Here is a 72,089-nt window from a genome sequence, read left to right as displayed (position 1 = left end):
TTTTGATGCAGGAAGTGTCAGACTTTGGTTTTGCGCAAGGCAAGCGGACCCTCCTGAAAACAAACTGAACTTGACATGGATGGCACTCATGGAATCTCCAACTATATTTAGGTGGAATTAATCCACAATCAAAAGTGTTTTTGCCTCTAGGCTTAAGTGACCATTGTACAACAGGAAATATCCAAGATTGTTCCTTGAAGGTCCCGCATCCAAAGAGTGGACCATGTTGTCGACAGACAAGAATTCCTAGTGTTCCCAAATCTTGGAAGAGGAGAAGGACAGGGGCAAGTTAGGGGGATGCCCCAGATTGGCAGCTCAGACTTGGGGCCTCTTACACACCCTCCCTCCCTGCCTCCTCAGTGTCAATGTTTGCCTTAGCGCTGTAAAACTGGAAAGGTGAAGGAAGAGACGAAGGGTGGCCACAAGAAAATAAAACATGTTGGTAACTGCTGTGGAGTTGATTCATGAGCTCCAGAGGAGCTGTACATCAGGTGCTGGGCTGTGGCAGAGGAGAGGGGGAGAAGAGGAGGAGGGGGAGAAGAGGAGGAGGGGGAGAAGAGGAGGAGGGGGAGAAGAGGAGGAGGGGGAGAAGAGGAGGAGGGGGAGAAGGGGAGAGCTCACAGAAGCTAAAGCCTGGGGATAATGAGTTTGCAAACATAATTATTGACAGAAACACAAAGGCAGGTTTAGGAGGAGTCTCTCTGCCCAGATGTGTGTGAATGGAACAAGCATTTGCAAACATACACAGACACACACAGACACACACATGCACAAACAGGGAGCTATAACATGGTGTTAACCCCCTCCTGTGTACTCAGTTCTACATCAATTCGCCATCCTCTTTACATACCGTGTACACACACACACTCACTGGTCAACTGGAATGCCCTTTCTTTATTATTAGTCCTTTTTGGCCAAGAAATATACATATCACCTACACTCCTTGTTAGGTGACCCACCCCCACCCAGAGTGGTAGAGACTGCTTCCTTCATTAGTATGCATGTAGATTGCATAATCCCTGTATTTTATCTTGGCATTCAGCCGTGACCCAGTTTTAGGGCGCCAGACCCCATGCACCCCTGTTGTGACCTAAACAATTATGTCTCCAATTAGTGTGTGTGTGTGTGTGTGTGTGTGTGTGTGTGTGTGTGTGTGTGTGTGTGTGTGTGTGTGTGTGTGTGTGTGTGTGTGTGTGTGTGTGTGTGTGTGTGTGTGTGTGTGTGTGTGTGTGTGTGTGTGTCTGTGTGTGTGTGTGTGTGTGTGTGTGTGTGTGTGTGTGTGTGTGTGTGGACCCTTTACAAGACCCTGATTACTGAGCAGTAGTCTAATTGCCCACCTTCACTATGCACCAGACAGTATGGGGCGCTCCTGCCTCACATTCTTGGCCTCATCTTCTTATGCCCACCAGAGGCCTGTCTCCAATTCAGCCACAATGAATCGACTGCATCTTACAGTCAACAATGGCTGTCGACTTAATTGTTTGCCTGGGTTTTAACTTTAATATGCCCTCCTCTCTTCACAACAGTAAGGTGACATCTGTTTCAGAAGCTGATGTGGTCTCTAGTACCCTATGCAAAGCTTTCTAAATTGAGGACCTACTCTAAGCTCTGTACAGGAGCTCAACAAGGCAAACCAGAGGACTGGGTTCTGCTATTCTTCTCTTTATTAAATGTTATGTTTTACCACCTCGTTCACTCTACACCCTCCAATCTGAATGGGGATTTTGTCCCCCTGAAGTGGTTGAACAGAGTGTTGAAACAGCCTGGTAAGCTGGCCAGGGATCTGGGGGTGCTGTAAGTACACACGGCCAGAGAGGAAGGGCTGTTGGGAGTCGTAAGGGACCACACACACCGCAATGAATGTTGATCTCCCATTCATTTGCCGTTCGTCTGCTGTTCGTTCGACACTGGTGAACGTCTAACTGCTGATATTTTTGCACAATTCTACAGGTAGAATCGGTTTGCGAATTACTGTCGGCGCTCTGTTCAGAAGTACTCTCAGCCAGCAAACGCTACTGGTGTGTTGGTGTATTAACAGAGGCCCTGAAACAACAGTATTTTCCCTGGGGATAAAGTAGCATCAACACAGGCCAGCGAGAAGACAACATCCGCCTCTCAATGTCTTCTATGATAGATATTGCAACAAACAAAGATAGATACCCTCACACTGTCCAAAGCATGGAATGATCTATGAGAGGCAGCCTGGCAACATTTACCATTATGGCGCCTACTTTAGCCTGTCAGGAAAAACATGTATTGAGGGATTGAAGCCAGACTAGTCTGGTTTGCTCAGAGTGCCATCGGGGAGACAAGCAGCATTTAGAGTTTATTTAGAAAAGTGCTGTGTGGTGACATCGGTAGCGCTCCTCTCTCTCGTCCCCCCCTAAGTGGTGTTTGTTGGGCTTTGATTTCTATCATCTGGCCCTCTGCCCTGTTTGTTTAGGTGACAAAAGGAATCACTAATGATCCTGAGTCATGCTAGGGCTGGGTCATATTCTGTAGGCAAAGGCTCTTTCCGCCTGGTGTGTGTGTGTGTTTTGTTTGGTCTCACTCTCTCCCATGGTAGTACAGTACTTACCTTTGCAGTTTTGTTCCCCACTGCCTCACAGGTCAGTGATGACTCTTAGATTCACTGTCCCACCACCCTCTCCCCTCCATGTGCTATCCTACTTACCTAGGACCCTGAACTTTGAGAATCAAAGTCAGAATAAGAATTTTGTAAACGCCCAACTATCGGTGGCATGCTGGGTGTCAACCCCTGAAGCATGCAGGGAAAGCACAGGGATTCCCCCAAGATACACACACTGTCACTTGAACAAAGGATTATGCACTCTCTCACCCAGTGTTCATACACTCTCACACAAACACTGGAGACAAACAGAGGCAGATGATGGGAAGAACCTGCAGAGCAAACAAGGGAGTGTAGCACAGAGGCCTTAAAGCCTCTACAAACACCAGTCACTGTGGGTGAAGTGTCATGGAGAGCTTCGACGAACATTCCTTAAGTAAGTGTGTGAGTGGTGTGTGTGCGTGCGTGTGCGTGTGTGTAGTGTTTGCTCTGTCAGCCTGCTCGACAGCTGTCTCAGCTCTTAACTAGCTCCATACCAGGTTCCTCTTTTAACAGCCACTTGGCCTTATATAACAAATGGAAAAATAAGCATTGGAAAGGTGAGGTCGGTTGCTTTAGGCTTTATGGAAACCCATTTATAATCGGCAGGCTTTTATATTCAGTGATTATGACAAATTGACAGTCCTAATGAATTCTGTCCACCCTACCACTATTTATCAATCTATATTTGTTTTTCACTTCAGTAACATGGGCCTGATTGCATTAAACACTTTGCCAACTTGTTATATTGATATTGGCGTGAGGATTGACTCTTCATACAGAATTACTGTGGTGTAACGGAATCGTGTAAGTAGTTTAGTTTCCCGTCAGGTGAATTTGTCTCTAGTCAATACAAAGCTATTAAACAAGTTTCGACTGAGGAGATCCTCTGTGAAAAAGACTTAACGATTCTTATGTTTTCCTAATCAACTTCAGCATTTGTTGAGTACAAGCAAATGGAAGTTGATGTTGTTTCTCTACATGGTACGATTGCAGGTGTCGGTGGATGTCCTCGGAAACAAAACCACTGTCTGTGTTCCATATGGCACCCTCTCCCTTATATAGTGCATTCTTTTCACCCCATTGGGCTCCGGTCAAAAGTAGGACGGGGACGATACCAGTATCGCAATCATTTTTCCATCGCACAAATGTAAACACGAAGCTCTTTGATACCTAATAAAGCCTGCTGTATGTAAAACATTGTGTGCTATAGCTTAGAAAATAAGTAAATGTGACTCTGATGACAACATAATTATGTTTGTTTTCAACATTAGCGCTGTTTTCCTAAAGAAGTTCCTTGCCACTGCCCTAGTCAAAAGTAGTGCACTATGTAGGGAATATGGTGCCATATGGGATGAAGACACTATCCTGTGTTCTCAACTACAGAACTATCTGATATGAGACGACACAATTTTTTTGGTTTCACCTCAAAGTGCACCACCTGTACACCTGTTAGTTACACCAGTTACCTTCTTAGTCTCTGATGCACTCTATCTGATCTATTGGACAGTAAGCTGACATTGATAGAAAGGCCAATACCATTAGGATTCGTTGTCCAATCAGTTATATGGCATTTTGTTAACATAATCATGTTTGCAATTGACTTAAGAACACTTAATAAAAGGGCACAATCAGATTAAACATGCAATATTTTAGTTACATTGCCTTCAGAAAGTATTCACACCCGTTTTTCCACATTTTGTGGTGTTACAAGGTGCGATTAAAAACAATCTACACAAAATACTCTAATGTCATAGAAAATATTTATGAAAAATATACAGTACCAGTCAAAGGTTTGGACACACCTACTCATTCGAGATTTTTTCTTTATTTATACTATTTTCTACATTATGAACAAATCAAAATATATTTTATATTTGAGATTCTTCAAAGTAGCCACCCTTTGCCTTGATGACAGCTTTGCACACTCTTGGCATTCTGTCAACCAGCTTGATGAGGTAGTCACCTGGAATGCAATTCAATTAACAGGTGTGCCTTGTTAAATTGTTTTTTTTTTTAACTATCTGCCATATATTCAATGTATACCATTAACTTTGGCTTCAATATCACAGTGACACACAAAGGCCATTTGGTCTAAGCCACACAAGACAAGCATATAAACATGAGGGTAACTCTTTAATTTTTGTGATTTAACCTTTATTTAACTAGGCAAGTCAGTTAAGAACAAATTCTTATTTACAATGACGGCCTAGGAACAGTGGGTTAACTTCCTTGTTCAGGGGCAGAACGACAGATTTTTACCTTGTCAGCTCTGGGATTTGATCTAGCAACCTTTCGGTTACTGGCCCAACGCTCTAACCACTAGGCATTGGGCCAGTGCTTCACAGAGTTCAAGTAACAGACATATCTCAACATCAACTATTCAGAGGAGACTGCGTAAATCAGGCCATCATGGTCGAATTGCTGCAAAGAAACCACTACTAAAGGACACCAATAAGAAGAAGAGACTTGCTTATGCCAAGAAACACAAGTAATTTCCACCTTTAGACCAGTGGAAATCTGTCCTTTGGTCTGATGAATCCAAATGTTTGATTTTTGGTTCCAACCGCCGTCTTTGTGAGACGCAGAGTAGATGAACGGATGATCTCTGCATGTGTGGTTCTCACCATGATGCATGGAGGAGGTGGTGTGATGGTGATTTGCTGGTGACACTGATTTATTTAGATTTCAAGGCACACTTAACCAGCATGGCTACCACAGCATTCTGCAGCGATACACAATCCCATCTGGTTTGGGCTTAGTGGGACTATCATTTGTTTTTCAACAGGACAATGACCTAACACACCTCCAGGCTTTGTAAGGGCTATTTGACCAATAATGAGAGTGATGGAGTGCTGCATCAGATGATCTGGCCTCCACAATCACCCGACCTCAACCCAATTGAGATGGTTTGGGATGAGTTGGATCGCAGAGCGCAGGAAAAGCAGCCAACAAGTGCTCAGCATATGTGGGAACTCCTTCAAGACTGTTGGAAAAGCATTCCAGGTGAAGCTGGTTGAGAGAATGCCAAGAGTGTGCAAAGCTGTCATCAAAGCAAGAGGGTGGCTACTTTGAAAAATCTAAAATATATTTTGATTTGTTTAACACTTTTTTTGGTTAGTACATGAATCCATATATGTTATTTCATAGTGTTGATGTCTTCACTATTTTTCTACAATGTAGATAATAGTAAAAATAAAGAAAAACCCTTGAATGAGTAGGTGTGTCCAAACTTTTGACTAGTACTGTATGTTGATTACATAAGTATTCACACCCCTGAGTCAATACATGTTAGAATCACCTTTGGCAGCAATTACAGCTGTGAGTCTTTCTGGGTAAGTCTGTAAGAGCTTTGCACACCTAGATTGTACAATGTTTGCACATTATTCCTTTTTAAATTATTCAAGCTTCAAGTCAAGTTGGTTTCTAGACAGCCATTTTCAAGTTTTTCAAGCCGATTTAAGTCAAAACTGGAACTAGGCCACTCAGCAACATTCAATGTCATCTTGGTATGCAACTCCGGTGTATATTTGTCCTTGTGTTTTAGGTTATTGTCCTGCTGAAAGGTGAATTTGTATCCCAGTGCCTGTTGGAAAGCAGACTGAACCAGGTTTTCCTCCACGATTTTGCCCGTGCTAAGCTCTATTCCGTTTATTTGTATAAAAAAAGAACTCCCAAGTCCTTGCTGATGACAAACATACCCATAACATGATGCAGCTACCAACATACTTCAAAATATGGAGAGTGGTAAGTGTTGGATTTGCTCCAAACATAACACTTTGTTTTACTTCAGTGCCTTATTACAAACAGGATGCATGTTCTGGACAGGCTTCCTTTTTTCACTGTCATTTAGGTTAGTATGTGTAGTAACTAAAATGTTGTTGATCCATCTTCAGTTTTCTCATTTCACAGCCATTAAACTCTGTAACTTTTAAAGTCACCATGGGATTTTCAATGTCTGCTTTTGTTATTTTAACCCATCTACCAATAGGTGCCCTTCTTTGGAAAACCGCCCTGGTCTTTGTGGTTGAATCTGTGTTTTAAATTCACTGCTCAGCAGAGGGACCTTACAGATAATTGTATGTGTGGGGTACAGAAATGAGGTAATTCAAAAATCACGTTAAACACTATTATTGCAACTTATTATGTGACTTGTTAAGCATATTTTTAATACTGAACTTATTCAGGGTTGCCATAAGAAAGAGGTTGAATACTTATTGACTCAAGACATTTCAGCTTTTAATTTTTAATTAAATTGTAAAAAATGTCTCATAACATAATTCCACTTTGACATTATGGGGTAATGTGTATAGGCCAATGGCACAAAATCTCAATTTAATCCATTTTAAATTTAGGCTGTAATCTCCTCCTTTGGCTAGTGGCCTGAGAAGTGGTACCAGGATCTGTCCTGGCAAATCCGGCTTGCTCATGATGGATGGCTAGGTACGACTGAAGGCGTGGTTCTGGCTGTTGCATCAGATTAAGTACTGTGGAAAGAGATCAAATAATACAATACTGTATCAGTACACAGACATATGTACAATTCAGATGATGTGCTACTGTACTTTTGTATCCGCCTTGGAACTGTCATTAACAGGTTAGAGAGGTGATTGCCCATCTAGTTTATACTGTACAATTTGTAAGTCGCTCTGGATAAGAGCGTCTGCTAAATGACTTAAATGTAAATGTACACCTGCTAAAGCAGAGCAGAATCCAAAGGTTTTCTCTGTTTAAGTCTACACAAATGAAGGACACTTCCTTATTGTGTTGTTGTTGTTTAGTCGCAGTGCGTGATTATCACTTTATCACTCGCATACACTGTCACCAATCTCTATCTACTTCCGATCTGTTGAGATCTGGCCACGGCTCTATATCCGCATCCCAGGACACCACAGGGTGACCAGCCTAGGGTTGAGAGAGGTGAGAGGTCTGAACTGCTATTACAAACAACAATTTTACATTGATATCTGATTTTGAATACAGTACATGTATCATGATATGCAAAAAGTGGTTCAGCTGGAACACACACTGCTGCGGTCACCATTCAGAGAGCGAGAAAAGCCATTGGCATTTTCTTATTATATTGTTCTGGAAGTGCATTTTTTTAACGAAAGCAGTTTGCTGTGAATGTGCGTGTGTGCGTCCTGTCTGCCGTGACTGGTTATCCCCTGAATCATCACCTCGCCCAGGCAGACAGCTATCAATGTGATCATACAGAAGCCTGGAGGCTGGAACCTCTGGTCACCCGCACTGCATGCCCTGTCTGACCCCTCCTCCACCACACACACACCCAGCCCAACACCCCTCCTCCCACTCAGTGGAACAGAAACGCTGTCTTGTTAATTTCCTGATTCCATAATTATATAAGCAGGTTGTTTGTGCCATCAGTAGATTTGCAGCCATTGTCTGGACTGTGTGTGTTTGTGTGAGATGAGTGGCTCTGATACACAGTCCCCGGCTCCGTGATGATGGCACTATCTCAACCATCAGAGATTAGAGCCTTGCTCAATACACGCTCTCTCTCTCTCTCTCTCTCTCCACACACACACACACACACACACACACACACACACACACACACACACACACACACACACACACACACACACACACACACACACACACACACACACACACACACACACACACACACACACACATACACACACACACACACACACACACACACACACACACACACACACACACACACACACACACACACACACACACACAAGGATACTCACCTCCAAATCACATCCACTCAAAAGACTAAGACACAGACTCCACACATAACACAACTCACACTCTTAGAACCAAAGCCTTTGAATAGATCTGTCTCTTTTCACAGTTACACACTACCTTTCCTCCTCAGAACTTTTATGGCCCTGAATTCAGATCAGGGTCTGTTAGTGTGGTAGGCATGGTAACGTTGTTGCTTAGGTTGTTGTCTCCTGTGTAAGCTGGGCGGAAGCGATGTTATTGCAGCGGGCGGATGTTTTCCAAAGCCAGAGAGAGGACAGAGATGCTATCCTGCCCATTAGCTGTAATTGTACTCGTTTGGGGAGGAGTGGGGTCGACAGGAAGAAGGCAGTGGAAAGGGAGGTGTCGTCCTCTCACATCAGAGATGGGGGGCTGTGACGGGAGTGGAGGAGGTGTGGCGGGAGAGATGTGGTGAGAAGTGTATCGTCTGTAAGGAGGAAGTAGATGGGGGGGGGGGGGTTCATTTGGTTGGGGAAGGAGTGAGATCGAGATGATGAGCTGTGTTACCCTGGCACACCCTTCCCTTCCTGGGCCTCCCTGCCTGACGATGGTAATCATCTGATTTGTCCAGGGCTAAACGACAGACTCTAAACAAACACTTGACATGATAAAGGGCAGGCGACTAAGGTGACTGGGACACTAAAGTGAGGGTCATTGAGGCTGTTGGAAGGGCCTGTCACATAGTGGCTGAGGACTGAAAACCAACACACACTCACACTTACAATACATGTGCACACCCACACACAAAAGGAAAGACACAAACACACAAGTCTACACAAACAGACACACATCTACAAGACACACATGCACTGACCACACACAGACCGGTACTACAAAGACTCAGATACACAAAGGCACACACACATGTACAGCCAGTCAGTGACTGCTATCTCCCACATTGAGCTTTTAAAGCACCTTAAGCAGACACGTGTCGACATGTCAGCCTGAAGCGAAAACCACTGGGAACGTTGCCTTGTCTTGCCAGCAATATGTCTGCCAGCATTCACATGCCCTACTTGACCTCATTGACATAGTGGTCATTCCTTCAGAACGTCACACAGATAAGAGACTTGTTCATCTCTGTACCACTCAGAGCTTGGGCCTGTGTGACTTTGTATGTATTCTCTTCAGACTCTGGTCTTCCCTTTGGCTTCTAGTCTACCACTTAGCTCTTTGGCCTGGATGAGTTTGTATGCATTCTCTTTGGCCTGTGTTTTGCACCAATCAGAGCTAGGGTCTATGTGAGTTTGTATGTGTTCCCTTTGGCCCCTCCTCTGCACCACTCCTCTCTATGGTATGACTGACTGACTATCTCTGCTTCATCTGTGGCTCATCATTCAGCCATGCCACTTTAAGGTGGTGACTCACGCGTCCACCCCCGGATTAACACACTCATCTTGATCTTCACCTTGAGCGTATCTATGGATCACGCCACATGTTTTTCTCCCCAGAGGATACGCTTGTAACTAGGCTGCTAATCAGATTCTACAGCTATATAACTTTTTTTCAGTCAATAAACGCTTCCTCAATGCACCGAATAAATCAGCATTCCCTCACATAAAATGTTATTAGATTCTGATGAGAATTCTCATCACAACAACAAAGACTGTTTTTTGACTCATACATGGACTGCGAGACACCCACCCCAGTGTATCCTGGCCTGACCTGAGGCTTCCTAGCTGGGCAGTGTTAAGCAGACAGCTGCTTTGATTGAGGGGCCACCACAATGTCACGTCAATTCAGGTCCTTCTGGCCTAAACCCAGAGGGGATGAGCTGCAAACCACCTGCTCAAAGTCTTTGGAGCCCACGCCGAGGCCTTTAGATCCTTACGTTTGCTTTCCGACCTGGACTTACCTGGGTTTACCTGGGTTTAGGGCACTTAGTGTGTGGCCGTTGGGCAGGGTACAGGACTGTTTGTCAGGGCGCAGTGGCTAAGAGGATAGGATACCTGGACAAGCCACCTGGTCCTGTCACACCTGTCCTGAAAACACCTGCAACCCAATTGTGACACCACAGGGAGTTTCAAGTTTTAATGTCACGTGCAGTGAAATGTGAGTGTTATTGTTTCTTGTTATTTGGCACCAGGTTAGTTATTCCTACCTGGAAATGTACAGTTGTTGATTCTGCTGAACTTGAATAAGAGCAGCAGTAATTCCATAAGTAGCAAACCTAGGTTGCCCATGTGACTTGAGCTACCTGGTAACACTCACAAGTGGACGTGGCAGCTGAGTCGCTTATCCCATCTTCTTACATTTTATTTTTATTTGTCTTAATTGGCGTTACGGGCTTTGTCCAATTTAAGCATGCAAAATGACAAACAAGGTTGCCGTGTGCTTCTCTCAGGGTTTTTCTTTAGGCACGTAATCACCTTGAGGAGGCTTGCTTCTCCTTTAGCTAACCTGCCAATCACCGGCAGGCCTGGCGATCCCTGATAAGCCGTATTTGTCAAACTAAACACTTGATCTGGAGCGGCGCTTTGGGATGAAGCTGATGCTCTAAAGAGCCAGCCCACAGGATTCAACCAGAGACTTTAAAGAGGACAAAAGTTTTAGCTGGAGATTTGCAGATGCTTTTCTGGAGCTAATCCCCAGATCTCCCCCTGCCTCCGGAGATGCTCTGTGAGGCCTGGACCACTTGGCCTGGTCTGGGCTTAGTGCAGCTAAAGTGGCTCCAGGGGGCAACTGTCTGGCTTCCTCCAAAATGGCACCTTGTTCCCTATATAGTGCACTACTTTTGACCACAGGGCCCTGGTCAAAAGTTGTGCACTATAAGGAATTAGGGTGCCATTTGGAATGCAGACAGTCTTGTAGACGAACTGTAGCCCACGGGTGCTGAGCTGAGTGAGGGGAATTAGTTGACTCTTTCTTGGAAATGTTTTTGTTTTGGTTTGCACTTAACACATTCAATGATTTTCCTGTGATTTATAGTCACTGAGTATACAAAACATTATGAACACCTGCTCTTTCCATGACAGAGTGACCAGGTGAAACCAAGTGAAAACTATGATCCCTTATTGATGTCACTTGTTAAATCGACTTCAACCAGTGTAGATGAAGGGGAGGAGATCAGTTAAAGAAGGATTTTTAAGCCTTGAGACATGGATTGTGTATGTGTGCCATTCAGAGGATGAATGGGCAAGACAAAAGATTGAAGTGCCTTTGAACAGGGCATGGTAGTAGATGCCAGGCAACCCGGTTTGTGTCAAGAACTGCAGCGCTGATGGGTTTTTCACGCTCAACAGCTTCCCGTGTGTATCAAGAATGGTCCACCACTCAAAGGACATCCAGCCAACTTGACACAACTATGGGAAGCATTGGAGTCAACATGGGCCAGCATCCCTGTGGGACGCTTGAATAGTAAGAAGGTGTTCCTAATGTTTGGTATACTCTGTGTATATTTCTGTACTGTGAATTTGGAATAATACTGTTGATGACGATAATGCCCTTTTAGGGTAATAGCTGTTTGAAAAGACCGCCTGAAATTTCAGCCTGTTTTGGTAGGATGGAGTTTTGGCCTGCATGGTGACATCACCAGGTGGTAATTTAGTTAATAGACCAATAAGGAAGAGAGTTCCAGGCCTTCTGAGTGGCGCAGCGGTCTAAGGCATCGCAGTGCCAGAGGTGTCACTATGGACCTGGGTTTGATTCCAGGCTGTATCACAACCGGCCGTGATTGGGAGTCCCATAGGACGGCGTACAATTGGCCCAGCGTCGTGAGGGTTTGGCCGGGGGTGGGCATTACTTGGCTCATCGCGCTCTAGCAACTCCTTGTGGCGGGCCGGGCGCCTGCAGGCTGACTTTCGGGTTAAGCGGGCGGGTGTTAAGAAGCGTGGTTTGGCGGGTCATGTTTCGGAGGACCCATTGGGGAGTTGCTGCAATGAGACAAGATCAAAAAAGCGGGTAAACATTTTTTAACAAAAAAAGAGAGTTCCAAACCTCTCTGCCAATAATCAGTTACTTTTCAGTTTCCCCCTCCCCACTCAGACCACTCCCAGAGAGTCCTAGGAAAATTATTGCTTGAGAAATTGCTCTTTGCTAAGAAGCAATTTTTGTTTCTTTTTGACCATTTCAATTGAAAACATTCACAGTATGGTACATAATTGTTACATAAATGATTTGATATTGAGGTAAAAAAAATAAGTCTGCATTGGACCTTTAAACAAGTGCACAACCTGAAAGTTACTGTATCTGATGCTACATTAAATTGAACCAGCAGTCCACTTACTTTATGACCAGTTCAAGCTAGTGCATACAGCCTAGTCGTGCATCCCCTTTCCCCAAACTCATCTTGGGAGTGTTTAAGCCAAGATGACCATGTTTTAAACCTTGATGGTGTATGACAATAAAACACTAAAGGCAATCAAATGTTTTATTATCTGTGCATACAATTGCTGAGCACTCCATGGCTCTCCTCCTCAGCCCTTAGTAAGCACACACTAATCATGCAATATGTCTGCACAGCAAACCACAATTGGTTCTGTCAGAGTTCTCAGAACATTCGTTAAGTTGCGGCAAATGTTCTCATAACACAAAAACAGTTGAGTCGTAGTGATGATTATAGAATGTTTGTATATAAAACATTCTGATGTTGCAAGAATGTTCCTAGAGCACATTTCATCTGTTCTTTAAAGTGTCTCAGTATGTTTCATTAGGAAAGGAAAGGGAAAGGGGGTACCTAGGTTGTGGGAACAGTCTGGTGGGAACAATAAGGGGACCAACTATATGTTCCCAAAACACAATCTGTCCAGTTGTAAAGATTATAATACAATGTTTCTTTTAGGGTGCAAAAAACATTCACCTGATGTTACAACTACGTTCCTGGAACACATTACGTCTGTTCTTTAAAGGTTCCCAGAATGTTTCATTAGGTTTTGGGAACATAATGTGGACATGACGAGATATCTTCCCAAAGCACTCAACTGTCCAGTTGTGCTGATTATTACAATGTTTCTGTTAGGTTGCAAAAAAAACACAGGCTCAGATATACTCTACTAAAAGAGAGGATCTCTTTATTTTGTACCGATTCATAGATCCAGTCAGAAATGCATAATTTAGGCTAACTGTAATAAAAAAAAAAATACAGCATTGTGTAAAAATGTACTGTTTAACTTAAAAAACGCACCTGACATAATTCTTAGTTTGAGACACTTGATATGGTCCTCCCTCTGCTTATTTTTCATGATCTGAAAATGAAAAGTGATCCTAGATCAGAACTCAAAGTCTTGGATACCTTGTAAATATGGGCCCAGATGTACGCAGCATATAAAGAGGATGGGTGATGGTGAATAACCCAGTTACCAGTATTTCCCTGGGTTAATTATGTATAAGACGGCTAAAAACAAAGAATGGATTTCCTGATTGACCATACTGCCATGGTTATATACTCAAAAAAGAAGCCATAAGAGAGCTTCCCTGATAGCGCAGAGGATAAAGGACCTGGCTTGGAAACCAAACATTGCAGGTTCAAACCCAACATGTGCAGATTGTCAACATATAAAGTGTGAAAAAAATGTGGTTGTGTTTGTATGATTAAATGCTGTTCAAATGTCCTATGAATTAAATTAAAATGCCACGTGGCTCTGTGTCACTTACAATATAGTCCTCAAATGAGAATTGCTATTAAATCTGGAGAGAAACATAATGGGGATGTATTTGAATCTGCTTTAATTTGCATGCTGATAATGGTGTAAAACCTAAATATAACATTTTCTAAATATTCTTAATGTTCTGAGACATATCATGTTAAACCTAAAACAAATATGCTATGAACATCATACAAACTTACTTATTTCATTCTTACAATATTAAGAGAATATCCTTTGCAACCTAATTTAAACATTGTATGAATGTCATCACAACTCTATCTCTTGTAATGTACCCACACTGTTCCCACAACTTAATTACATGTTCTGGGAACCTTTAAAGAACTCCGAAAGGCTGTTCTGTCAACATTCTTGTAACATCAAATTAATGTTTTGTGCAACAGGATACCAACGTTATCTGAATGTCAGCACCACTGGAAATGTTTTGTGTTTTGGGAACATATCTTTTGTCAAGTCCCCACAATATTACCACAACCTAATGAAACATTCTGGGAACCTTTGCAGAACAGATGAAATGTCTTATAGGAACGTTCTTGCAACATCAGGCGAATATATTATACAAACATTTTGTAATCAACAACCACGAATGGACAGTTTTTGCCACAACCTAGCAAATGTTCTGGGAACTTTAACAGTACCAATTTTGGTTTGCTGAGAAATATTACTGGTACGTTGTGTGATTACATTACCTGTAAACCTATTGAGAACTTTTGGGGAATGTTCTGTTGTTGTCACAGATGTGGTGCATAACATTTAAGTGAATGTTGGTCTCATGTTTCATGAGCTGAAATAATAGATCCCTGAATTTTTCTATACACACAAATAGCTTATTTCTCTCTCAAAAAAGTGACATCCCGGTTAGTGAGTATTCCTCCTTTGCCAAGATAATCCATCCATCTGACAGGTGTGGCATATCAAGAAGCATGATCATTACAAAGGTACACCTTGTGCAGGGGACAATAAAAGGCCACTCTAAAATGTGCAGTTTTGTCACAACACAATGCCACAGATGTCTCGAGTTTTGAGGGAGCATGCAATTGGCATGTTGACTGCAGGAATGATGCATATGCATATCTGTATTCCCAGTCATGTGAGATCCATAGATAAGGGCCTAATGAATTTATTTCAATTGACTGATTTCCTTCTATGAACTGTAACTCAGTTAAATGTTTAAAATTGTTGCATGTGGCGTTTATATTTTTGTTCAGTATAGAACTTAATGGGAATCTTAGCTAATGTTCTGGGAATGTTCCTAGTTTGCTGGGTTGTCAGCTGCTCTCTGGAATTGTCTATTACTGCCTACACATGGCATTTTTTCCTCAAAGATGTCCTGAACTCCAGTCTTCATCAGAGTTTTAGAGACTTTATAAAGAGCAAAGCATGTTTCCCACCTTAGAGATTGTCAGAGAATGGAAACTACTGTGATCGTTCAGTTACGCCCCCTGACCAGTAGAGGGGATAGGCACTCCAAGTGTGGCTGTCCAGGCTGCTCGGCTCATTGTCTCACTGCGCAGGGTTGTCATTGTGTTCTTCCTCCCCATATCTAACAGCCCATCTGTATGTGCATTGATGTCACGTCTCATCACAACACAGCAGCAGGAGAGGAGAGGAGTTGGCCATTTTGAACCGAACCAGCCTTCTTCTCCCTCCAGTGTGTCTCTGTCAGCTGGTGCCAGTTCATTTGTCTCTGAATTAGATCAACAGAAACCTGGCAGTATTTGAGATGGATCTGTCTCCCTATTCACGGGTCAGCATCAACAGAGACCCACAGGGAAAACAGAGAAGCATAATCCCTTTAAAGGGGTGGTGTTGGTGACTGTATTGTTCCACAGCCTGTGTCCTAAAGGGCACCCTATTCCCTATATAGTGCACTACTTTTGACCAGAGTCCTATCGGCCCTTTGTGCCATTTAGAACTCAGCCACAGATTACCAGGGAGTCTGTCGGGAGGAATTTCCTCATTGGCTCCCAGTGGCTTACACACACAGCGGAGCACATAATGGCAATCTTGTCACCAAGCTGCAGTGAACCTGAAGAGGGGAAAGGTGGAGGTGAAGGAGGCGGTAAGATGGTTGGAGCCATGGTGCTTGCCTTGGCCGGCCAGACATCAAATAGGCTCTGGCTTGAGGTGGCAATGGGCTTAGCTGGTGGGGGCTGGTCGGCGGTATGGGGGGTGATGCGCGTGGCTAGTTTTACATTTACATTTTACATTTAAGTCATTTAGCAGACGCTCTTATCCAGAGCGACTTACAAATTGGAGTAGTTGTAGGATGTGACTAGTGGAGAGTCAGGGCGGGGTGAGGGGAATGGCCCTGCCCTTACCAGACCTCCGTCATGGGTCGGCAGGTAGCCTAGTGGTTAGTGTTGGACTTGTAATCGAAAGGTAACCGAAAGGTTGCAAGATCGAATCCCTGAGCTGAGAAGATAAAGATCTGCCGTTCTGCCCCTGAACAAGGCAGTTAACCCACTGTTCCCAGGCCGTCATTGTAAATAAGAATTTGTTCTTAACTGACTTGCCTGTTAAGTAAAGGTAAAATTTAAAATGTAAAAATCAGTGACGAGAGTAACCCTCGTGTTTATATGCTTGTCTGGCGAGGCTTAGGCCTTTGTGTGTCACTGTGATATTGAAGCCAAAGTTAATAATATACATTGAATATATGGCAGATAGTTTGCTTATCCCAGGGGAGTACGACTGCCACCTCTTATTGAAGCCACTGCAGTTCAAGGCCGACCGCAGTACTGCATGCATTGTTAGCAAAAAAACAGGATCCCCTTTATAGTGAACAGAAAGATGTCAATCTTCCTGGTATTCCTTTGTATTCTAAACATGTGTTTCTATTTACACAATCATGTTACCAATAATTGCTTGTAATACACAAGATAAATGTTATAGAACCGATCATTTAAAAATCGCACACAGAAGAAGTCTTAACTTCTTGGATAATTTGGTTGCTAATGGCAGCCTGCAGTACCCCGATCGGCCTTCAACTTGAGTTACTCAGAGAGGGCAGCACTGAGCTAGCCTGCAATGTCACTTCCTGGAGTTGCTCAAACTGTCTCCATGAGCAGGGCTGGATTAAGAAACTGGAGAAACTCCCCAAATACAGATGTGCGAAGGTTGTAGAGTCATACTCAATAAGACTGTAATCACTGCCAAAGGTGCTTCAACAAAGTACTGAGTAAAGGTTCTAAATACTTATGTAAATATGATATTTCAGTTTTTATTTTTCTAAAAAAAAAAAATATGTAAAACCGTTTTTGCTCTATCATTATGGGGTATTCTGTGTAGATTAATGAGGGGGAAAAAAAATATTTTTAATCCATTTTAGAATAAAGCTGTAATGTAACAAAATCTGGAAAAAGTCAAGGGGTCAGAATACTTTCAGAATGCACTATACACAGTCATTATCCGCATAAAATATCCTATTTTTCCTCTCTATTCTAATGATCACCGTTTTGTTTTGATACTTTTAACCTCTTCTGCACCAATTAGGAACAATCTACACTACCGTTCAAAAGTTCGGGGTCACTTAGAAATTACCTTGTTTTTGAAAGAAAAGCTAATTTTTGGTCCATTTAAAATAACATCAAATTGATCAGAAATACGGTGTAGACATTGTTAATGTTGTAAATGACTATTGTAGCTGGAAATGGCAGATTTTTTTATGGAATATCTACGTAGGCGTACAGAGGCCCATTATCAGCAACCATCACTCCTGTGTTCCAATGACACGTTGTGTTAGCTAATCCAAGTTTATCATTTTAAAAGGCTAATTGATCATTAGAAGACCCTTTTGCAATTATGTTAGCACAGCTGAAAACTGTACTGATTAAAGAAGCAATACAACTTGCCTTCTTTAGACTAGTTGAGTATCTGGAGTATCAGCATAAGTGGGTTCGATTACAAGCTCAAAATGGCCAGAAACAAATAACTTTCTTCTGAAACTCGTCAGTCTATTCTTTTTCTGGAAATGAAGGCTATTCCATGCGAGAAATTGCCAAGAAACTGAAGATCTCGTAGAACGCTGTGTACTACTTCCTTCACAGAACAGCGCAAACTGGCTCTCACCAGAACAGAAAGAGGAGTGGGAGGCCCTGGTGCACAACTGAGCAAGAGGACAAGTACATTAGAGTGTTGAGTTTGAGAAACAGACACCTCACAAGTCCTCAACTGGCAGCTTCATGAAATAGTACCTGCAATACACCAGTCTCAACGTCAACAGTGAAGAGGCAGAGTTGCAAAGAAAAATACATATCTCAGACTGGCCAATAAAAAGTAAAGATTAAGATGGCCAAAAGAACACACACACTGGACAGAGGAAGATTGGGAAAAAGTGTTATGGACAGACGAATCTAAGTTTGAGGTGTTCGGATCACAAAGAAGAACATTCGTGAGATGCAGAAAAAATGAAAGATGCTGGAGGAGTGCTTGACACCATCTGTGAAGCATGGTGGAGGCAATGTGATGGTCTGGGGGTGCTTTGGTGGTGGTAAAGTGGGAGATTTGTACAGGGTAAAAGGGATCTTGAAGAAGGAAGGCTATCACTCCATTTTGCAACACCATGCCATACCCTGCGGACGGCGCTTAATTGGAGCCAATTTCCTCCTTCAACAGGACAATGACCCAAAGCACAGCTCCAAACTGTGCAATAACTATTTAGGGAAGAAGCAGTCAGCTGGTACTCTGTCTATAACAGAGTGGCCAGGACAGTCACCGGATCTCAACCCTATTGAGCTGTTGTGGGAGCAGCTTGACCGTATGGTACGTAAGAAGTGCCCATCAAGCCATTCCAACTTGTGGGAGGTGATTCAGGAAGCGTGGGGGAAATCTAGAATGCCAAAGGTAAATGCTGCAAATGGAGGATTCTTTGACGAAAGCAAAGTTTGAAAGACACAGTTTTTATTTCAATAAAAATCATTATTTTTAATCAACGTCTTGACTATATTTCCTATTCATTTTGCAACTCATTTCATGTATGTTTTCATGGAAAACAAGGACATTTCTAAGTGACCTCAAACTTTTGAACGGAAGTGTATGTGTCCCTCAAGTTGGGGTACTTGTGTAGGTTTTTTTCTGGGAATGTATTATTGTTTTGTGTAGTAATGGGGGGAAATCGATACAGTTACATATCGCGATATTATTTTTGGATGATATTATGTTGATATTTGATTTCAAGTAAACAATTTTTTTGCAACTGTAGGTAGCGTTAGCTAGCGCTAATCGGCTGTACCTGACCCAAAAGCTTGTTCTCCATCTTCTTTTTTAAATAGTGCGCCAACGGGTTTTCAGCACTTTTATTTCCCAGACTGTCCGAAACGCGTTCTCATGCTCATGCTCTCAGACATATAGTGAGCAATATGTTTGTAACATCAAATCGCATTTAATTCACAGTATCGAACTGCAATACATATAGAATTGTGAGAATCGCAATACATATCATATCTGCATCTAAGTATAGGGATAATATTGTATCGTGAGGTCCCTGGCAATTCGCACCTCTAGTTTTGTGTGTGTGTGTGCGTGCGTTTGTGAGAGAGAGAACTATAGACTTGGACACTGTCATTGGGCATGTTTGTTGTGTTCCTTGTGCCCACTGCTCAGGCTCAGGGACACTGCTGTTTTCGTGGCTGGAGCAGAGATAGAGGAGGAGGGAGGAGAGGGTCGGGAGACAATAAGAGAGGTGCTGATTGGCTAAGGAGACTCAGCCTTGGCAAAGGAGGAGAAGAACGCTGGACACGCAAACCTCTGAAAATGAATGTCTCACCCACACAGTGTATACTCGTGCAACATCACACACATATTCCAACACACACAATACATTCACTTCGATAAACACTGGCTTTAATCAGAGCTATGCGGAGAAAGATGAGGTCATTTTTAGACCATGCATCTGCATCATCAAAGCAGTTCAGAGCCTCCTTCCATCACAACAGCCCATAATGAGATCCTGTTCTGTTCTGTTTGCTCCCTCCAGCAACGTGCATATTTCACTGAGCTGAGGTAACTATGGATTTGGATGGCAACCCGCTTCTACCACGTTATAAGTGCTGTGCTCTGATTGGTTTTAGGGCCAATTAGATTGAGCCGTAATGCTAAAGCAGAGGGTTTCAATCTTAGTTCTTAAAAGTTCTAGAGCTTGTTTGTTCTGTGTTCCACTGCCATCACCATCATTCTACTCACGTTGCACAGCGACGACTCAGCGATCTCAACAAAGCTCGTGGAACTCTTACTTAATCTGCTGGATAAAACACTTAATCCACACCCCCCATTTCATCCCTAACGCCCTAATCCAGGGAGCACTCACAATATAATTGTTCATTTTTACTGATGCTTTTATCCAAAGCCACTTATTAAAGTGGGAGCCCAGTTTCATACAGTGGGGTTTAGTGGAGCTCACCAGATGTAGGCCCTACCTTTGATCAAGGGACACCGCCACAGTTAAGTGTCCCACCACCGGAGAGTTGAACCCGCCGCAGCCCCCCCCCCCTATCAGCACACACACATCACATACATACATACACTCCCAACACACCTACACACACCCTTCAGAAGGAAGAATTCAGAGTTCCTAGGGTTCCCTCTGTGTGGTGTATTAGGTTGACCTCAAGATGGGTTAGAGGAGGATGTGGGATGATGCCCCAACGCCACCACTCTACTGGCCTCCTACATCTTCTACCTCCCTACCCTACCTGGTGCTCAGGGCAGGGATATCTCTGTCTCACCCCACCAGCTCCAACGGCTGTGGCTTGAGGGAAACACGCCAAACCATGCTGCACACACACTCCTCCCACCGTCCTCTTCTCTCCTCCCTCCTCCCCCACAGCGGATCTCTCTGCATGTGGATCAAATCAGAATCATCCACTAATTGACTATTTACAGGGCACCAGAAAGGCCGTAATGGACTTGTTATTAAATCCCCCCTCCACTATTTAAAGCGTGTTTTCAGAGTGCCTGGGCTGGGCTGAAGGAGAGAAGGAGTCAGATATTTTTTACAAGGCAGCCCAGTTAAGCCCATCAGAGTGGGTCAGAGTGGGTACCACCCAGCCCAGGTGTGTGTTCAAAATAGCACCCTATTCCCTATGAAGTGCCCTATTTTTTACCAGGGCCCATATGGCTCTAGTCAAAAGTAGGGCACTATATAGGGAATCGGGTGCCATTTGGAACGCACCACCAGGCAGCTCTCAGACGGGATTATGGGACGACAGCGGTATGGGAAAGAAAGGGCAGCGTGGAGTGTAGAGAGGCAGGGGAAAGAGGCACCGGCACAGCTAGATCTCAGCACCAATGAGTTCCAGATGGAACCCTAGGCCCCCCTGTCAGGTTCTCACAGATAGGTTGCATCCCAAATGACTTTTGAAAGGTAGTGCACTATAATGGGAATAGGATTCCATTTGGGACGGAGACATGAACTCAGCAAAAAAAGAAACATCCTCTCACTGTCAACTGTGAATATTTTCAGCAAACTTAACATGTGTAAATATTTGTATGAACATAACAAGATTCAACAACTGAGACATAAACTGAACAAGTTCCACAGGCATGTGACTAACAGAAATTTAATAATGTGTCCCTGAACAAAGGGGGGGTCAAAATCAAAAGTAACAGTCAGTATCTGGTGTGGACACCAGCTGCATTAAGTACTGCAGAGCATCTCCTCCTCATGACTGCACCATATTTGCCAGTTCTTGCTGTGAGATGATACCCCACTCTTCCACCAAGGCACCTGCAAGTTCCAGAACATTTCTGGGGGGAATGGCCCTAGCCCTCACCCTCACCCTCCAACAGGTCCCAGACGTGCTCAATGGGATTGAGATCTAGGCTCTTCGCTGACCATGGCAGAACACTGACATTCCTGTCTTGCAGGAAATCACGCACAGAACGAGCAGTATGACTGGAGGCATTGTCATGCTGGAGGGTCATGTCAAGATGAGCCTGCAGGAAGGGTACCACATGAGGGAGGAGGATGTCTTCCCTGTAACGCACAGCGTTGAGATTGCCTGCAATGACAACAAGCTCAGTCCGATGATGCTGTGACACACCGCCCCAGACCATGACGGACCCTCCACCTCCAAATCGATCCCGCTCCAGAGTACAGGCCTCGGTGTAACGCTCATTCCTTCGACGATAAACGTGAATCCGACCATCACCCCTGGTGAGATAAAACCGCGACTTGTCAGTGAAGAGCACTTTTTGCCAGTCCTGTCTGGTCCAGCGACTGTGGGCTTGTGCCCATAGGCGACGTTGTTGCCGGTGATGTCTGGTGAGGACCTGCTTTACAACAGGCCTACAAGGCCTCAGTCCAGCCTCTCTCAGCCTATTGCGGACAGTTTGAGCACTGATGGAGGGATTGTGCGTTTCTGGTGTAACTCGGGCAGTTGTTGTTGCCATCCTGTACCTGTCACGCAGGTGTCATGTTCGGATGTACCGATCCTGTGCAGGTGTTGTTACACGTGGTCTGGGTCTGCCACTGCGAGGACGATCAGCTGTCCATCCTGTCTCCCTGTAGCGTCGTCTTCGGCCTCTCACAGTACGGACATTGTAATTTATTGCGCTGGCCACATCTGCAGTCCTCATGCCTCCTTGCAGCATGCCTAAGGCACGTTCACGCAGATGAGCAGGGACCCTGGGCATCTTTCTTTTGGTGTTTTTCAGAGTCAGTAGAAAGGCCTCTTTAGTGTCCTAAGTTTTCATAACTGTGACCTTAATTGCCTACCGTCTGTAAGCTGCTAGTGTCTTAAAGACCGTTCCACAGGTCCATGTTCATTAATTGTTTATGGTTCACTGAACAAGCATGGGAAACAGTGTTTAAACCCTTTACAATGAAGATCTGTGAAGTTATTTCGATTTTTACGAATTATCTTTGAAAGAAAGGGTCCTGAAAAAGGGACGTTTCTTTTTTTGCTGAGTTTAGATACACTGCCATACCTCCGCAGCTCTAGAGTGGGGACACACTGTGCTCTGCAAAGGGCTTAAACGTGGCTTCTTTATAACAGAGATAGACTGTGTTTTATGTGGAAAGTTAGTATAAATGTAGGTCTACTGCTACGTCTGTCTTTTTATGCTCTATTCGAGCTACAGCCGAAAAAAGGTCATCATAAATTTAAGAATGAGAATTAACCTTTTTTCCCAGTAGGTTCTTAAGAGTGGCTTTTGGGTGTCTCCTGTTTTACAGATTTTTTTTGTTCAAACCACATGATGCTTTTATTTCTTTGTCCTCACCTCTCACACCATAGCATGGTTTCTGTTAGTCATCGTTGGCCTCAGCCATCGTAGGACAATCAAATCAATAGAAATAATTTTGTAGTCAAATAACTCTTGACTTAGTCTGAATTACTTAGTTTTCTGATTATAAAATCGTCCAATTCTGCTCAATACTCCAGACCTATTGTCCCGCCCAGTAGAACCACCTGCATTCAGTTGGACATCCTCCATAGACACATGGAGGTCAGTCTAACTCCTCAGCTTCACAACCACCATATCCTCCACACATACACGGCCATCCTAACCATATTTCCTCCTGTCTGCACATGTGAGAAGAACACACTTGTGTATATTACAATACACATGGTTTATTACTAATTATAAACTGGGTGGTTCGAGCCCTGAATGCTGATTGGCTAACAGCCTTGGTATATCAGTCCGGGCAGGGACCCTGGGCATCTTTCTTTTGGTGTTTTTCAGAGTCAGTAGAAAGGCCTCTTTAGTGTCCTAAGTTTTCATAACTGTGACCTTAATTGCCTACCGTAACCAGTTTATAATAGCAATAATGCACCTCGGGGATTTGTTATATATGTGCCTTAGACCGCTGCGCCACTCGGAAGCCCAATTAGACCAGATATTTTATATTGTATATTACTGTAAATATTTCTTATGGTAATATGATGATTTGTACCCACAATGGTTAGGTTCTCTTGTGTAGACACACTGCAAGGCCCCACATCCAATAATTTCTACATCCATTTCAGAGAGGAAATTATCTTTATTTATTTTATCTGTGGTGTATGTATTGTGGGATGTTTGTCACACCAGTAAAAGTGTATACATAACCTAAGTTGCCCATACAGCATATGGGAAAATACATGCATAGCCACTGTCATTTTAAGTACAAATATAATTAATGTTCAAGATACTAACATGATCTCTGTTTACAAAAAAATAAGCGCCTCTCTTATCAGACAAAGAAAGGTCTAATCGCCATTATAAGTTCTCACCCACCGTTTGACATGGTAGACATTTCATCCTGTTTGAAGACCCTAGATCTCTGAACATTGATTTGTTGGAGTGGGAAGTTCTCCTAGAGACAGAGAAAGAGAATGAGGGCGAGAGAAAGAATGAAGACAAGAGAGAGAGAACAAGGAAGAGAGAGAGAGGAGGCACTGACAAGACCCAGGGCAGAACCATAACTCAGGACCCTAATGATTGCTGTGTGTGAGAAAGCAGAGGGCTACAGTACCGGTATGTATGTATGCCCTGGGATGTGTTCCTTTACCTCACCCATTCATCTACATACTGTACACATACTGTACTGTACAGCCACGCTGCCCTGACACACACACACACACACACTGACATATGACATACACACAAATGATTTCACTTGACGGATAACTAACTAACCCAGTCAATGTTCATGGTTTGATGCCATTTAGGTGGGTGTAGTTGTTGTTTATGTTTAATAATGTCGTTGGTAGCTTGATTGGTTTTTAATAATAATAATTTGGTGGGTGCTTATCTGTCCTATTACACAAATGTACAATTGTGAATTGGAAAAGTGTTTTTTGCATATCCCACCTCTCCCCAAGAGTGGGGTCATGGCCAGGATGTTCCATTATCTGCGGCGACCATGGAGCAATTAGGGTTAAGTGCCTTGCTCAAGGGCACATCGAAAGATGTTTCACCTTGTCGGGCTAGAGGATTCGAACTAGCGACCTTTTGGTGACTGGCCCAACAATAGAAATATAATTAATATTTCTGTGGGCCCAACGCTCTAACCTGCTAGGCTACCTGCCGCCCGTAATGATTGATGTGAGTTTATGTGTCTTAGATCACCAATGACAAGTAAGTGCAAGTGGAGGATAGACGGACGTTAAATTCAGACTGAATCCAAGATAGCCAAGGTAATAACCATTACCATTATTATTACCAGTACAATACATCCGCAAAGGTACTCTGTTGACCGTTTACTTTTTTTTACATAACGCTAAGCAACAACATTCAAATATTTATTTCATCATGTTTGGGAGAAAAAAATATTTTTAAAAGTTATATCGGAAAAAAATGTAATAATGAAGAGATAACGTGGGTCTGCTAGGTAATAGACCCACCATATTGTTCTATTATTACCCATTCCTACTATCAAGGTCAGACAGGCCGGGCTGAATGTTACCCAGTCGTCCCTGCTTCAGTTCAGCTCAGCTTGACTTCACAATGTGGCTCCTCGCCCGTCCCACTCGGGCTGTTTTACATTTGCAGTCTTGTAAGGATTTTTCCAACGCAGTCATTTGGGGCTGGGATTTGTGCAGAGCTCTGTGTTCTGCACTAGCGTTGGCTTAACAATGATTCCTTAAGCTCCCATCTGGTTGGCCAGGGACCTTCTCTGAAGTCTCACTTCAACAGGCGGGAACGCTGCTTCGGAACGGACTGCAGGTTTGGAGCCAAAGTGCTAAGCGATTACTGCCCTATTGTGGTTCAAAGACTTGGGTTACCGCTAACTAAGGGCCGTTTGGCTTCATGCTTAGTGGTGTCACGCTAGCTTACAATATGGCTAGCAGAGGAGTATGGTTGAAGATGAGATCTAGAACTACACACACTTAAGCTCTGCTCAAATGGACTGCATGGGTGGGCTTGTTGTGTAGTTCACCTGCAGCCCATGTTTACAAGTTCAACAGATTTCTAACTGGCAAAGTATCTCAATACAAGCAGAGATGGCAAAATGAAATGAAGGCTTTACTCAAAGTTTCAACAAAACACTTGGCCTGTTACTTCAATCTCTTTACACATCCATGTCCCACTCCCTCATTTGCTGATAATAATATGATCAGGTTTTGCATTTAAATGTTTTTCTTAGAAACCTTAATCAATTCATTACTGGTACGTGTCCATCTTAACCATAAACACACTACTTCAAAGGCATAATGGATATTTTTCACTTTGCTGAACACATCTCCTTTTGGCATTGTTTGACATTGAACGTTTTGGAAGATTTTTTTAAGCCATTATATGGCATGCTTTTGCATAATTCTATAGAGGGGTTCTTCCTCTGGAATACTCATTATCATCATCACAGTCACAATGTTCCTCCAGTCAGGATAACATGGATCTGAAGGCGCAGATCTTTTAGGCAGATGTAGGCTTCTATTGGAGTTCGGTCACTCTGATCTGCTTCTCCTCATGCTAAACTACTATGGCTTCATCATGGTCATCATGGCTGTATTTCAACATAATCTAATTTCAGATGCCTCACAGGCAGTTCAAAGTTGGCTGGCTGGCTGATTCTGAACTGACCGGATGGGTGGACATCGCTGCTGCCTCAGGAGCCACACAGCACTCCCTAGCCCTAGCTATCATTCCAGTGGGCCCCTACACTGCTCTGCCCCATCTGGTACTGGTAGGATGGGTCCCGGATGGATGGGGGGGTGCTCTGTGTTGGGAAGGCCGAGAATTCCCTGTGAGGCCGGAGAGGAGACCCAGGCCCAGGCTTCCTGTGGTACAGAGAAGGATGGCACACCGGCCTACTACCACTGGAACCAGGAACCGGGGGAGAGGAAGACGAGATGGAGGACGACGAGGGGATGGTGGCCAGGCCTCGCTGTGCTGTGGCTGGACTGTAAATTCCTATGTCGGACTGGGGGCGTGGGGGTCCGGTGGGGGTGTGGTGGGGCACCACGGAGGTGGCGGTGGCAGTACTGGTGAAGTGAGCAGTGAAGGGCTGGTAGGGGACAGCCTCCACTGTCTGCACGCTGTACCGCGGGTAAGGCTGCACCGACGCCCACATGTTGCAGTTCAGAGAGGGGGGAGCCAGGTCGTCAGCACCCCCAGCCCCGTACCCATTCTCTCCCTCCATCCCTCCATACATACAGGCCTCCCTGGAGCTTATGGCCTCACCGCAATAGGGGTGGGACAGCAGTGGAGGCTCGTATGTGGGAGGAGAGCAGAAGTAGTGTTCCTCTGAGACTGCTGGAAGCGTTGTGTCCAGATATGGCCGTTTAAAACCCAGTTCCAACTGCCTGGTGTTATCTGTAAAGAAATGAAGATTAAATCATCATCACTGAGTGAAAAAACTCAATGTATCACCCTGCTGACCTATGATGCTTCTTTATACTGTTTGGAACTGTGTACCAAGCCATTTATATTGTGTGATATTGATGTGTAGCACCAAAAGATGTGTTGCAAGACAACAAAGTTTTCTGAAAAACTAATGAGGACTGCCCATTTTCAGTGATTGACAGGTGTGGAGATGTTCAGGTAGGTCTGTAGCTAACCCACCTTTGTGTTTGAAGCAGTGGTAGAGCAGACTGGGCTCTCGGCTTGGAGGGAAGGAATTGGAGATGTGTTCCTGGTGGTCTGAGTTCCCCAGGGGCACCCCACCCTCGTACTGGTAGTGGGACAGGACCTGGGGGTGCCCCGACAGGTGTACCCCAGCTCCCAGCTTCCCCGTCCGGTGACTATGTGAGGAGAGGAGCCTCTGGCGAACCATGTTCTTAGAAATCACTGGGTAGTCTTTTCTACAGAGAGGAAGAAGGGAAAACAAGAACAGAAGGATTAGTGTTAGTGTTGGGGAAGCTACTCTGAAAATATAGTTTATCAAGCTACCAATTACGTCATACTGGAAGAAGTTAACCTACATGAAAGCTACCCTTAAGAAAAATATAGCTTACTTAACTAAATTTACTTAGAAAAAGTGGTTAATTACATCCAAACTACTTCTAAATCTGAAATGTCATAGACTACAAATTGCAAGAACAGTTCACTCTGGAGCCAGAAGTTAACAGAATGTGTAATTTAGCCTATTAAACACAAAAAGTGAGAATTAGGCAGGTCTGATGTTAAAAAAAAAAGTATAAAAAAAAGTCAATTCTTGCCTACTTCACCGATATTTTATTTTTGTTAAAAAAGTTGTCTGTAGTTCCAGTAGTTAGCTACACCACTACATGGTAAAACACTACCAAGATTTGAATTTAGTTCAACTATGACCAAGTTACTGCAAAATTGAATTAAATCACTAGTTGAACTAAATGTAGTTCACTACTTCCCAATACTTCCGTTACAGATTCTGCTTAGCAGAGAGAGAGTGATGTATTAAAGGAAGCAAGCACAGATAAAGGAAGAAATGGAACAAGTTCCAAAAGGAACAAATGATTCCAATGAATGATGTACTGTCCCAAAAGAAGAATTGTTTCCATGATAAAGTAAGTATTCCATATACTTTTGTATTGAGTGGCACGTTCCCATAAACATACAGAACATACCCCTGGAGTCTGGAGACACGCAGGTCCCCTTCATCGCTGCCACGGAAACCCTTGGCAAACGGGTTGTTCTCGATCTTCAGCTGAGTTATCTGAGAAGACAGCAACATATCTTGTCACTGCACTTGAGACTCATCATGAAAGTCAAATGTTCAGTCAAAAATAGTCTTTCTATGATTTGGAACATTTCTCCTGCAGATAGTGTTTTGAAGACATGCTCTCGTATTACTGACATTAGAAACGTGTCAGACTGTGTGCAGCAGACGTTGAACATCAGATAGCAGGTGGACAACTACATGGGTGGCACACATACGGTACCTTATGGTTCTGGTAGGAGGTGACAGAGATGAAGGCTGTCTCGTGAAACACGTGAGTGCAGTAGGCTGTGTTCTTAGACCCAAATGCGTTGTTCTCGTCGGCCTTGACGATGTGGAGCCGAGGCTGGTACTTGTGCATCGAGTTCAGGATGATCTATCAGGGGAAAGATGGAAAGTACAGGGTCAGACAAACGACAGCTGAGTCGATCACAGCACACAGTCCTCTGAGTGGCACCAGTGAATGACCAGACACCACCACAGGGTAGTTTTTCCTCCTTTAAATGAATGGTTGTCCCTGGCCTAGATGTTAAATTCCAAGTGATGTAATTGTATTGACTTGAATAGACTCATAGTGTGAATGGGGTGCTTAAGATGCTCAGGTTTACCATGGCTAGACTTTTTAGAAGGTAGGCCTATTTTAATGCTATTGGAGTCAGCATTAGTGGGCATACAATGCCCAACTTTGTCCATACAATGTGGAAATGTGTCAATATACTGTAGTTCAATGTGTTGATACTGAAAAGTGGGCACCCCTTTGTCACACTTGAGTTGCAACTGTATAGTGCATCAATCAGCACGTGTGGAGCGTGCTCAATGTTTGGGTTGGGGGGGGGGGGCTACTCTGCTCAGAGTAGCCCGGTAGCCTAGCCACATGCTCACTGGAGTGTCAGCAGGGTTGGTGCAAGGGTTATCTCCAGCGCAGCTCTGTCAGGGCCGATGAGCATCAAGCTCTCCCCCACTCCCACCTCCCCTCCTCTCCTACATTCTAGACTCACGGCCCAGTAGTACCAGGGCATTGTCTTAACAGGCGAGCCCCTCCAGGAGGCTACCACAGAGAGGGGTTAAGACTATCAAGCACAGGCGGGCCGGTTCACCATAATTGGGGAGGATGGGCTCATAGTAATGGATGGAACAGTATAAATTGAATGGTATCGAACTCATCGAACACATCGCTACATACAGTGGGGAGAACAAGTATTTGATACACTGCCGATTTTGCAGGTTTTCCTACTTACAAAGCATGTAGAGGTCTGTAATTTTTATCATAGGTACACTTCAACTATGAGAGATGGAATCTAAAACAAAAATCCAGAAAATCACATTGTATGATTTTTAAGTAATTAATTTGCATTTTATTGCATGACATAAGTATTTGATACATCAGAAAAGCAGAACTTAATATTTGGTACAGAAACCTTTATTTGCAATTACAGAGATCATACGTTTCCTGTAGTTCTTGACTAGGTTTGCACACACTGCAGCAGGGATTTTGGCCCACTCCTCCCTACAGATCTTCTCCAGATCCTTCAGGTTTCGGGGCTGTCGCTGGGCAATACGGACTTTCAGCTCCCTCCAAAGATTTTCTATTGGGTTCAGGTCTGGAGACTGGCTAGGCCACTCCAGGACCTTGAGATGCTTCTTACGGAGCCACTCCTTAGTTGCCATGGCTGTGTGCTTCGTGTCGTTGTCATGCTGGAAGACCCAGCCACGACCCATCTTCAATGCTCTTACTGAGGGAAGGAGGTTGTTGGCCAAGATCTCGCGATACATGGCCCCATCCATCCTCCCCTCAATACGGTGCAGTCGTCCTGTCCCCTTTGCAGAAAAGCATCCCCAAAGAATGATGTTTCCACCTCCATGCTTCACGGTTGGGATGGTGTTCTTGGGGTTGTACTCATACTTCTTCTTCCTCCAAACACGGCGAGTGGAGTTAGACCAAAAAGCTCTATTTTTGTCTCATCAGACCACATGACCTTCTCCCATTCCTCCTCTGGATCATCCAGATGGTCATTGGCAAACTTCAGACGGGCCTGGACATGCACTGGCTTAAGCAGGGGGACCTTGCGTGCGCTGCAGGATTTTAATCCATGACGGCGTAGTGTGTTACTAATGGTTTTCTTTGAGACTGTGGTCCCAGCTCTCTTCAGGTCATTGACCAGGTCCTGCCGTGTAGTTCTGGGCTGATCCCTCACCTTCCTCATGATCATTGATGCCCCACGAGGTGAAATCTTGCATGGAGCCCCAGACCGAGGGTGATTGACCGTCATCTTGAACTTCTTCCATTTTCTAATAATTGCGCCAACAGTTGTTTCCTTCTCACCAAGCTGCTTGCCTATTGTCCTGTAGCCCATCCCAGCCTTGTGCAGGTCTACAATTTTATCCCTGATGTCCTTACACAGCTCTCTGGTCTTGGCCATTGTGGAGAGGTTGGAATCTGTTTGATTGAGTGTGTGGACAGGTGTCTTTTATACAGGTAACGAGTTCAAACAGGTGCAGTTAATACAGGTAATGAGTGGAGAACAGGAGGGCTTCTTAAAGAAAAACTAACAGGTCTGTGAGAGCCGGAATTCTTACTGGTTGGTAGGTGATCAAATACTTATGTCATGCAATAAAATGCAAATTAATTATTTAAAAATCATACAATGTGATTTTCTGGATTTTTGTTTTAGATTCCGTCTCTCACAGTTGAAGTGTACCTATGATAAAAATGACAGACCTCTACATGCTTTGTAAGTAGGAAAATCTGCAAAATCGGCAGTGTATCAAATACTTGTTCTCCCCACTGTATTTGCCGCCAAACCCACTGGCTCCAGGACATCTATAAGTCTTTGCTAGGTAAAGCGCTGCCTTATATCAGCTCACTGGTCACCATAGCAACACCCACCCGTAGCACGCGCTCCAGCAGGTATATTTCTCTGGTCATCCCCAAAGCCAACATCTACTTTGGTCGGCTTTCCTTCCAGTTCTCTGCTGCTAATGACTGGAACGAATTGCAAAAATCACTGAAGCTGGAGACTCATATCTCCCTCTCTAACTTTAAGCATCAGCTGTCAGAGCAGTTTACCGATCACAGCCAATCTGTAAATAGCACATCCAACTACCTCATCCCCATATTGTTATTTATCTTTTTGCTCTTTTGCACCCCAGTATCTCCTTGCACATCATCATCTGCACGTCTATCACTCCAATGTTAATGCTAAATTGTAATTATTTCGCCTCTATGGCCTATTTATTGCCTTACCTCCCTAATCTTCTACATTTGCACACACTGTACATAGATTTTTCTATTGTGTTATTGACTGTACGTTTGTTTATATGTAACTCTGTGTTGTTGTTTTTGTAGCACTGCTTTGCTTTATCTTGGCCAGGTCGCAGTTGTAAATGAGAACTTGTTCTCAACTTGTTCTCAACAAACGCATGGTTTGCATGTGTTTGATACCATTCCATTCACTCCATTCCAGCCATTACTATGAGCCGTCCTCCCCTCAGCAGCCTCCTGTGCTATCAGGGCACAGGCAGCCGGGGTCATAGTTGCACCCTGAACAGCCCAATGCTCACATGCCTTTGCCCCCTTTTGCTGAGGCAAGGTTCAGACAGAGATAAGCAATTGGTTCATTGGCTGCCTAGAGACCTGAGGCAGATAATGGATAGAGATAAGCTACTGGTTGGTTGACTGGAGACTCTCTGGTGATGACCTTTGTCTAGTCTGCTAGTCTGGTCAGTGTCTGTCTGGAGGCAGTGCAGGAAGGAGTCTGACTCTCTCTGTGCTGTTTGGTTGCATTGAGCAGGACAAGCCTTCCTTGGATCAATCCAGAACCAAATCATGCATTCTCTCTTTCATCTTGTGGGTGAAAATGCCAGCCCCAGACAGTCTGCTAACTGGTTTATAAACCAAGACACACTGCCTCACTCAGTGACAGCTGGGAAGTGACAGCATTTCAGGAGTGATTCCTTGGACCATCTCTTGGTCAACAGTAGCATGGGTCAGTGGAAGCCCAGATCCCAGATCAGTGATAGTGTTTTTACTGCTGATGCTGAGCAGGTCAGCAGCAAAGGGAAGGGTAGAGTTTGTGGGGGATGGTCAGAAAGGGGAAGGTCTGTCATAGATATGAGACCCCTGGGTTGAATCAAGCTGACGGCCATCCTGCTCTGGACTGGACTAGCAGCCATGCTGACCCACATACTTGCACACACAGTCATGCAGACCGCATACTCTCACATACATAAACACACTTGAAAAGACACACTCTCAAATGCACAAACAACAGAGTCTGTCATTGACTGTCATTAGCTCACTTCACAGGCTGTTTTATTTCGGCTGTGAGTTAAGAGCAGTGGTGTCAAACTCATTTTTCACCGGGGGCCGCATTCGGTCTTCAATGAAGTCCGGAGGGCTGCATTGAAAATATTTTCAATGCTCCCTGACTGTCTAGCTTACATTTCAGTGATTATTAGCGAGCTGGATTTAACCCCCCATGGGCCGTATGCTTGACACCCCTGGTTTAGTGGGTCAGGTGGGTGGTGGATCCAGTGCTATGCAGGGCAGGGAGGAGAGGCTCTCTGGCTCCCCTGCTGGTGTGGGCTGTTCTATGGCCATCAGCAGGGCTTAGTAAGACGTGGCCCCTCTCTCTCTCTCTGTCCTCATTACTCGCCCTTATCACTATCCAGGCGGCGGACTCAACCTGACAGCGGGCCCCGCCGCTGATCCCAGAGGTTATGAACCTAATGAGTTCTCCTTCTGACGGGATGGCTTTGGACAAGCCTGCTCAGAGTTCCTCTGGGTAGCACTGCCGCCACCGTCACACTTCTCACTTCCCTCTGTGGCAAGACACTCACTTTCTCTCGTATGCTTTCTCTCTCTTTCCCTCTCTTCTCTCTCTGTCACTTCACTCCCTCTTTCACCCTCTGTTCCTTTTCCACTCTGGCCATCTTTTCTCGACTCCTTCCCCCTCTCTCCTCTTTCCCTCTCCTCTCTCCCTCGCTTTTCATAAAGACAGCTTCATGGCTCAGTCTCTTGTTAAAAAACGCTCTATCCTGCTGTTGTTTTAACGCCAGTCTATTGAAGTCTCATCCACTGTGTAGTTTTTACTAAATGAGCCGTATCCAGTCACCTCTCTTGTTTTACATGGCCAGGAGAAGTGAGAAGCTATATTGTGTGAAATGACCCAGTGCCTTCCTGGGATGGGGATTGACCTACATTGTGAGGCCTCAGTAGCTAACCATCCCCCTCTCTCTCACTCTCTCTCTATTCCTTTACAGTTAATTGAGTTTAAAGATTATAGACGTTGTTGACATTATTCAGAGCAGTCAAGCTGTTGATCAGTTGCATCAGCAGGGCCAAGTGATGTGACAAGCAGAGCATTTCGCTCTGTGACAAAGAACTAAGTGGTTTAAGGGCCAAGTGTGAGGTCACATGGCCAAAGTACCTGTTGTTGTTGGGCAATTGTCCAGCATATACCCATAGTTTAGTTGTGTACTGTTACAGTTGAAGTTGGAAGTTTACATATACTTAGGTTGGAGTCATTAAAACAATTTTTTCAACCACTCCACAAATTTCTTGTTAACAAACTATAGTTTTGGCAAGTCGGTTAGGACATCTACTTTGTGCATGACACAAGTAATTTTTTCAACAATTGTTTACAGACAGATTATTTGACTTATAATTCACTGTATCACAATTCCAGTGGGTCAGAAGTTTACATACACTAAGTTGAATGTGCCTTTAAACAGCTTGGAAAATTCCAGAAAATGTCATGGCTTTAGAGGCTTCTGATAGGCTAATTTACATAATTTGAGTCAATTGGAGGTGTACCTGTGGATGTATTTCAAGGCCTACCTTCAAACTCAGTGCCTCTACTTGACATCATGGGAAAATCTAAAGAAATCAGCCAAGACCTCAGAAAAAAAATGGTAGACCTCCACAAGTCTGGTTCATCCTTGGGAGCAATTTCCAAACGCCTGAAGGTACAACATTCATCTGTACAAACAATAGTACGCAAGTATAAACACCATGGGACCACGCAGCCGACATACCACTCAGCAAGGAGACGCGTTCTGTCTCCTAGAGATGAACGCACTTTGGTGCGAAAAGTGCAAATCAATCCCAGAACAACAGCAAATGACCTTCTGAAGATGCTGGAGGAAACAGGTACAAACGTATCTATATCCACAGTAAACTGTTTGGCCATAATGATCATCGTTATGTTTGGAGGAAAAAGGGGGAGGCTTGCAAGCCGAAGAACCCCATCCCAACCGTGAAGCACGTGGGTGGCAGCATCATGTTGTGGGAGTGCTTTGCGGCAGGAGGAACTGGTAAAAATCACAAAATAGATGGCATCATGAGGGAGGAAAAACATGTGGATATATTGAAGCAACATCTCAAGACATCAGTAAGGAAGTTAAAGCTTGGTCGCAAATGGGTCTTCCAAATGGACAATGACCCCAAGCATACTTCCAAAGTTGTGGCAAAATGGCTTACGGACAACAAAGTCAAGGTATTGGAGTGGCCATCACAAAACCCTAACCTCAATCATATAGAAAATTTGTGGGCAGAACTGAAAAAGTGTGTGCTAGCAAGGAGGCCTACAAACTTGACGCAGTTACACCAGCTCTGTCAGGAGGAATGGGCCAAAATTCACCCAACTTATTGTGGGAAGCTTGTGGAGGCTACCCAAAACATTTGACCCAAGTTAGACAATTTAAAAGCAATGCTACCAAATACTAATTGAGTGTATGTAAACTTCTGACCCACTGGGAATGTGATCAAAGAAATAAAAGCTGAAATAAATCATTCTCTCTACTATTATTCTGACTTTTCACAATCTTAAAATAAAGTGGTGATCCTAACTGACCTAAGACAGGGATTTTTTACTAGGATTAAATGTCAGGAATTGTGAAAAACTGAGTTTAAAGGTATTTAGCTAAGGTGTATGTAACTTCCGACTTCAACTGTACATGTACTTTTAGTATATTTGATCAGTGGAGGCTCCTCAGAGGAGGAAGGGGAGGACCATCCTGATTAGTGAATTTCTAAATAGTGAAACATTAAAGTTAGTCATTTTAGATAAAACTATACTAAATATATTCACGCCACCAAATAACTGATTAAAACACACTGTTTTGCAATGAAGGTCTACAGTAGCCTCTGCAGCACTCTGTAGGGTAGCGTCATGGTGTAGCTGGAGGCAGGGATTTTGTGCCCCATGAAAAGATATCACATTGGGCCACACCACCACAGGCCATACCAACCCTGCGCTATTGCTGTAACCACACACCTCCAGAACCCAATCGACCCATTCAAAGCTTTAAATAACTCTACCTTTGCAGACTTGCAACTCTCTTGTAGTACAATATTTACAGTACAATATTTACTGACAGTGAGCTGTGAAAATATAACACTGTGCAGACATGCATGCAACATTCTGCATATAGTGGAATTCACAATTTGATGCAAGACTGATACCCTCTATAAGAAATGTGCTAAAGGCTATATTTTACAGTCTAAATGGAATGTTAATGGTAAAATTCTTGAATGGAGAATTCTCTTAACATTAAAGAATAACTTAAAATAAAAATAACTTAAATATACATTAACCTCCTCAAATAAAATAAAAAATCATTATCATCTATGGAATAATATAACAAACAAAATAATCAAATCAGCAGCAGATTTTTGAACTAAGTACACATATCAACTGGAAAATAAGCAAGTCCAGTTTTCTAGCTAACTGACTTTCAATGGACAGCATGGCAAGACTGCAAAGCCTGTCCTGGGACATAGTGGACCTCAAATAGTTTAAAAATAATCAGTTTTAGCTACCTGAAAGCTCTCTCGCCACCAGCAACAGTCACAGGCAGTGTGCAAAATATACGTAAAGCAATGCACACTTCTCCAAAAATGCTTTGCAGCTGCATCTTACAAATTGCATTCAGGAGATCAAGAGGAGACAAGTTAGGGGGGAAAGGGGCAGCATATACAGTGTTCAGGTGTCTTACTTCATTTTGAAACTCAGGTGTAAGATCTCTGGAATGCCTCATGATCAGTGGATGGCACACAGAAGGGACTTTATCCTCACTAATCTGCCCAACTTTCAGAACAGCAGAAAATGATTCTACAATTTTTGCAGTGGTGTGGAACCTAGTGTCCAAGTCACGTATGATGTCCATAGCAGTAAAAAACACTGTTCTGAAACACCGTTGCTGCACTGTCCTGAGCTGTTTCCTCTTGAGAGTTCTCATCATGGATTCTCTTCCTTTTCCTCTGGCAGCTATGTTTCTTGCTAAATTGAGGGGCAACATCCATTTGCGGAGCAATCAGTGTTGCCTCAGACAGGAGAGACTCCCATTCATCTCTAAGAGCCTGCATCTCTTCCTTTAAGGCTCTGATATTGGCTGCCGCTGTGTCAAGAGAGACTTTTCCTGACTGGAGAATCACCTTCTTGTCCTCAATGTATTGTAGTACCTGCAATTATGCTAACTGACATGTCATTCAACACAATGCTGCTCACCTCCTTCTTCAGTTGGGAGTAGGGCTGGTTCAGGAGTATGGGGAGACAGGGCTGCTGAGCCTGACGCCTCATCTGTTGGGCTTGGCACCAGGCAGGGGCAGGGACAACTGATTTAGAATGAATAGCTTGCTAAAAGTTTGCCTGCATTGATTAAATGTCGGCTAAAAGAGAGAGCGAAATGTAAACACTCAGAATTTTCTGTGACGATATTAACTAACTAATGTTAGGGGATCAAAAGTTGCCTATTTCACTACGGACTACGCTAACAGGTTAATTTCCACCACTCACGGACTACACCCACCTTCCTTTGTGAAAAATTGGGTGACATACTGTCCCCCTTTCTTTTCTCTCTCCTGTCTTTCTTTTAGTTTTTGGAAGCCAGATTTTTCTTTAGGGGGAGGGTTGTGCAATACAGAGGCTCTCTGGATGTTTACTTTTTTCCAAAAACGAGAAAAGAAAAAGAACCGTTGGTTTTATTAGTACATTGTAAATAAAATATTATATTAATGATGATAGGTTAATAATTAATATTGAAAAAACACGGCACCCCTGGCCAGAGGCCAGCTAGCTTCTGTCCTCCTCTGGGTACATTGACTTCAATACAAAACTTAAGAGGCTCGTGGTTCTCACCTCCTTACACAGTAATTATGACAACTTCCGGAGGACGTCCTCTAACCTATCAGAGCTCTTGCAGCATGAACTGACATGTTGTCCACCCAATCAAAGGATCAGAGAATGAATCTATTACTGATTCACAAGCTACAGCTAGCTAGCACTGCAGTGCAGTGTATAAAATGTGGTGAGTAGTTTCCTCAAAGAGAAAAACGATAGTTGAACAGTTTTGAACAAATTAATTTCTTCCAAAATTAAGGAGAAGCGAGAGAGAGAGAGAGCTATATTTGGTTGTATTTTTTATTTTTTATTTCACTTAGCACCCCTCTCTGTTTGAGTAGGTTAAACTATGTCAGCTAGCTGGCTATGGCTATCCAACACTGGAACTCTTCCAAGTCAAGGTAAGCTTTTGGTTTTATTAATTTATTGCCGCCGGGGCCCGCCGGTGTAACTGTTAAACTACTTTCTTACTGTACACTAGGTTTACTAACGCATTAGTTCTTGTAGTTCTAGTTGACTATGACGTGGCAATGATGTCGGCTGTGTGTAGTGGTTTAGCAGTCATATGAAGGTTTTATCGTCTGGTGTCAGACAGCTGATGTGCTGTGCACTGAAGTCCACAAGCGAAGGGAAATGGTGTGTCACGTGTGCTCACGTGTGCTATGAAAGTGAACTGTTAGCGTGTGATCGGGGGTGTATTCATTGCACCGATTCTGTTTAAAAAGGTTTCTTAAATGGAAGCAAACGGAACAAAACAGTGATAAACATACCTGAATTTGTCCAACAGAAACTCTCATTTGCAACTGTTGGACTAATGATTACACCCTAGATCAGCTAGATGCAGGCACGGCAGTATTGAATGTGTCACTGTTTATCACCTTGATTACTCAAATTTCTCTCAACCTGTGCACCTACATCATGAAGGGTACAGGGAAAATTTGAGTATCATGTAGTAGCCTAAACCTATCACTGTTACATTGAACTGGGTGAATGGAATATGAATGACAGTCATCCAATATGCTATAATAGAAATAAGGCTGTGCTCATAAAAAAAATATATATAATCCTCATCTTAAATGGCACCGACCGCCACTGATTTGAGTGAATGTTAGCCTGTGTGCTGGGATGCTGTAGGTAGGTAGACGGAGGGTCACTCACATGCCCAAAGGGGTCCAGGTGGTTGTTGGTGAGTTTTAGCTTCTGGAAGGACACCAGCTGCCTCATCCAGTGGGCTCCTGTAGCTGGGGAGTCTGGATGGACATAGAGCCTCCCTGGCATGGCCGGCTCCGCCTTGCCTGCCACCATCCTGAGTAGAAAAATGAGGAGAAGAGAGAAGAACGAGAGTGGGAAGGAGAGAGGGAGATGAAGAGACAAATTAAGGTGCAACATCATCATCCTCATAAAGACCCCTTAGCTAGCAGCAACCAATGGCCATTACTCTGCCAAGATGACTCAGCCATTGTGGTAATCCTGCAGCCATATACAACCCAGCAGCCCTGTGATCTACCAAACCATATTGTCACAGCATGGCCAAATCTTCCAGCAGCCCCACGACTCCATTCAGGCTCACTGAAAGGCCACTGAGACTTAAGGATCCCTTTTTATACCAAACACATGTAGCTACAGTCAGTAATCATAAAAAATTGCAGCCGTTTCAGCCCTCACTCTATGGGCTATAGGAACCATTCTCTCAGACTGGAGGTGCTGGTGGTTGTTTCAACTGTAACATCACTGTTAATTACGCTCCTCCAAGGTGTCGCTGAGAGAATCCAGAACACCACACTGGCAAACGCTGGGATTCCAGGCCCTCCCAGGCCATCCCACAAAGATCTGCAACAAATGGCTGTTAAAAAAACCAAAATGGCTGCTGGAGAAAGCAAAGCACGGTGGTGCATTTTATGGAGGCTTTGTTTAAGTCTCAAATGGTACCCTATTCCCTACATAGTGCACTACTTCTGACTATGGGCCCTGCGATTAGGGTGCCATTTGGGATGTATATTTTTCTTGGCGTGACTAGGATTCTGGTTTCAGTACACCCTACCCTGGATATGGTTGTTTTGTCATTTGCACGGCCGGCAGTGCTAATGGTTGATGCCGCTCCGGTGGGCAGTGGCAGATGCAGGCTGTGGTGGCATCACTAGTCATGGCTAGAGGAATACAGTTAATGTCAAATTGACTTCAAAAGTAGATTTGGTTTAGCATTTTAGCTAACCCTAACCTTAACCTAATTCTCCTAACCTGCTACGTTAATTCTCCTAACCTGCTGCGTAAGTTGCAGCCAGGCGCTCCTTTTCACAAGAGCAATGATTAAATTGACAGAAACCTGTTGGTTTTCCTCATTATTCAATCACAACAGACTCAATGTTACGAAAAGTCAATTCTTTCTGGTCAAATTGTATTTTTTACCCCTTTTTCGTGGTATCCAATTTGTAGTTACAGTCTTGTCTCATCACTGCAACTCCTGTACGGACTCAGGAGAGGCGAAGGTCGAGAGCCATGCATCCTCCAAAACACAACCCCGCCAAGCTGCACTGCTTCTTAACACAATGCTCGCTTAACCTGGAAGCCAGCTGCACCAATGTGTCGGAGGAAACACCGTATACCTGGCGACTGTGTCAGCATGCACTGCGCCTGGCCTGCCACAGGAGTCGCTAGTGCACGATGGGACAAGGACATCCCTGCCGGCCAAACCCTCCCCTAACCAGGACGACACTGGGCCCATTGTGCGCCTCCCCATCGGTCTTCTGGTCGTGTCCGGTGTCGACAGAGCCTGGACTTGAACCCAGAATCTCTGGTGGCACAGCTAGCACTGCGATGCAGTGCCTTAGACCACCACACCACTCGGGAGGCCCTTGTTCAGGTCAATTCTGATATAAGCTGTATCCCATCTAGTCAAAACCGGCATCACCCAAGGTATAGGGTCACTGGAAGGACAGCGGGTACAGCCCAGCAGGCAGCTTGCTAATGACAATCCGCAGCTACAGTTTAGTTAGCGCAGCGACTGAGACATGAGGCACTGCTCTTGCTGTGCTCAAGGAGCATGCATGGCATGGCATAATATTATAACATGACCTCAATAACAACAAAGCTGTCTGTGGACAGACTTGTCACAAAAAATATTACAGTACTAGAGATTTCAATGATCATCATACTGTTTTTGTGTCCTCTCTCTCTCGTTCTGAGAAGTGGTGATTTTTCTCTGCAGCCAGGCGCTCCTTTTCACAAGAGCAATGATTAAATTGACAGAAACCTGTCGGTTTTCCTCATTATTCAAACACAACAGACTCAATTTAGGCCTTCCATGACTGAAGGCAGCAAGTGCCTGGACCCATGCTCCATCTCTCCATTCCATCAATGAATGTATACAAATGAACGAATGAACAGATGAGTAGGAGATGGACATCACACATGTTGGTCTTGAACACAAAGAAAATGTTGTTAACCAATACACACACAAAAATAAGGGTTCCTCAAGGGTTCTTTGTGAAGGGTGATGGTTCTATGTGGAACCATACTGACCCAAAGAACCCTTTGAGCCGTTAAATGGTTATTTGTAATTTGCAGAGTCAAAAAAGGGTTCTTTCCTCTTTTAGTGATAATTAAAATGTAGGGGTGGCGGATCATTAGAAAATTTGGGGGCATGGTTTGAGCACCGGTCTTTTTGTAAATCCGAGTGTCAATACAGTTTCTCATCTTTTTTGCTATGCCATATTGAAAATGACTATGGCCAATGACAGTGTTTTGTGAAAGACTCATGTATGGCCTTGTGTCAATTGAGAACTGTTGCTTCAGTCAGTGGTTCTCAATTCTCTCCTTAAGGACCCCCTGCCATCCCAGAGCTAGCACACCTGATTAAGCTTGTCAATGAACACAACAATAAAACCTATGGAATTTTCACACTATAATATGGCTAACCAGAAAAAAATAACCCTGTATAGTTCTTCAAAAGGTTATTTGGATAACTTTTGAGATTGATAATGGTTCTATAAAAAAAAACATTCTCCATATAGGTTCTATAAAGAACCATTAAGGGTTGTAATCATAACACCAAAAAGGATTCTGCTATATAGAACCTTTTATAGTGCTTTATAGGAAAGGGTTCTTTATAGCAACATAAAGCTTCCATTTAGAACTGTATTAGCATGGTTCTTTATAGAACCTTCAAAAAAGGGTTCTATATAGCACAAAAAAAAGGGATCCCCTATGGTTACAACCCTTTCTGGTGCTGTATGGTTACACATGAAACAACGTTACATTATCCAACATGACATTTGTTAGGGGGGGGTATAAATAAAGAATATAATGCAGAAAACATGGTAATTGTACCCTTCCATTCATTTGGTTTGCATAATGTCACAGCATGTAAAGTGTTTGTTCAAGAGCCTGCCGAGGAAAGGGCCCTCCGCCTGGGATGTGTGTGTGTGTGCACATGTGTGCTTGTCTGTGTGTGTACTGCGTGTCTGTGTGTATACTGTATGTGGGAGGCAGCATCACCTCAAGCATATAAAACTGTCTGAGTGTTAAATGTCTCTCTCATTTGCACCCACCGTTATTGTCTACTCTACAGCGTTGGTGATTATTTTCCTATGGTGAGAGGAAGGCCTCTGCTGAGTGGTGGGGGTGGGGGTGAAGCTGTGGGGTTGAGAAGATAATAGCTACTTTCACCTTCCTTAAGCTCACCACTCCCTCCCCACCCTCCCTAACCTCCCCATTTCTTGACCCCCCTTTCCATTTCAAAACGTCCCTGACTCCTGAGGTCTAAAGCCAAGCAGCATCTGAGACGGAGACGAGTAGGTGGATTTCTCATAACAACCATTAAGGATGTTACTCATCTAAGCCCTGAGCTTAGAGAAGAACTTGAGCAATACTGCAAACTGGAAGAACCACTCTGACAAGGTTTTTGGCAGGATTTTACAATTGTCTATGTATATTTTCTATACTGGTGTATTGTATGTATTGCTGTATTGTCTGTTTTTAATATGTACAGTTGAAGTCGGAAGTTTACATACACTTAGGTTGGAGTCATTAAAACATTTTTTTTAACCACTCCACAAATTTCTTGTTAACAAACTATAGTTTTGGCAAGTCGGTTAGGACATCTACTTTCTGCATGACACAAGTAATGTTTCCAACAATTGTTTATAGGCAGATTATTTCACTTATAATTCACTGTATCACAATTCCAGTGGGTCAGAAGTAGACTGTGCCTTTCAGAAAATTATGTAATGGCTTTAGAAGCTTCTGATAGGCAAAGTGACATCATTTGAGTCAATTAGAGGTGTACCTGTGGATGTATTTCAAGGCCTACCTTCAAACTCAGTGCCTCTTTGCTTGACATCATGGGAAAATCTAAAGAAATCAGCCAAGACCTCAGAAAAAAATTTGCAGACCTCCACAAGTCTGGTTCATCCTTGGGAGCAATTTCCAAACGCCTGAAGGTACCACGTTCATCTGTATAAACAATAGTACGCAAGTATGAACACCATGGGACCACGCAGCCGTCATACAGCTCAGGAAGGAGACGTGTTCTGTCTCCTAGAGATGAACGTACTTTAGTGCGAAATGCAGAATCAATCCCAGAACAGCAGCAAAGGACCTTCTGAAGGTACTGGAGGAAACACGCACAAAAGTATCTATATCCACAGTAAAACAAGTCCTATATCGACCGAACCTGAAAGGCCGCTCAGCAAGGAAGAAGCCACTGCTCCAAAACCTCCATAAAAAAAGCTAGACTACGGTTTGCCACTGCACATGGGGACAAAGATTGTACTTTTGGAGAAATGTCCTCTGGTCTGATGAAACAAAAATAGAACTGTTTGGCCATAATGACCATTGTTATGTCTGGAGGAAAAAGGGGGAGGCTTGCAAGCCGAAGAACACAATCCCAACCGTGAAGCACGGGGGTGGCAGCATCGTGTTGTGGGGGTGCTTTGCTGCAGGAGGGACACTTCACAAAATAGATGGGATCATGAGGGAGGAAAATTATGTGGATATATTGAAGCAACATCTCAAGACATCAGTCAGGAAGGTGAAGCTTGGTCGCCAATGGGTCTTCCAAATGGACAATGACCCCAAGCATACTTCCAAAGTTGTGGCAAAATGGCTTACGGACAACAAAGTCAAGGTATTGGAGTGGCCATCACAAAGCCCTGACCTCAATCCTATAGAAAATTTGTGGGCAGAACTGAAAAAGTGTGTGCTAGCAAGGAGGCCTACAAACTTGACGCAGTTACACCAGCTCTGTCAGGAGGAATGGGCCAAAATTCACCCAACTTATTGTGGGAAGCTTGTGGAAGGCTACCCGAAATGTTTGACCCAAGTTAAACAGTTTAAAGGCAATGCTACAAAATACTAATTGAGTGAATGTAAACTTCTGACCCACTGGTAATGTGATGAAAGAAATAAAACCTGAAATAAATCATTATCTCTACTATTATTCTGACATTTCACATTCTTAAATAAAGTGGTGATCCTAAATGACCTAAGACAGGGAATTTATACTAGGATCAAATGTCAGGAATTGTGAAAAACTGAGTTTAAATGTATTTGGCTAAGGTGTATGTAAACTTCCGACTTCAACTGTACATTTTTGTATTGACTGTATAGCTGCTGTCTTGGTGACCAAGTTTCCCTCATAAAGTAGATTCCTTAAGGGTCTTCCAGGTTAAATAAAGGATCACATTTAAAAAAATGTGTCTCTGACTAAACTCACCACTTGTTGTCACAGAACTTGTAGCGATGGTCGTCGGCGGGGACAATGTCTGTGAGGAGGATGTACTTCGTTTTCGGGTTCATGCCCGTGACTTTAACCTTGTAGCTGGGGAACATCCTCCTGTGAAGGACACAAGAGAAGGGTCTTACATTAAATTAGACATTCCCTAATGATGATTTCACCCACCATAATACCCACTAGACCTAATGCTCGCTCCCCAACTCACTCAAACACGAATTGGGTCAGCAGGTGTTTAGTTATTGGTGACAAAGTCACCTCATCCTGATCCAATTTGGAAAGACCTGCCATTAGCTTCTAAGCACCTTTAGTATCGTAAGACCTGTAAATACGGAGGTTAATTTAATGCCTTATGTCTTCGTGCTGTCCTCACACCTTGGAGCTTTGAGGGATGTTGAATGGGAATCAAGGTGATAAGGCGCTTTGGGCAATGATGTCACCCAAGCTTTTTGAGCACCTAAGTACCTTCCCTCACCTAGCTACCTTACACTGGAAAAGATTTCCCTCTTCAGATGAGCTAATGAAAATCTGTTTTAGCCCCAAGGTGTCTCTCCATGGGGCTGAGTGCAAAGGGTAAACATGCATAAGAGGCTCTTCTCCGGCTTTGCAGAAGGGTTTTAGCAGCCCTGAGTGTAGCATCAGCACGGAAAGTGTTCTCCCCGCGGCAGATGAGCGGACGATTAGCACTCAGAAAGCGGCTCAAGCCAGGCTTAGAGACTGATTGGGACGAGTAAGCAGCTAGAGAGGTCACAGGAGATCACAGAGTTGAGGGAGGTATGTAACCACAAACTGGTTGAATCAACGTTATTTGTCAACATATTGTGATGTGGAAGCTATGTGGAAAATACATTGGATTTGAAAAAAGTAATCAATGTAAAAGTATGTTTTGAGGGTGGAAATTCAACCACAGTATTGTCATCATTGTAACCAATGTTCAACATAGACAAACCTTGTATCAAATATGTTGAATTTGTAAGTTTGAAACATTATATCCACTATCAGAAAGAAAACTATAGGCTGGGTAGTACCTCCTACTGGAGAGTTAATCTATCTACTGCTATTCATTTGGTCTCCCATACAGAGTTTTAACCAAGCCCAGCCCTGTTTAGCTTTGATATGTGTCACTGGCTACTACCAATGTGCTATCATGAGAAAGAGAACGCACAGTATTCAAAATAACTAAATCTATTCACTGTTGCTACCGAAGTCATTCCAAGGGATAGCTTGAACAGAGCAAATTAAATGTAACCATACTTTATAAGTCATACTGTATATCATCAATTACACTATTTAGGCCTTATAGCATTAGCAAAGTCATCAACAGCTTTTGTTCAAATTCAACCCAGGGTTCAACTAAAAGTATAAACTGGGTGGTTCGAGCTCTGAATGCTGATTGGCTGAAAGGTGTGGTATATCAGACCGTATACCATGGGTGTAACGGCTTTCTTCCTGGGATGAAGGAGAGGACCAAAACGCAGCGCGGCTAGTGTTCAACATGATTTAATAAAGAATATAACGTGAACACTACAAGCAACAAAACAATAAATGTGAAAACCGAAAACAGTCCTATCTGGTGCAGAACACAAAGACAGGAAACAATCACCCACAAACCAACAGTGCAAACAGGCTACCTTAATATGGTTCCCAATCAGAGACAATGATAAACACCTGCTTCTGATTGAGAACCATATTAGGCCAAACAACAAACCCAACATAGAAACACAAAACATAGAATGCCCACCCAGCTCACGTCCTGATCAACTAAACAAAGACTAAACAAAGGAAATAAGGTCAGGAACGTGACAATGGGTATGACAAAACATTTATTTTTACTGTTCTACTTACGTTGGTAACCAGTTTATTATAGCAATGAGGCACCTCTGGAGTTTTTGGTATATGGCCAATATACCACGGCTAAGGGCTGTGTCCAGGCACTCTGCATTGCGTTGTGCGCAAGAACAGCCCTGGGCCATGATATATTGGCCATATACCACACCCCCTTGGGCCTTATTGCTTAAATATCCAATACATATAGGCTTAGAGTTTCAAGCTTTAGTTGATTTCAAATGTAATCTTCAATTGAATCATTAATATGTTGGATTCACGTCTCCATCTCAACCAAAAATAAAAGTTAAAGAATTGGACTAAATCAAATCGTATTTTTTTTAAGTGCATGTAAAGTTTGATTAGACTAGATTTAGTCCTATTCTATAACTATTATTTTTGGTTGAGATGGAGACGTGAATCCAACATATTAATGATTAGAAGTGACCCCAACATATCAATTATTCATTTGTAGACAAACTGGATATTGAATTGTCTTTGGTTGTCAACGCAACCAAATATCAACATTTAAAGGAGATGTACATGTATCTTCTGCTTGGATAGGTCCATCTGTGCCACTGACTTAGACTGGCTTTAATTCCAGTTTCTCTACAAATTAATCATTGATATGTTGGATTCACGTGCCCACCTCAACCAAAAATCTAACTTAAAGAATACGACAAAAGGCAGGAAGGCCCTAAAAATTGTCAGACTCCAGCCACCCTAGTCATAGACTGTTCTCTCTGCTACCGCATGGCAAGCGGTACGCACCAAGTCTAGGTCCAAAATGCTTCTACGCCCAAGCCATTAGACTCCTGAACAGCTAATCAAATACCCGGACTATTTGCACCCCCCCAACCCCATTTTTAGAATGCTGCTACTCTCTGTTTATTATCTATGCATAGTCACTTTATCTCTACCTACATGTACATATTACCTCAATTACCTCGACTAACCTGTGCCCCCGCTTATTGACTCTGTACCGGTACCCCCTGTATATAGCCTAGCTACTGTTATTTTATTGTTGATCTTTAATTATTTGATATTTTTGTGTTTTTTAACTTATTTTTTAACTTATTTTTTTAACTGCATTGTTGGATTAGGGCTAGTATGTAAGCAATTCACTGTCAGGTCACTCAAACACCTGTTGTATTCGGCGCATGTGACAAATACAATTAGATTTGATTTGAAATCAAGTCAAACATTAAATGCACTTTACATGAAGTTTGATTTGATTTAGTCCTATTATTTCAATTTGATTCTTGGTTGAGATGGAGACGTGAATCCAACAAATCAATTATTAATTTTAGACAAACTGGAATTAAAGCCAGACTAAGTCAGTGGCACAAAATATACATCTCCTTCAAATGCTGATATTTGGTTGCATTGACAACCAAACACAATTCAATATGGGGCCGATTCCAACCCAAGTTAAGCGTGTGTAAATGGAACATAATTCCCTTTTTATGCCCTTTTCTCTCTACGCGTATACTGATTTTGAACTTAAGCATGAGAATAGCATGCTATTCACCCGCTATTATTTTGGGTGGGGATCGAATAAATGAAGGTGTGGAAGAGGTGTGTCTGATACGCCGTATTCTGACCTTGACTTAATTCCCTCATAATTCCACCACATTTACGTGCAAAGAAACCATAAATAATGTCTAGCCAACATACCAGTTCCAAGTGGAAAAAGCATACTTTTTCCTGATACAAATAACACCATTCTCCATGCACTGTAATTTACAACTTGATGAGAGCTATTGATAAGAACTAGGTAAATGAGTAATCCGTTTGAATCAGAGAATTGTAAATATAAATGATATATTTTACCTTATAATTGCTGGAGACAAATGTGAAACCAGTCATATGGCAGCAAACTGAAGCATATCAACATATCAACTTTCCCACAGTAAAGATTATGAAATGCAGAATTTAAATTGTAAGACATTTTAACTTGCAGGGATGGGAACTTTCAAATGTCTTAATTATAGGCTACCCGACTTTCTCTGTTTTCTATTTCTATCAGGTTAAATATTACCCACTACTGGGTAATTTACTGTTAATTCCCTTCAGTTGGTATAGCCTACATTATCATTCCATTTAATTACATTGTTTTGTTTACAGCTGTGTGGTTGTTGCTGAGGATCATTGGTAACAGTTGATAATATATATATATTTAAAGACATGTAGGCTAATTAAATAGTTATGGAGTAAAGCGCAGACCAAGCCGTAACAGTTTGAACCTGATGCATGGTGCAATACTCGGCTGTGTCATCACACAATTCAATGGTTAGTGCAGGCAATAGACGAGGGTATAGCCTGCTATTGTACACTATTCTCCCTATTATATTTCTATGTACACTAATCTTCCAACATTACCATGGGTTGAAGAACTGAATGTGAAAATTTTCCGAATGAATCAAACCACTGTCTTTTTTTTGTGTGCATAAATGCTCTCCTATCCTGTTTTTTATGATTCCTAAATCCTTCCTAACCCTAAATAATCTACAAGATCAGAGTATTTTTTTATCTACCAATTGGTGCCGAAACGTAGAAGAATATGCATATATTTAGATGACTTTCTTTCATGATCTCTAATATTCTGAACCCGTTCTCTGGATATATTCTAGTGAGTCTGTGAATAAAATTAAAACTATAAGGTACACTGTATTTAAAGAGATGACTTAAGGTAAATGTACCGAAAACCTTTTTGAATGAAAACTCCACGAGAAAATCTGTTGGTCAACAAGTGGGAGGGTTTTCAGCGGTTTAATTCCATTTATTCAGCGCACACAAGTGAACCACGCCTGCAAATCCTGTTACACACCTACACAAGTTAAGTCTTAATACTAACTACTGAGAAGTGCGTAGGAAAGGTGTTCCAAAATCAGAATCGGGCCCTTTCACTTTTGTAATACAGTAAATAGCCTATTAACTTGTCAATAAATGAACAAATTATATGTTGGATTCACGTCTCCAACTAAATCAAAAATAAAGGTTAAAGAATAAGATTAAGCCAGTGGCTCAGATGAAACTATCCACTATCCAAGCATTAGATATCCATACAATTTTGATATTTGGTGGCGTTGTCCACCAAACACAATACAATATTACTTTTGTAATTCAGTAATAGCTTTAACTTTAGTCTGTATCTTACAAACTAATGTAACAGTATTTATTCAACCTTAAAATAAGTAACATATCCATGGCCACATTTTGAGGTTAGTCTACAGTAACTATAAATGTCTTCTTATGTTCTTATGGGCTTCTGAGTGGTGCAGTGGTCTAAAACAGTGCATCTCAGTGCAGGTGGTGTCACTATCTGTATCTGGTTCAAATCCAGGCTGCATCACATCTGGCTGTGATTGGGAGTCCCATAGGGTGGCACCCAGCGTTGGCCAAGGTAGGCCGTCATTGTAAATAAGAATTTGTTCATGTATCATAGAAAGATAGCATGCAGGTATGTAGAGCTCAACACAGTTTCTATAATAATCTGTGCAGAATCAGCATTGATGTACTTTTTATGGAATCTCAACTGCAATCCAGGTAATTTGGTTGAATATAATTAATTAGATTAAATATAGTGATAATACATTAAGTTGTTGTATAAATACAAAATATCTGACATTGTATTCCTATTTGAACTTTCTGTGCTTTTAAATGGTTGAAAGCGCAGTGATAATACATTTAGATAACAGCGACGGAAAATATGACATTATTTTTCCATTGGAATTTGGTTGGGCTTTTAGATGGTTGAAAGCATAGTGAATTCAACAAACGTATGGCTGTCTTTTTGAGTGGGTGAATAAAGGTTGAAATTTAATTGATCCAACATTTCAACCAAATATTACCCACATTTCCATGTTGAAATGACGTGGTGTGCCCAGTGGCATGTTCCTACATTTCACCTGATGGTTTTTGAGAGTGCATCGGCAGCACCGCCATAAAAATAGTTCTCTGCTCTCATCCGTTTCAGAGAGAGAGCAAGAGAGAGAGACTTGGGAATGATAGACAGAATATGCTAATATAGCAGACAAGGCCATAAAACACATGAATAGCCCTACCTTCCGTGACCTCTTCCCTGTGAAACGGCTCTCTTTTTCATCCCATCTGCAAAGCAAAAAGTTGCAAAGGGATCTGCAGCACCCCTTATAAACCCCTAAGTGCTTTTTAATGGCGGTTCAGATCGGACAGCACTTTGAACATCTGACTTGTCATCGTACCGCATCACCCCCTGAGAGTATGGTCGGTCAAAGGGTCTGTACTCCAGTACAGTTGATCTGCTGCTTCCCCTTCTCCTGACAACCGGTTAAAATAGTGGGAGTGTGAGACACACTTGTGAAAGGCTGACAGTGACATGCTCTCTGAATAGATGAGTGTAAGAGCGGGCAGATAGCTGGCCCCCTAAGCAGGCCAAGCATAAGGCTCTGGGTGCATCAAAGGTAGTGCACTATGTAGGAAATAGGGTGCCATTTGGGACTCAGCCTCTATCTGTTGCTAACGCACAAGGCTTCAAAGGACCCATCCCAGATCTTTCTGGCCTGACAGGAGCCCTAGCTAAAGTTTTGTTCATGGATCACATTACTGTAAATACTCAACCCGCCCCGTACGGTAGAGGGGATTGAAGGCAGGTAATCTCTCTCTGTCTCTCTCAGGCTCCAAATCCAATCAGTGAGGAGATCAGTCCTGGTGTCATGCTCACAGAAAGACATTTTAATCTGAGGGGAACATCCAAAACAGATCTGCAGCTCATCCCAGCCCCACTCACACCATCCAACCAGGCCCATATTGAGGCCTGTGTCAATAGATCAGGAGGTCTCTAGAAGGATATAAGGCTATTTCTATGTAACCCACCCTACCATTATTGCTATTGGCTTTTCAGCACATCCATGATTCCATTTTCCCACAAAGACATGACTTGATAGAAATAGTGGTGTACAGTAACCCCTCAGTTACTGTGGAAACATTGCACGATCAGGCCCTAGAAATACCATCTCCCTATCTGAGTCCATTTCCAAAAGACTCAGCTCCACGAAGGGGTAACATAGCACAGCTCTGCGAGGGGGCCCACACTGGATCACATAGCATGTCTAATGGCTAATCGGGGACCTCAATGGCTCAGCCACCTCAGCCCTGCCTGATGACAGATGATGTGGTTTCCATGGTAAAGCTGCCAAACAGCCATGGTAAAATATCCAAGTTGTACTGTCCATCCCCTTGAAGTGCAGCACTTTACTCAAAAGCACGCCTTTGTGTCATCCAAAACAGAATATGACAATGCATGAACAATGGAATAGGGATTCATTTGTTAGAGCGAGTGCCTGTCAAAACTCAGGAGCAGTCAGGACCAGCTGATTGCCACATTTTCCCAAGGCATGCGTTTTCTGTGCACGTGCGTGTCTGAGAGAGTGTTTGTGTGTGTAGAGGACTGGAGAGAATGAGAAATGGAGATGGAGAATGTGTATGATATCAGTGTCAGTGTGTGGGTGTGTGTTTGTGTGGCGTGAGCCAGCTGTTTTCCTAGCAGCTCAGCACTAGGTGCCTCCCTGCCTCCTAGGCCCTCCAGTCCACGGATCTATCCAGGCTCTGTTCCAAATGGTACCCTATTTAATTTATAATGTACTACTTTTGACCAAGGCCCATAGGGCTCTGGTCAAAAGTAGTGCACTACATGGGGAATAGGGTACCTTTTGGGACTCCCATCTAGTCTCTGGGAACCTCCAGCACTGAGGGAGATCAAAAGGAGCGGCAGGGGGATGATGGAGCGTTCCAGGCCCCGCTAGACGCTGCTGAAAGCGGGCGCCGGGGTCCTCTAATCACCCCTCCACCACCGCTCCCACTGACGGACTGTGTACAGAGAGAAAGAGAGGCGAGAAGGAGCACCGTGTGTACAGATAGGGAGAGAGGGGAGAGTTGGAGCACTGCCTGGGTATGTTAAAGAGCAAGGATTAAGACTGAGACTGTGGCACTCACAATAACAAACTACATCTACGTTCCTCAGTCAGGAGTTCACTGACTGCACTGTATGAGGCTGAAGGGCCAAGCTACACTGTAAGAGGCTGAAGGACCAAGCTGCACTGTATGAGGCTGAAGGGCCAAGCTACACTGTAAGAGACTGAAGGGCCAAGCTACACTGTAAGAGACTGAAGAGCCAAGCTACACTGTAAGAGGCTGAAGGGCCAAGCTACACTGTAAGAGGTTGAAGGGCCAAGCTACACTGTAAGAGGCTGAAGGGCCAAGCTGCACTGTAAGAGGCTGAAGGGCCAATCTACACTGTAAGAAGCTGAAGGGCCAAGCTGCACTGTAAGAGGCTGAAGGGCCAAACTGCACTGTAAGAGGCTGAAGGGCCAAGCTACACTGTAAGAGGCTGAAGGGCCAAGCTACACTGTAAGAGGTTGAAGGGACAAGCTGCACTGTAAGAGGCTGAAGGGCCAAACTGCACTGTAAGAGGCTGAAGGGCTGAACTGGCAGTATGTTTCCCAAGCCATGGTCTAGTCTAAAGACACAGCCATAACTTCTTCCTAGCCCTGCCACTCTACCCCTTCCAAGGAGTGCTGACCGGACACTGCCCGCCCTCTATAGGGTGTTGACCTCTCACTGTCCTGAGAACCTTCATTCATTAATTTATTAATTTGTTCATTCATTCATCCTTCATGTACTGAGACTGATTAAAACCTGCTAGCTCATCAGATCCTTTAGCATCTAGCAGCACCTAGCACTACTGCTTGATGCTCCTTCCAGATTCCTCTATGAAAAAGTCTCTGTTGGGATAAATTGGCATTGAATTGTTTTGACAGTCTCAGCTGCAACTTGAACAACAATATGTCTGTTAGAGAGCAAAATGTCGAGCAAAATGTCTAGTTAGAGCTGGTGTAGCAGTGAAGCAGCCTTGCTATATTTACTCGTCATTTTTGCATAGAGATTCAGATTACGATTTTGGCACCTATAGTTTTCTATAACATTCTCAACAAAACCAACTCTCGCCCACTGTGTTGAGGCCTACAACTGGTTAAATTTACAATAAATGTTTATGTTCAATAACATTTTATACTTCACCTCAGTTCAGACAGAGTTCATTCTTAGAATTATTGAATTACGTACTGTAGCTGCTCCTGCTCCATTACGGAGCAACATAAACCTGGTGTGCGTCCCATATGGCACCCTATTCATGCTCACCATGGGCTTGAGTCAGAAGTAGTGCACTATAAAGGGAACAGAGTGCCATTTGGGACGCCGTCCTGCTCTTCTCTGGCTTCTCAGGCTGACTGACTGGATAAGCCTAGTCAGTCAGTCAGGTTTTCCAGCTGAGTGCAGCTGGCGGAGCTGCGTAGCTAAGCGTCACTCTGAGGCCGGGCCCTTCAAAGGTTTTAAGGAATTCTCAGCACACTTTATCAGCTGGACAAGGGAAAGCCCATCTTTCACAGTGATGCGGCATTAAAGAAAAATTGTGGTGACCTTTTACATTTTGGACTGGGAAAAAGCCCCTGTGAGGAATGAGGGGTGGGCGGAGGTTGGTTAGAAAGCATCTAGTCATCTTCTGGTTAAAGTCCAGGTTAAGGGCCAGACTGTCTAATCCACGGGGCGGCATTCAATCTAACACACAGAGCAGGGCTGTGGGGTTGTGTTTTCAATTAGATATTCACTGGGGCAGACATGACGACTCTACCACTACCTGAGACCCAAGGTGCCATAACTGTAGCATGGTGTAATTGGTTGCCTTAGCTCCAACAGATGGTCATAGCTGCTCAAAATGGAGGTGCATAATGACTACATTTTAACACTATTGAAAGCAGCTACGCAATTAGCAAAAGTAACCCATATTTTTGGAGAGTCTCAGATGAGTCTGGTACAGTTTAGCATAGTGTAGTGTAGTATATAATGTGTAGTGCTAGTCTACTAATATGGTATAGCCCATGTATTGCTGTGATATATGAACTGTAGGTACTCACCTGCCTGCTTTCGTTATGATCATCTCTGTTCCCGCCTCATGGAACTTCTTCCACAGCTCCCTCTCATGAAGAAGAACCTTGATGTTCTCAATATTCTAAATAGAGAAAGGTAGAGACAGCCATGAGGGTTGGCGACCTGTTGTGGGCTTATAGACAACTCAGATTATACCATTTGCATTTTTAAGTTAAACCAGTTCATTCTCAATAAATCATTCCCAATTGATAGGGTATCCACCGACTAGAAATAAAAACACCCACGATTTAATACGGCCAATAATTTTGTCAAGTCAACATTTATTGAAATTGAGAGCAAGGACACATACCCATTTGGTCATTTCCATGAATAAGAAACTTCTGAACATACAATACCTTTGCAGTTGTGGTTCTGGCTCTGTGTTGAGAGCCTACAATACCCATGATTACCTGGTCTGGCTCATTGCCCTGGGGGGTGCTGGGAGTTGTAGGCAGGCCCAAGTGTGAGGAGTTAGGGCTGAGGTCTGGGGACCCTCCAGGCTGGACCCCAGTCACACTGTCATCCGTCACAGCTGAGGCCTTCTCCTGGAGCATCTCTATGAGATGAACAACGGCTTCAGTTCAATACACAGACTTACAATACACAGACTTACAATACACAGACTTACAATACATGGACCATAGAATTACAGATAGAACTTATATAGTAATGTAATAGAATATCTGTGACACAGACTTACTATAATACTCAAATAAAACAAAGCATCTCTACAGATACTAACAGACTTACAATACCAATACTACACTGTCTCTTAAAATAGTTAAATATACAGATAATAACAGACTTACAATACCAATACTACACTGTCTCTTAAAATAGTTAAATATACAGATAATAACAGACTTACAATACCAATACTACACTGTCTCTTAAAATACTTAAATATATCACATTCCCATAAAATGGACTGGACAAATATGTTCCAACGAAATACACTGTGCACTAACAAAATGTAACATCCCTTTAAGCTACAAAGTTGAACCCCCCCAAAAAAGTAGTAGATTATTTCATCATGACTAAATATTTAGCTATTATTTACTTTTTCAACTACTAATTGACATTAAGTACATTTATATAATGTACTTGTATAGCAATTGCTATTAATTTTGTATCTCTACAATAATAATCCCTATTAATACTGTAAGGAAATTGAACACATTTTACTGGAAAGCTTCTAATTAATTCAATATTTTCTCATGAACATTTGTAGAATGACCAATGGGAGGAAAAAACTATACTTATGAACTAAAGGGGACACAGTAAAAAAATATTTATCAGATCATTAATTGTCGTCATCCCACACCCTGAATGACGTTCTTCAATGGAATTCATGTCTGTGTAAAAGACAAGTCTACTTTAATTTGTCTCTGTTATTTACAGAATACTTTTTTTTTTTTATGATGAATTACTATTTATATTGAAAGATACATTTTTAAACATTTCTGGAAGATCAATTATTTAGTATCAAACCTTACAGGGACATTTCAAGGATACAGAAGTCAATGCCTCATTCTTGCAATGCATTAATAGACATTTGAATGTGCGTACTCAACTAAAAATGTTTGCAATGAGAGAATATATATTTTTTTTAATTAATTAATTCAGGCATGCTCTCTCATTGTGTGATATTTCTTGGAATAAATTTTTCCGTTCTTGGAAACCAGGTCACTGTTTTGTCCCCAAGCTACTAACTATTGTTAATAGAAATATCTGTTGAATTGTGTAGGCAAAGTCATTTCAAGGTGGATTACTGCAGCAAGGGCCATGTGCCATTGGGGGAATTTGGTCACAATGACCCAAATATGATGATGGGCCCTCATTCATACAAAATAGAGCTGATCTAGTTTGGCACTGAGGTTCCATGTGAGTTTACAGGAGGACCTGCGTCTGAATCGTCTACTGCATACTGTACCCTCAGCTCTGCTCTCCATTCATGTGAAAAGATGGAAGAGTAGTGAGCAAACTTGGTTGTTCCACACATAGAATTCAAATTACAGGACCCATATTCCCACATACAACTACACTGTTGTGCTTGTTAGGTCATCATATATACACAAATATTAGGTAATCATAAATATTCAAGCAACATTCTGGCCATAGAATTATAATGACTAGAACAGACAATCCCATTCCACTCTGCGCTCTGTGATGGGTGGACCAGCGGCCATATTGAATACTTCTATTTCTGTTATTTTGGTACAATCGCCATTTTGATTCTCTGACGTTAAGTTTGATAAATAAAATGACAAAATTCCTAATATATATTTTCATATTAACTTGTAAATCATAAGAAATTCTAGACATAAGCTAATTACTCAATCTGCATGCTAGGAGACCACAATACCAAGCACACAGGGTCAAGATTAATTGTTCGTCAGAAGAGTTGGATTAAATATTTACTCTTATAGCATTACGGCGGGATGGTTTTATGTAACGGCTCCTAAACACTGTTCATTCCATTAGTCCAGGTCACCAGCTAAGCTTCGCTTTCTCACGGCTCTAAACCCATCTCGAAGACAAACATCTTTCATGAGAGACACAGACTCACAGACAGCCTGGTATAGCCTCGTCTGCTCCATACAGTTCAGTTTCACAATGCCCTCTCCTCTCCCATAGCAACCATTCCCCCAGCCATTTTACCATACAGACTCAAACTGTAGCTCTACGTCCCAAATGGCACATGATTCTCTATATAGCGCACTACTAGTCCTATGGGCGCTTTTCAAAAGTACTGCACTATATGGGGAATAGGGTGCCATTTTGGAAGTACATATAAAGGTCTACAGTGTACATTTCGGAGAGTTTTACACTCACCCCGGCCCCCCCTTAATCTCAGGCATGTAAACAATTAGAGTGCTCTCTCTTAGGATGAAAGAAAAGGGGCTCCAACTGTAAACCAACGCAGACATTTGCTAAAGCGAATAAAGATAAGGCGCGCTGCAAATCAGCCGTGGTACTTTGTTACCCTCCTGAACAGGGCCCTTTCACTTACCCTGTTTAACTAAACACACTGAGCTAGCCCTCTGTTTATATCTGTGTCACTCCCAGACATATAATCCACTAAACTATTCATGGCAGACTGTGTGTGTGTGTGTGTGTGTGTGTGTGTGTGTGTGTGTGTGTGTGTGTGTGTGTGTGTGTGTGTGTGTGTGTGTGTGTGTGTGTGTGTGTGTGTGTGTGTGTGTGTGTGTGTGTGTGTGTGTGTGTGTGTGTACTCTGGGTGCAGTAGGGAGGCTATTCTCAGTGGTAAATCTGATATGCTGGGAGCTGGCCAAACTCAATTAGCAACTGTTGCTTTTAGGCAACTCCTGAGTTTTTTATGAGGAGCAATACCATGACAGTAAATGGAGGGGGGAGCATGCAATGTATCTATATCTCAGTACATTTTGTGTCGTATTTGTCTGTCTGTGTGTGTGTGTGTGTGTGTGTGTGTGTGTGTGTGTGTGTGTGTGTGTGTGTGTGTGTGTGTGTGTGTGTGTGTGTGTGTGTGTGTGTGTGTGTGTGTGTGTGTGTGTGTGTGTGTTTGTCTTTGCCTGTATCTGTCTGTGTATCTGTGTCTGTGTTTTTGCCTCCCAGTCTGAAATATAGATATGATGCATGTTATTGAGACAGCTGCCATAAATTCAAACCTGACCTGCCATTTTGTGCAGAAGCCAGTCTCATGCATCTGGTGTTGTGTTGCAGAGAGTGGGGGGGGGGGGGGGGATTGTCTGACTGTGCATCAGTACATTGCATCCTTGTTGTTGTATGTATGTCTCTGGCAGGTACAACTCAGCTATGTCAGTAGAATCACATCACGTAGCCTTGGGCTTGTTAGCCCGCCATTAGCGCAAATAATTCTGGATGTCAAACTGACCTATCTCAACAAAAAATGTAATGGTACCAAAGTAGTAAGTGAGTATGGTGCTGTATAATCTCTCACCTGGAAAACAGCTCTCTAATGCTGGATTCCCTCTGCAAAATTAGGCCTGTTTAAATCAGTTGTTTAGTTGATTTATTGGCTACAAATGTCAGTATCCTACCTAACAGAACATCCCAGGATGTAATGTTTAAAACAAATAAAAAATAAAATATGAATTATAGTCCACATTTTAGCGACATCCCACATCATTGTTCAAGTGCTTTGTATTTTGGTATTTCTTATATTAATGTAAATGAAAAGGATATTATTTAGACTCCCATATGTAGATAACATTATTTGTTTGTAATTTGTGATCATATAATTCTAAAAGCATATTCTAAAATCATTATCTGGCAGTCGGTCTGTATAAAAAATATATGAATAAGATCGATAGTATTTGCATTACTATTATCATTATCAATGGTTAATGATACTAATAATAATATTTGTAACATTATTTAAGGATAATGGCTCTAATAAGAAGACTGTATTTTTAATCTTAAACAGAACAGATAGAATTGTTGTTTGTTTAACGTTCTATATTAAAGCTTGAATCCATAGTTGCTACATCAATTTTGGACTTAATAAACCCATTGATTCTTGAAGGATATAACTTACAAATGCCTCATGAGCTTAGTTCAACAGTCTTACCTCATCAGAACCTAAAATAAAACCTTTTTTTACTCCACTGTTTCTAAACAATGTAAATGTAAACAAACCCTGTATAGCCTCAAAACATGGTTAAAACTATCATTGTAATATTATGGATGGTCAGTCCTTGCATCCATAGTTCTCATAACTTTAATGTCAATAAGCTCTGAATACCTTCACAGGGCCCTGAAACATGTATAAGACTGGTATTTTGGTGTTTAATATGACATTTTATGTCATTTCTACACAGCATCTAGGCTACTACCCATAAAGAAAAGTACAATCTCAGACAACGGCTCCTGGCATATTTTTGAAATTGGGTAAATATCTGTTCTTAACTTTTTGTGATTTTCATCATATTTACAGTAACCTAAAAATCATATTGTGAAAATAATCATTATTTAGGCTATAACTTCTTTGAGTATAGGTGAAATGTATAGAAATTGTGACTTTCATATTTGACTATAGGCTACATGTTCATATCAGTTATAATTTCATTTTTTATAGACCATGTTATTCATCTCCATAATATTATACCGCAACATACAACAACGGTTTACTGCTTTAGCTTTTATTGTTGAAATAGGCTACAGCGTTGTCACGTTCACCATCACTACCAAGGCAGTCAAATAACGCGTGAAAAAAGAAAGTAGAAAGTATATCCTAACACTAATCGCATTAAAGAAGCTGAGCCTATCCAAGTACGCCGTTTTCAGATTGACTCCACTACGCCTGAGCTTGTTTTCAAAGCATGTAGACAGGCAGATTACACTGAAGATAGGCAATAACATTATTATATTACCTCATGAAATATTAAAAGCTTGAATCCATTTATTTTCCAAATGGTAATTTTCTGTCTTCACGAAGGAAATAGCAGAAAGTTACGTTCCATTGAGACGTAGTTAGGGCAAGTCGTCCAGCATCTCATCTTAATAGACTTGCTTATCTTTCTCCGGTATAACGGTTCTCGAGTAAACTCCCGGTCACGCGTGAGCGCCCGTGTTAACCCTGCCTTGGTGTGATTCAACAGCTCGTGAACTGAACTGTAGCCTACTCTGCGCGTTAGCAGTGCGGTTTGAGCTTTAGAGAGAACGAACTTGGTACGTGATTTTTTCTTGGAAACACAAAAAAGAATTTGCTCAACCCCTTGAATTGTTAAAACACCAGGACGAGTGAATTATTTGGCTCGTTCCACCCCTCTCCCTCCCTCTCACCGTTGCAGACCTGACGTCGCTCCCCTACCAACGAGAATACTTTACAGCGCGATGCACTGCTCCTCTGGAGCCAGAATCTCTCCACCAACGTCTATTGGACTAATAATCGTTGTGTATGACATGAATACAACCTCATCTCCTTCGCCATCCCACTGTCTATTGGTTACATCATTAAAAATACTAACCCCATGCTATGTGTTGCCTATAAATGGATATAGCTGCAGAGTTTGATAGGGCCTATAGGCTATTAATATGCATAATATAGTACACCTATAGGCTTCATTAATAAACTATTCTGAGAATAATAAATATTTTACCCGATAGACCTTTGCTACTAGATATGATTTTTTTCAACCAACTCAGAAGAGCACAACTTGATCATTGAAGCATCTGCTCTGGGTCTTTGTCAATCAGGTGTCACTGTGCAAACAGACATGTGAGGAACTGGGTTACCTGTGAGGTGAACCATGTCCAAATCGGGATTGTTGGGGTCGAACTGAGGCTCCTCTGTTCCAAGGCCACAATGAAGATGAGTGGACTAGCCTATAGCCTACCCATCGTCTGGTTAAGTTAGGCTATAGATTTTATTTCTTTATCGTTATGTCGCAGGCCATGTTTTCCTTTCAAAACAGAAAATGACCTCTGAGGACAACAGTGAAGACCAGTGGACTAGCCTATAGCCTACCCATCGTCTGGTTAAGTTATAGATGGTATTTCTGGACCGTTATTTCGCACACCATGTTTCCATTCAAAACAGCAATAGCCGTCAAAGAATGATGCTAAAACGCTCATACATTTTCAGGTGAAATATGGTTGTGGTTTTGGAGTAAATGGGTCGAAGCACGAGGCTGAAAGACCAATAAATCAACAATAGAAGTTGGCGGGTCGGGTTGGTCGGGGAGAGTTTGACTTATATCTACTGGTGACATGACCAAATGAACGAGAACAGCCTAAATGTCCTTCCCGCGACCGTTTGTCATTTCCCCCAATGTGTTTTCAACCCTTTCAATATTTCTCAGCCAAAATATGACTGGTGAGGAGGCATCGAATGATCAAACGACAGTGGTCCTTGTTTGAGCCTGTTGAATGTTTGGACATGGGTGATGTATTTTATTGGTTAATGTCAGGTTTTAGAGACCTATTGATGATTTGTTGGCTCATAATATAGATTTTCATATGCATTCTAATTAACAAATGGCTTGATTTTGGTATCATTTTGAGGACAATAAATTGCATCTAGGCTGACTGTATTTGTCAGTTTGTTGAAATCATAAGCTGAAATTTAATTCACTAACGTTAGTTGCCTTTAATTTATTTACTTTGTCGATGGGGTGATTTTCGTTTTTTGTTCGTCCATTTAACTTATGAATGAACAAAAACTGTACGAATAATCGTTTTAATATGTCTTTATTGTGAACATAGCCTACTACAATTACTAATAGCTTACTAATAGGGTAATTATCATAGGCTAATAGAATTGAACGCACACATGCATTTTTTCGATAGGCCTGTCATCATTATTGTATGATTAATCAATATAATTAATATTGACGTTTTTTGTCAGGGAACAAACATACAGAATAGTCCGTTTTCTATGGTCTTCCATCTCATATTGCTATATCAACCAATTTGCTGAATGGGACAGTACTCTTTCCTTAGTTATGTGGCGCCAAAAGGCCAAAGCCTCTTGAGTTCACGTGAAGGCCTTTTGTTCTATATTGAACATTCTATATTGAACATCCAAGATCGAACGCAGTCCTCCAAACATCAGTAATTTGCGCGGGAAGAACATATTTAGGAAAACATGTAAATATTGACCCTAAATTCATTGCATCATATAAACACAACGCCAGGCTGTGTTAACGCATAGGCTATGCTAAGTTTACACAAAAGCCTCGTAAATATATATTATTAACCTACCTCATGAGAGTGAAAAAGCAATGGTATGACCATTGACAAACAACAAATATGCAAAATGTAAAATGACCAAAGGCACATACTCAATTCTGTGTAACTGGCCCTCACAAACATAACACGTGATGTAAAAGTAGCCGTTCTTACCTCCACGTTATTGCTCTGCCCTTCACACGAACTTGACCTCTGCTCTGTATTCCACTTTAGCTGTGCTTTTCTTCGAGGAATCTTAGTCCCACAAGGACAAACCTCATTCGCCGTGGTATATAGAAGATGCTTCTGCTATAAAATGGTTGATTTTTTTTTATAGGAGCTGAATTGAGTTGGGTTTCTGAAGGAGTTTAAATTTGACTCACTCCCACCGTCACGTGGTGTAGAAATTAGGAACAGGAGTCCAGTGGAGTTGTGGTGGGCTCGTGCAGGGCTGGGTGTTGCTGAGGGGACAACGTTCAAGCATCGTTAAAAACTCCCATATTATATACATTGATTCCTTGGCGTTTTGGTCTCTGGCCCGAAACTAATAGTGTTTGTTGGTTTAGAAGTTATACTATATTGATGTTTATGAGAAATACTAGGCAAAAATATATAGACATTTCCCTTTATGCACGTGTCAATAGGTTACCTATGGCTTTGATGGGTCCATTAGTAAACCTTGCTAATGTAATAATTTTGGTTTGAATAATGACAACATCAGTTGCCAAAACATTAAATCCAATACATACATCAGCTTGTTTTCACAAGTCGTATTTGTATTGTCTATTTTGAACCATTTTAATTTGTTATTTCGATACCAAATTGAACCAGAAACTGTTTTTAAAAAATATGATTTTTAGGTTACTGTAAATATGATGAAAATCACAAAAAAAGACATGTATGACGAATGAACATGTCATTGACCTTTGGCCCTGAGTAGACAAGCACGAAGTGCAGTAGTCGCAAAAAATTCAGGATGTGAGTATGCCATTTCTATGAGCGTCCTTAGAATATAATAGTTTGCTTCATGGAGGTATACCACTATTTTACCTACACATTATTATTTATTTATAGCAGAAAAACCTAGACTTCATGCAAATATCAGTGAAATACATTTTTTAAAGGTTAGCTGACTTTTTGACTTCTAAACCTACGTTTTTTTGTAGGATATGTATTTTTTTCTTCGATTTTCAGCAATTAGAATAGCAGATGTTTTAGTCATTATCGTGATTGGATGGATATACACTAGCTGTATATGATATTGTTGGTTGATGCCTATTTAGAACCAGTTACGCATCTCTAACGAATTTGACATTACAAATGCAGTACATAACAATGGGATATTTTCCTATATGTGCCAATTTTACCCTAAACTCTTTGATGTTCTTAACGTTTATACAATGTTGTGTGAGTGTACATGTTCCCTTCATCTATTCCATCTGACTGTATGGAAGTAGACTGAGCTCTGTAATGAGTTGTTTACACTAATTTAGTTGACCTTTCCCCTCTCTGATATATTCCCATACATACATTGCAATATTTAGAGGTTTGACACCACTCAGCCTGACAAGGTGTAAACAACATAAGGTGTGCATATGCATATGTTTGACACCACTCTTATGGTTTCAGAATTGTTTTTATGTCTTGTGACATGGACTTAAATTGGGGTGTGAGGTTACAATAGGACAATGCATATTTAGCTGGCGTTGTGTCTTTGTGAACTTTGTGAGCGTTGGTGTCATAGCATACATAGTAGTCCACTGGCTGATTTATGTCAGAGGGAGTCAGGGATTTTCTTTCCTTGGGAAAACATTTTTTCTGTGTAATTGGCAGTGGGTGAGACTCTCTCTCTCTCTCTCTCTCTCTCTCTCTCTCTCTCTCTCTCTCTCTCTCTCTCTCTCTCTCTCTCTCTCTCTCTCTCTCTCTCTCTCTCTCTCTCTCTCTCTCTCTCTCTCTCTCTCTCTCTCTCTCTCTCTCTCTCTCTCTCTCTCTCTCTCTCTCTCTCTCTCTCTCTCTCTCTCTCTCTCTCTCATTGCTGTCTTCTTTCTCTTTATAGCCACACTCCGTAAGGTGTGCATATGTCATATTTTTCTAAATCAAGGATTACATAATTAATTAGTTGAAATCATCTTACAGACTGTTCAATCTTGCAGCCTGTGCCTCTCGTTGCTAATTTGTGTGCAGTCAAAATGGCGGAGATATAGTGGTGGATTTGTTCTTATTACTACTACAGTCCTCAGATGCCTATTAGTTTAGCAGTTAGCACAGTGCTAGCTAGCACACAGAGGCTATTTCCTCCACTTACCCTGAAGTACTGTATACTGTATGTGTGCCCACCACCCACCATTACTCAGAGTCCAATTGGACTGATCCTTTCCCCTCCACTGGCCAGTCTGGAGGATAGAGAGTCGGTCGGACCAGCTGGATCTACAGGGAGAGAATAGTCACTTACACTTCCTGTGTGAGCAGCCAGTTAGAACCAGGGGTTTGCCTAAATTAGCCACCCATGGTTCTGTTTGGCTGCTAACACACGAAGTGAAAGTGACTATTCTCTCTCTATAGATCTGTCTCTCTTTCCCCCAGGCTCCACTCTATGGTCATGGTGCATCATGGGAAACCGGAAGTGGCCAGCACACTGCCCAAACATGGGGCAGATTAACTGTAGAGGGGGCTAATGTTACGCCCCTGTTACATCACGTTAACTTTAAATGTTCATTGTTAAATGTTAATGATGTTACAGAGACACACACACCATGTCCCAATCGTCACAGCTCAAGTTTCCCTTGACTGTTCAGTTTGGTAAACCTTCAATAATGGATTGTGTGTGCAGTTCCAATAGGTAATGTACCAACTAGTATCAAATGGTATTATTCATATAATCAATATCTTCTGATTTAAGATTACTTATCATTTTTTATTTTATTTATAACCCTAACCCTTCTTGGCGCTCTAGGGGGTGTTTCATTCTGAGGGGGCTGGTGGGAGGAGCTATAGGAGGACGGGCTCTCTGGTTTCAGTCCAACCACAAGCAGGCTAGTCTACCCTGAAACAACAACCTCAAAATAAGCTTTAACCCTACAATTTATTTCAAAGAAGACTAAAATATTTTTGTTTATTTCCATGTTAAGGGACACACACTATTAGGTTGTTTGAATGTCAAAAATTAAGTATCCTTAATTTGGGAGGTAAAGTTGAGTCCAAATAAATGTGTGGTTAGATTAAAACGAGCATAAATCCCCAAAGGCCAATTAATGTAGAAGTTGTGCTTTGTTGAAAAACATTTTAAATGCAGTCAAAGGTTATCACAGATAATGAGGTTGACAATTATAAGAAGTTAGCTTTCTCTTTTCCCCCAATTTCTGACAATTCTATTCACTTTAGGGTGCATTTATAGATATTTTGCCAAGTGACAAATTACAAACTCCAGTATTCTCTCCAGTGAATATTAGCCCAAATATTGAATATGAAGTGCAGATGATTATACTGTATAACAGTGTTTCCCAACTGGTGACCCACAGGTGGAATTTGGCCAGCGGGTGGTTTTATTTGGCCACACAATTTTTCTGAGAATTTTATTTTTGGAGGGGGGCGGGGGGTTAAAATACAGTGCATTCGGGAAAGTACTCAGACTGTCACACCCTGATATGTTTCCCTGTCCTTGTTATTGTCTCCACCCCCTCCAGGTGTCATTTGTTTTCCCCAGTGTATTTATCCCTGTGTTTCCTCAGTTCGTCTTGTATGTTTCAAGTCAACCAGCGGTTTTTCCCATACTCCTGCCTTTGCTATTCTCCTTTTTCTAGTCCTCCCGGTTTTGACCCTTGCCTGATCTGGACTCTGTACCCGCCTGCCTGACCATTCTGCCTGCCTTGACCTCGAGCCTGTCTGCCACTCTGTACCTCCTGGACTCTGAACTGGTTTAGACCTTTTGCCTGTCCACGACCATTCTCTTGCCCAAAACCTTTTTGGATTATTAAACATCTTAAGCTCCCACCATCTGCCTCTTGTGTCTGCATCTGGGTCTCGCCTTGTGTCATGATAATACAAACTGGCCATGACAGACCCAGCAGACTTCGCCATGCTGTCTTCCTGCAGGGAACCACCATTTGGAGACATGAGGAGCTGTTACAGGACCTTCTGGAAGGGCTTCGTTCTCTGACAGAACGCCACAGCCAATGGTTTAAGGCTACTATGGAGCTAATTAAGGAGTTAACTCATAGACTGTCTGCCATCCCTGAGAGACCCCAACCTCCCAGTGCATTTTTTCCTTTTTGGTACAGCCTACCCCGGTTCCGCGAGAACCCCGCTTACCTCCTCCAGAGCGATATTCTGGAGATCCTGGTACCTGTCGGGGCTTTCTTTCTCAGTACTCGCTTATTTTTGAGCTAGCTGCTCGGGAATTGCCGGTAGATCTCGACTCCCTCATCGCCCTAACCATTAAGATTTATGGACGCTTAAGGGAATGCAGGAGTGAGAGGTCTGGCCTCGGGCACACTGGTTCACCCGCTATGGCTCGCTCACCTTCGAAAGAATCCGGAAGTTCACGAAGCCAGTTTTCCTGAGCGGATTCGAAGCCACCTGGGCTCCCTCGTGAATTATCAACAACGGGTGAGTTGGATTCTCCTGAGCCTATGCAATTGGGAAGAGCTAGGTTAGGGGAACGCTCACGTAGGCTGAATTCCAACTGTTGTCTGTACTGTGGAGGGGCAGGACATTGCATAGCTACCTGCCCTGTTAGGAAACCCTTGTCTCTTGTGGGTACTTTGATCAGTCAGACTGGGAGTTCCCTAATTGCCATCATCCGCACACCTTTCTTTGTGCTTGTGCTGTGGGGAGACCAATCTAAGTCTCTCCGAGTGCTTATTGACTCTGGGGCGGATGAAAGTTTTATGGATGCTACTATTGCTTCTGAGCTAGGTATTCACATTCAACCTCTCTCGGTTCCCATGGATGCGAAGTCACTGGATGGCCGCTCAATAGGTGGAGTCACCCATTTTACTGTGCCCATTCAAATACGGATTTCCGGTAACCACATTGAGACCATACAGTTTCTCCTCATTGCATCTCCCCATGTTCCTGTTGTCTTGGGGTTTTCCTGGCTCCAAAAACATAACCCTGTTATTGACTGGACCACAAGCTCCATCATGGGTTGCAGCCCATTTTGCCATTTCCACTGTCTTCAAGCAGCACAGCCTTCCACCAGACATCTTCCTCAGGACGTCAGCAAGGCATTGGATGTTTGTCATTCCCACCATGACCTACTTGAAGTTTTCAGTAAGGCACGTGCAACTTCCCTACCCCCGCACCGTACTTATGATTGTGCCATTGATCTTCTCCCAGGCACTACACCATCTCGGGGTCGGCTATATTCTCTATCCCGTCCGGAGACCAAGGCTATGGAGGAGTACATAGAGGAGTCTCTGGCTACTGGGGCCGTCCATCCGTCTGCATCTCCTGCCGACGCAGGTTTTTTCTTTGTGGAGAAGAAGGACAAGACCCTGCATCCTTGCATTGACTACCGAGGACTGAATGACATTAACGTAAAAAATCGTTACCCCTTACCACTCCTCTCCTCTGCTTTTGAACCTCTCCAGGGGCCACCATTTTTCCAAGTTGGATCTTCGGAATGCCTACCACCTGGTTCGGATACGCGAAGGGGATGAGTGGAAGACAGCCTTCAACATAGCCAGCAGACATTATGAGTATCAGGTCATGCTGTTTGTACTCACCCACGCCCCTGCTGTCTTTCAGGCTTTGGTAAACAATGTGCTCCGGGACATGCTCAACCGTTTTGTGTTCATCTACCTTGACGACATCCTGTTTTTTTTTCCTTCCACGGTTTGCCCAAGAACATGTTCTTCACGTCAGGCAGGTCCTTCAGCGTCTCCTGGAGAACCAACTGTTCGTGAAAGCAGAGAAGTGTGAGTCCCACCGCTCTACAATTACTTTTCTGGGATATGTCATTGCTGAGGGTAATGTCCAGATGGATCCTGGAAAGGTGAAAGCAGTGGTGGATTGGCCTCAACCTACATCCAGGGTGCAGTTGCAACGTTTCCTATGATTTGCAAACTTCTACTGCCATTTAATTCGGGGTTACAGCACCCTGGCGGCCCACCTCTCGGCACTCACTTCTCCCAAAGTACCGTTCAAATGGTCTCCTGCTGTCAACAAAGCTTTTGTGGACCAGACGCATCGGTTCACAACAGCACCCATCCTCATCCATCCGGAGCCGTCACTTCAATTTGTGTTTGAGGTGGATGTATCTGATGTTGGAGTGGGAGCCATCCTGTCCCAGCGATCTTCCCAGGACCAAAAGCTTCATCCCTGTGCCTTACTGTCCCATCGTCTCAATTCTGCAGAGAGGAACTACGACGTAGGCAAACGAGAACTCCTGACGGTCAAGATGGCGTTGGAAGAGTGGAGGCACTGGCTGGAAGGAGCAGAACAGCCATTCTTGGTCTGGACCGACCATAAAAATCTGGAATATCTCCGTACAGCCAAGCGCCTTAACTCTAGGCAGCCCCGGTGGGCTCTGTTGTTTACCAGATTCAACTTCACCCTTCCTACCGCCCAGGGTCCAAAAATGTGAAGTCTGATGCCCTCTCTCGCCTATACTGTTCCTCTGCCACACCCTCGGTCACCGAAACCATTCTCCCTACCTCATGCCTAGTAGCCACTGTGAATTGAGGTATTGAGACCCTGGTTCGTAAGGCACAACGCTCACAGCCTGGACCTGAAGGGGGCCCGGCCAACCGGCTGTTTGTCCCCAACTCAGTCCGGTCCCAGGTCCTGGAATGGGCTCATTCCTCCAGGCTAACCTGTCATCCTGGTTCCCGATGTACCCTAGCCTTCCTTCGACAACGTTTCTGGTGGCCCACAATGGTTCCTGACGTCTCTGCCTCCGTCACCGCATGCACGGTGTGCGCCCAGAACAAGACTCCATGGCAAGCTCCTCCTGGCCTTCTTCAGCCACTACCGGTCCCTCATCGTCCCTGGTCCCATATCTCTCTGGACTTTGTCACTGGGCTTCCCCCGTCTGATGGCAACACCATCATTCTGACAGTGTTGGATCGGTTTTCTAAGGCTGCTCATTTCATCCCTCTCCCTAAACTACCCTCTGCCAAGGAAACGGCCAAGCTCATGGTGCAGCACGTCTTTCGGATCCATGGTCTCCCGCTGGATATGGTTTCCGACCGGGGTCCTCAATTCTCATCTCAGTTTTGGAAGGCGTTCTGCACCCTTATTGGGGCATCGGCCAGTCTATCCTCCAAATTCCATCCCCAATCAAACGGCCAGTCAAGCTAATCAGGACCTGGAGACCACCTTAAAGACATCCTGGACCCGATTTTCCCCTTCGACACCCCGGTCAGCCAGGTATGCGCCCAGGTAGGATGCCAGGTGGCACCCCTAGGAGGGGGGGGGGTACTGTCACACCCTGATCTGTTTCACCTGTCCTTGTTAATGTCTCCACCCCCTCCAGGTGTCGCTTGTTTTCCCCAGTGTATTTATCCCTGTGTTTCCTGTCTCTCTGTGCCAGTTCGTCTTGTATGTTTCAAGTCAACCAGTGTTTTTTCCCATACTCCTGCCTTTGCTATTCTCCTTTTTCTAGTACTCCCGGTTTTGACCCTTGCCTGTTCTGGACTCTGTACCTGCCTGCCTTGACCTCGAGCCTGTCTGCCACTCTGTACCTCCTGGACTCTGAACTGGTTTTGACCTTTTGCCTGTCCACGGCCATTCTCTTGCCTACTCCTTTTTGGATTATTAAACATCTTAAGCTCACACCATCTGCCTCTTGTGTCTGCATCTGGGTCTCGCCTTCTGTCATGATACAGACCCCTTCACTTTTTACCACATTTTGTTACGTTACAGCCTTATTCTAAAATTGATTACATTATTTTTGTTCCACATCAGTCTACACACAATGAGCTCAGGTGTATCCTGTTTCCATTGATAATCCTTGATGTTTCTGTAATTGATTGGATATGATTTGGAAAGGCACACAACTGTCTATATAAGGTCCCACAGTTGACAGTGCATGTCAGAACAAAAACCAAGCCATGAGGTTGACGGAATTGTCCGTAGAGCTCCAAGACAGGCTTGTGTCGAGGCACAGATACCAAAACATTTCTGCAGCATTGAAGATCCCCAAGAACAATGATGGAGGTCCCCAAGTGGCCTCCATCATTCTTAAATGGAAGAAGTTTGAAACTACCAAGATTCTTCCAAGAGCTGGCCGCCCGGCCAAACTGAACAATCAGGGGAGAAGGACCTTGGTCATGGAGGTGACAAAGTACCCGAAGGTCACTCTGACAGAGCTCCAGAGTTCCTCTGTGGAGATGGGTGAATCTTCCAGAAGGACAACCATCTCTGCAGCATTCTACCAATCAGGCCTTTATGGTAGAGTGGCCAGACGAAAGCCACTTCTCAGTAAAAGGCACATGACAGCCCGCTTGGAGTTTGCCAAAAGGCACTTAAAGGACTCTCAGACCATTTGAAACAAGATTCTCTGGTCTGAAGAAACCAAGATTGAACTCGTTGGCCTGAATGCCAAGCATCACGTCTGGAGGAAATCATGGTGGTGGCAGCGTCATGCTGTGGGGATGATTTTCAGGGACTGGGAGACTAGTCAGGATCGAGGGAAAGATGAACGGAGTAAAGTACAGAGAGATCCTTTTTCCTTTAACATGTGTGACGAGAAGGATATACTGCTTTCCCGGGAACAGGCCCAAATCCCCGTCTTTTGCGTGAATAAAAGACGGAGGAAAAGAGGGTGCAGATCGGCTGCATTCCTAGAATCCGTATGCGAGCAAGAAAACTCCCACTGCCGTCCGTTCTACTTGCTAACATGCAATCATTGGAAAATAAAATGTATGACCTACGATTAGGATTATCCTACCAACGGGACATTAAAACTGTAATATCTTATGTTTCACCAAGTCGTGGCTGAGCGACGGCACGGATAATATAGAGCTGGCGGGATTTTCCATGCACCGGCAGAATAGAGAAACTACGTCTGGTAAGACGAGGGGTGGGGGTGTGTGTCTTTTTGTCAATAACAGCTGGTGCGCGATGTCTAATATTAAAGTAGTCAAGGTATTTCTCGCCTGAGGTAGAGTACCTTATGATAAGCTGTAGACCACACTATCTACCAAGAGAGTTCTCATCTATATTATTCGTAGCTGTCTATTTACCACCACAGACCGATGCTGGCGCTAAGACCGCACTCAACCAACTCTATAAGGTCATAAGCAAACAAGAAAATGCTCATCCAGAAGCGGCGCTCCTAGTGGCCGGGGACTTTAATGCATGCAAACTTAAATCAGTTTTACCAAATTTTTACCAGCATGTCACATGTGCAACCAAAGGAAGAAAAAAAACTCTAGACCACCTTTACTCCACACACAGAGATACATACAAAGCTCTCCCCCTCCCTCCATTTGGCAAATCTGACCATAATTCTATCCTCCTGATTCCTGCTTACAAGCAAAAACTAACGCAGGAAGTACCAGTGACTCGCTCAATACGGAAGTGGTCAGATGACGCGGATGTTACGCTATAGGACTGTTTTGCTAGCACAGACTGGAATATATTCCGGGATTCATCCAGTGGCATTGAGGAGTATACCACCTCAGTCATCGGTTTCATCAGTAAGTGCATCGACGACATCGCCCCCACAGTGACCATACGTATATATCCCAACCAGAAGCCATGGATTACAGGCAACATCCACATCGAGCTAAAGGCTAGAGCTGCCGCTTTCAAGGAGCGGGACACTAATCCGGACGCTTATAAGAAATCCCGCTATGCCCTCAGACGAACCATCAAACAAGCAAAGCGTCAATACAGGATTAAGATTGAATCCTACAACACCGGCTCTGACGCTCGTCGGATGTGGCAGGGCTTGAAAACTATTATGGACTACAAAGGGAAATCCAGACGCGAGCTTCCCAGTGATGTGAGCCTACCAGACGAGCAAAATTCCTTTTATGCTCGCTTCGAGGCAAGCAACACTGAAGCATGCACGAGAGCACCAGCTGTTCTGGATGACTGTGTGATAACACTCTCGGTAGCCGATGTGAGCAAGACCTTTAAACAAGTCAATATTCACAAAGTCGCGGGGCCAGACGGATTACCAGGATGTGTACTCAAAGCATGCGCGGAACAACTGGCAAGTGTCTTCACTGACATTTTCAAACTCTCCCTGACCGAGTCTGTAATACCTACATGTTTCAAGCAGACCACC

At 43.1% G+C, this 72,089-nt stretch overlaps 1 protein-coding gene across 1 annotated transcript; it reads right to left on the bottom strand.

Moving 5' to 3' along the window:
* Positions 1–23,933: 23,933 nt before the first annotated feature.
* On the bottom strand, positions 23,934–59,972 carry LOC139548861 (T-box transcription factor TBX4-like). The gene is made up of 9 exons (XM_071358758.1): positions 59,551–59,972; positions 54,586–54,731; positions 54,163–54,257; positions 44,369–44,488; positions 38,815–38,962; positions 28,758–28,910; positions 28,443–28,531; positions 27,460–27,698; positions 23,934–27,210 (listed from the first exon to the last, which is right to left on the bottom strand). Exons 2-9 carry the CDS (start codon positions 54,727–54,729, stop codon positions 26,531–26,533), a joined length of 1,668 nt encoding a protein of 555 aa, XP_071214859.1. The 5' UTR covers positions 54,730–54,731; positions 59,551–59,972; the 3' UTR covers positions 23,934–26,530.
* Positions 59,973–72,089: the final 12,117 nt, after the last annotated feature.

Source organism: Salvelinus alpinus, chromosome 22 (genome assembly GCF_045679555.1).
Source record: "Salvelinus alpinus chromosome 22, SLU_Salpinus.1, whole genome shotgun sequence".
In the NCBI taxonomy this organism is placed as follows: Eukaryota; Metazoa; Chordata; class Actinopteri; order Salmoniformes; family Salmonidae; genus Salvelinus; species Salvelinus alpinus.
This window is presented reverse-complemented; position numbering and strand designations above follow the sequence as displayed.

What these genes read in the sequence shown, in the direction of transcription:
- LOC139548861 (XM_071358758.1), bottom strand. Translation starts at nt 54,729, where the DNA reads ATGCTCCAGGAGAAGGCCTCAGCTGTGACGGATGACAGTGTGACTGGG. An exon ending in AGGGCAATGAGCCAGACCAG is followed by an intron (nt 54,258 to 54,585) that starts GTAATCATGGGT and finishes TTCTCTATTTAG; the next exon opens with AATATTGAGAACATCAAGGT. An exon ending in CCTCCTACCAGAACCATAAG is followed by an intron (nt 28,532 to 28,757) that starts GTACCGTATGTG and finishes CTGTCTTCTCAG; the next exon opens with ATAACTCAGCTGAAGATCGA.